This window comes from Cherax quadricarinatus, chromosome 21, assembly GCF_038502225.1.
Source record: "Cherax quadricarinatus isolate ZL_2023a chromosome 21, ASM3850222v1, whole genome shotgun sequence".
In the NCBI taxonomy this organism is placed as follows: Eukaryota; Metazoa; Arthropoda; class Malacostraca; order Decapoda; family Parastacidae; genus Cherax; species Cherax quadricarinatus.
The window spans coordinates 25,597,047-25,669,135 of NC_091312.1; the positions used below are offsets into that span (position 1 = coordinate 25,597,047).

At 39.5% G+C, this 72,089-nt stretch overlaps 3 protein-coding genes and 1 pseudogene across 5 annotated transcripts; all 4 read left to right on the plus strand.

Moving 5' to 3' along the window:
* The first annotated feature begins 4,658 nt into the window (after nt 1-4,658).
* LOC128689106 (WSCD family member AAEL009094) lies at nt 4,659-39,993 on the plus strand. 2 transcript variants are annotated; one of them, XM_053777228.2, is made up of 5 exons: nt 4,659-4,851; nt 20,072-20,230; nt 21,295-21,417; nt 33,724-33,859; nt 36,280-39,993. In XM_053777228.2, the coding sequence occupies exons 1-5, from the start codon at nt 4,708-4,710 to the stop codon at nt 36,675-36,677; spliced, it is 960 nt and encodes a 319-aa protein (XP_053633203.1). In that variant the 5' UTR covers nt 4,659-4,707; the 3' UTR covers nt 36,678-39,993. The 2 variants fall into 2 exon arrangements, 1 of the variants encoding a protein (XP_053633203.1); XR_011392277.1 differs by lacking the exons at nt 4,659-4,851; nt 20,072-20,230; nt 21,295-21,417; nt 36,280-39,993 and adding an exon at nt 30,192-33,298 and having other exon boundaries at nt 33,724-33,853.
* Nucleotides 39,994-44,063: 4,070 nt separating this feature from the next.
* On the plus strand, nt 44,064-46,274 carry LOC128688994 (glutathione peroxidase). The gene is made up of 4 exons (XM_053777058.2): nt 44,064-44,554; nt 44,987-45,121; nt 45,279-45,419; nt 45,785-46,274. The coding sequence occupies exons 1-4, from the start codon at nt 44,384-44,386 to the stop codon at nt 45,974-45,976; spliced, it is 639 nt and encodes a 212-aa protein (XP_053633033.2). The 5' UTR covers nt 44,064-44,383; the 3' UTR covers nt 45,977-46,274.
* Nucleotides 46,275-58,810: 12,536 nt separating this feature from the next.
* On the plus strand, nt 58,811-60,772 carry LOC128689110 (glutathione peroxidase-like; annotated as a pseudogene). Its single transcript, XR_008407117.2, has 4 exons — nt 58,811-59,014; nt 59,471-59,605; nt 59,767-59,907; nt 60,275-60,772. The product of XR_008407117.2 is annotated as a glutathione peroxidase-like (transcript).
* Nucleotides 60,773-65,530: 4,758 nt separating this feature from the next.
* On the plus strand, nt 65,531-67,579 carry LOC128689107 (glutathione peroxidase-like). The gene is made up of 4 exons (XM_053777229.2): nt 65,531-65,836; nt 66,135-66,269; nt 66,403-66,543; nt 66,980-67,579. Exons 1-4 carry the CDS (start codon nt 65,546-65,548, stop codon nt 67,169-67,171), a joined length of 759 nt encoding a protein of 252 aa, XP_053633204.2. The 5' UTR covers nt 65,531-65,545; the 3' UTR covers nt 67,172-67,579.
* Nucleotides 67,580-72,089: the final 4,510 nt, after the last annotated feature.

Genomic DNA, 72,089 nt, shown 5'->3' on the forward strand with positions numbered 1-72,089 from the left:
CCCTTGGGTACAATCCTCTCCTCAGCCTCCTTGCACATTGTTGCTACATATTCCATCATCTCATTAACTGGCTTCCCTGCCAGTTCTCTGTCCCACTGAACCCCGTTCAGGAAGTTCCTCATTCCCGTGTAGTCCCCTTTCTTGTAGTTTGGCTTCATTCGTCCTGGCCTTCCTGCTTCTCCCTCCACTTGTAGCTCTACTGTGTATTCGAAGCTTAAAACCACATGATCGCTGGCCCTAAGGGGTCTTTCATATGTGATGTCCTAGATATCTGCACTGTGTGTGTGTTTGTGTGTGTGTGTGTGTGTGTGTGTGTGTGTGTGTGTGTGTGTGTGTGTGTGTGTGTGTGTGTGTGTGTGTGTGTGTGTGTGTGTTTGTGTGTGTGTGTGTGTGTGTGTGTGTGTGTGTGTGTGTGTGTGTGTGTGTGTGTGTGTGTGTGTGTGTGTGTGTGTGTGTGTGTGTCAAGCGTATCTTAGAATCGTACACAACTAGCGTACAGTTTCCAACGAACTAGACAACTCTGAGATAGTTCCCGCTTCCCGGGATTGCTTGGCCGTGAACGTAATTATTGTAAATTTAGATAAACGGTTTCAGTCGTTCTGAAATAGACGTGTGTAACTGTGTTGGTATGGATGGTGGAGTTGGAGGAGAGTTTGAGGAAGAGATGGAACTAGTTGTACCCTGAGAGCGCCCGGGAAAGGGGAGGGGTCTTCCTAGCTCCTTGCTCTAGGTCATCTTGTGTGCTTTGAGGACCACTTCTGGCGGTCCATTCATCGGTGTTGACAAGAGTTGTGCTAGTACCCAGAAGCGAGTGAACTTTGTCCTTTGCGTATAAGATGTGTACTGTGAGTGATAAGGTGTGTACTGCGAATTATAAGATGTGTATTGTGAGTTATAAGATGTGTATTGTGAGTTAGGTTTGGTGTGTTCTCAGTTTTTCTCAGTTTTATGTAAAATTCGGTGTAATTTGGTATTGTTTTATCCCGACTGGCTCAGGCTGTCGGTATTGTACAAATATTAGCAGCTCTCTGTCACCAAGAAGTGTGTTATGCATCCCTCGTGTGCATATACGCCTTGATCTTATGAAAAAATCAATATTTTAGAAATTAAAGATGTCAAAAAAAGGATCCAGCCTTCATGATCAGCGTGTAGTTGACAGGTGGTATTTTGCTCGATAAGTAAGACGTTATGACTCACGAAATCGTAATGACACGATTGCCAACAAACCATACCACGGGTGGGGATAGAACCCGCGATCACAGAGTCATAAAACTCCAGACCGACGCGCTAGCCACTGGGTCAGCTGGCTACAAGATTCATCCCACTGGACAAGTGGTCCCAGTTAGTCATACATCCACTAACCAACCAGAGCTAGAAATTTACTTCATTTAAAATAATAATCATTATTACCCAGTAGATTCCTAAAATGGTTTCTGCTCGATAGGTCGTCCTCATCCCTACTTAATGCATTATACTTTTCCGTATATTCTTTTACAGCCAACTTTGCTTTAACGTAATTCAAAAATCATTATTTCTTGTTACTAATTATAATAAATTTATTCATAAGAACATAAGATTAGAACTCTGCAATAGGTCTACTGAACCATGCTAGGAGGGTCCAACTCTCACCCAACCACGACTTTTTTTTTTTTTAGCCGATAAAAAGTCGTAATCATGTTCACCTGCTTAATAACTGAAGGTGTTCGAGAATGTTCCATCGTAAATAAGAGGAAAAAAATATTTTACGACGTAAGGGAGGAGAGGGTCAGTATGTTAAGGGAACATTTGCTGGCTTCCCCGGCTCGTAATGTATCAGCTGGGAGCGATCTTTGTGGAGTAGGAGCCAGATTACCGTACTCATGGCCATAAACCCGCTATCATAATCGTAGATAAGCAAAATTGTGCACATTATCATGCCTTTTTATGAGGTCGTTGTCGTACATTTGCCACCTTTAGTGGGTGATAATGCTGGGTTGGCCGCTGCACGATGGTGGCTGCTTCTGGCCATGCTAGCGGATCTCGACACAGCATAAGGAGAATTATATCCAAACGTTGGGAAATTAATCTCAAGAATATCTGTCGGAATATCAACGAAAGCACTTTACCTGTCTTGTTTGTGCTGGGTTGTGCTGCATCATAACATACCAGAAATTGAGAAGAGATGCGTTACTGAAGCAGAGATTTATTATTACTCTGGAGCCTACTACTGCAAATTGAATTGTTTGCCAGAGTAATAACACTCAAGGTAATTTATGACATTCAGCTAAACTCCTCGATCATTACAGATTATATATGTATCTGCCAAACTGCCAGAAGCACTTGTAAATAAGTCAAAGCTTGGCAAGTACAATATCATTCAGTGTACATTGCAAATTGTTCCCTTAATATTCTTATCTACGTTCATGTTATCATAATTAATCTACTCAGACAATTAACTATTCTTATGACGTTGAAATTAGTTATTTATTTCTCTCCAAATATTATTCTTGATGCTGGACACAGATATCAAGTTATTTTATACATCTTCCTTCAACACATTATTTTGCTAATTTATCAACTTTGTTACGTTGCGATAATTCTGTGTGATAGAATCTATAAGAATTATACAATAATTCTCTTTTCTCTGATTTTTTTAATATATGTACCTGACTTCTCCGGTGAACATGTTGGTAGAGCACTAAACCCGTTCAGGTACAGAATTTTTCTTAATGTACTGCTACTACAACTACTACTATAGATACTGCTTCTACTACTAATAATAATTATAACAATATTAATAAATAATGTATATTTCCAAGAGGGTTTATTTGTTCCCGTTGACTAGCGCTCGGTTGGTAACGCTCTCACACTAACGTCCGGGGTTCGATCCCCGGTACGGGTGAAAGCATTAGGATGTGTTTCCTTAAGACACCTGATGTCCCTGTTCACCTATCGGTAAAATAGGTACCTGGGTGTTAGCCGACTGGTGTGGGTTGCATTCTGGGGGGGGGGGGTAAAATTCGCCTAATTTGCCGGAAATGCTCTGTATAACAAGAGGTTTTCTATATAGTATATCACTGATGTCAGATATGTACATATAGAAATAAAGATTTTTATTATTATTAATATTATTATTAAAGTTCAGTTTATTTCGGGTATTTCCAATGAAATTTTGACACAGTAATTAAGGATACTTTGTATACTGAATATACCACTACCTGTTATGTCGAACACGGTAGTAAGAAATTAGAAAAAGAAATAGTCAAAGGTTTTCATGGAAATAAATCCAGAAATATACCTAAAGTTAAGATAAAGTTATAACGAAACAAAACGTGATATGCAAATTTTCTAAAAAACAAATAATCGATTTCAGGAAGTATTCAGCATATGGAAAACCATCTAATTTTGAAAGTTGTATAATTTCGTAAATGTTTGCAATCGTAGGTCACACAAAAGTGATGCCGTAATGTCAGAGGGCAAAACCTTGATAATAAGAGATCAAGAGATGATTATTCACTCAGCTCTAATGTGATAAAGGCAGGAGAGCATGAAATTGCATGTTTTCTCTCTTTTTTTTTTGAGTGGGGGACTGTTAAAAAATGAGTCGTCAGGTGTCAATAAGCGATGACACAAAATTATTGCGATGTAGGTAGACATATGAGGCTAATGTATTATCGTGTAGATACGTGCCTCACATTAACTAAAACTAGTGCAAAGCTTAGGTTAAAAATTACTGCATGACAGTGTCTTTGATTATTTTAGAGTTTTGGGGAACATCGATGTTGAATTAAACTACAACGAAGATTAGTAATAATGGTAGAATTACCCACAAAATATAACGAAGATAATGTAAAGAAATATACAGCATGGAAAGTTAGGCGCTGACCTTCATATAACCTTAAAGGCAGGCAGATCTCTGGTGCTATTGTGAGAAAGGTCAATATGGAAGGCACTGTTTATTGACACCGTGATAAACGCTACCCGTGATCCTCACAGTGACGGCGTCGTCCAGCAGCTGCGCAAGAAATTATATGTAATAAATCCAAGCAAACTCAAGAGGATAAATTATATACTAGGAAATGGTTATAATCATAACCATGATTTTTAAAGAGGTGGACGGGTAAACCAACGGAAGTCCTCGGTCAGATGACCAAAAGCTCCAGCTGTGGGTCATCATATGGCTAAGATCCGCGTCAGGATACAGCTGTCCTATTTCCTAACGAACATTATACCTACCTACCTCAAGAGGATAATTAAAGGTTCTTGCACTATACAGACTGGACAGGTCCCATCATTTCTGTAAGTTAACTTCCCAGAATCTACAATGTGAGCTGAAAATGAACCAATACTTCCTGAGGGAAGTATTTTTCTTTCATACTTACGTTTATTTGAAGAGTCTTAAAATAAAAATAAATGTTAATTTTAATCGTGTGATATACTTAATTGTTCTTGTGAGACTTTATTTTTATAAGTTGTTAATACTTGTACTTGTGGACCTCCAAATGAGGTTTTATATTTAGTATATCTTTTATATATCGTTAGCTCCCTGTGTGTGTTTCTTAATGGTTCATATTTTCCTGCAATATTTCCTTTGCAGCTTAGCAAGTCTAGACCAGGTCGACAGGAGATAGGGGGCGATAATCCCTAGAACCTTTAACAAAATAAAAAAAAATGATAATCTTTCCTCTTTCCGTATTGCAGATGTTGGAGTGCAGGCGGTAGTTGGAGATGCGGCGGTGGTGGCGATGGGTGGCGTGTGCGGGAGGCTGGATAGCTCTCACCTACACCTTCTTCCTTGGCTTCGTCACCATCGTCTCCCTGACTGATCCTTCTCTCATACGCACATACCAGCCACCCCTTGACAACATGGCGGTGCGTATACTCACGGTGCTTCTAAGGTGGCAGTAGCAGCCGCGAACATGGGCGAGACGACCCATTTATTATTACAGAATTAGGGCTACGTTATTCATATTATTAATTATTCCGCTGTCATATTTTATTTCACCGTATCGTTTTATGCAATAATTTGAGTGTCTCTTCGGATTAACCTTAACGTTTAAAAGTTTTTTCTTCAAATTTCCAATATATGTAGTATACAATATATGTAGTATACAATATATGTAGTATACAATATATGTAGTATACAATATATGTAGTATACAATATATGTAGTATACAATATATGTAGTATACAATATATGTAGTATACAATATATGTAGTATACAATATATGTAGTATACAATATATGTAGTATACAATATATGTAGTATACAATATATGTAGTATACAATATATGTAGTATACAATATATGTAGTATACAATATATGTAGTATACAATAGTTCCTTTCAACTCTTATTCCAGTTTTTAGTTTTCTAGTATTGCTTATTAGTCTCTTATTACTATCACATTCATATTGCATTTAGTGTTTTTATTTTTAATTTTAAGTGTTCAATTTATTTATGACTTGGGTCTTAATGGATGACTCGCTCAGCGATTAATTAATGATTAAAAACTTTTTAAAAATCATTCAGAAATACGGGTAATAAATAGGTGACCTCTAACAGTGTTCACGAGGGAGATTAGTTTCTCCGGACAGTCCCTGGTGAGGTATGCCGTGATGCCTACGTCAAACTACGTGCAGTAAGCGCCGACAGTCTGACTGACCAGGGGTATCAAACGTGAGGCCTGGGTTGCGACCGGGCCCCGGGGAGGGAGGGGGGGGAGGGTTAAATGGTCCCGGGAACAGTCCCTGATCAGCGGCATCACCAACAAACAGTATGTCTGATGTGGCAGTCAACCTGGTGGCCTGGTTGGCAGCGTGGGTCAGTGATCCCCGGAAGCACTTTAGGTAAGAGTACTATTAGCGATATTGTTATAGGTAGCATTAATTAGATGATTTACAGTGTGAGGTGTTTAATGCTAATTGACGTAGAAATATCGATAATGTGATTCATCATGAATGGTAGGTTCATTAATAATGATGGCAATTATAGCACGCATGATATATATATATATATATATATATATATATATATATATATATATATATATATATATATATATATATATATATATATATATATATATATATATATATGCAAAACAACCACTGTGAAAGAATGGAGAAGTTCCAAGCGCTTTCGTGACTACTCACATTATCAAGGGACAATGAAAGTAAAGCATCAAAGGAAGGTATATAAAGGGGTAGCCCACACCTCACTATCAAATCCCACAACAACGAAACACCTGACGCGAGACAGCAGGCCCGCTGGCCGAACTAGACAGGTCCTTCATACAACCCACCAAGAAATTATTATTTGTCCAATGTATTATTAAATTCTTCCCAAATTCTATTAATTATAAATGGATCTAATTTATATAAACCAAAGGAAATATTCATATTATTGTCAAAACTGCTTTTTATGAAACAAGATTCTATTATATTCCTGTCGACCATGGACTTGCTTGATACTACTTTCTCAACTTTTTGAAAATCAATTGTATGGTTAAAATCACTTACATGAATAAATAGAGCATTGGAATCTTGTCCAGTTCTAATGCTATATTTATGTTGTTTTAATCTTAGTTCGAGATTTTTATCAGTTTGACCGTAATAAACTTTATCGCAAATTTTACAAGGAATCTTATAGACACATCCGTCAGCATTTTGGGGGGGAATTCTTTATCGAAAGTTTTTTTTTTACTCTATCAAGATTTTTGAATACAACTTTAATATTAAAAGTCTTAAGAAGAGAAGGCATATCAACCAAGTTTTCATGGTAAGGGAGAACCAACATATTTTTAGTTGAATAAGGCTGGTTGTCCCTTTTTGGATTGTTAAAAGTATTTCTAGCAATTTTAAAAGATTTATCAATTATATTTATTGGGTATTTCAAATCATTACCTATTTCATAAATTTTGGATATTTCCTCATCTATGAACTCTGGACTAAAAATACGTAAAGCTCTCAAAAACATTGATGAGAAAACAGACAGTTTAACTCTGTCTTGATGGGAAGAATAATAGTGTACATAGGAACAGTTATTTGTAGGTTTTCTGTAAATTTTAAATTTGAATTCATTATTACCCTTAATAATTAAAACATCTAGAAAAGGCAATGATTTATTTTCTTCAAATTCAACAGTAAAATTTATAGAATGGGCTAAGCTAAGACAGAGTTAAACTGTCTGTGAGTAGTCACGAAAGCGCTTTGAACTTCTCTATTCTTTCACAGTGGTTGTTTTGCATATTTTGAAATCACCTGTTTACTGTGATCTTATTGCATATATATATATATATATATATATATATATATATATATATATATATATATATATATATATGTATATATATATATATATATATATATATATATATATATATATATATATATATATATATATATATATATATATATATATATAATGAAATCACGAAACAAGTGGTTTTGAATCTTTTACCAAACTGTGGCAGGCCAGGGCTCGATCCCACGACATATTGTTCCGCCTCAAGAGACAACACAGTGTACATGTCACCTTATTCACTCAGCCATCAAACAGGAGACGGTTAAATTTAATCCTTGAGCATACCACTGCCACGAGTGTCCTCAGATCACGAAAAACACCTAGCTCTGCTGGATGCGCGATCTTTGTAGGATCGATGGCTAAGTGGATAAGGTAACATGTACGTTGTGTTGTCTCTTGAGGTGGGATAACCAGATCATACTTTTAACGGTGTAAGTTTAAACTAAAGCAGCTTATTATTTTGGAATTGTGTGCTTAAAGCAGTAGTGGAGTGTTGTTAAACCAGAGCAAGGTATTCTCAGTGGTGTAAACTTATACCAGAGCAAGGTATTCTCAGTGGTGTAAACTTATACCAGAGCAAGGTATTCTCAGTGGTGTAAACTTATACCAGAGCAAGGTATTCTCAGTGGTGTAAACTTATACCAGAGCAAGGTATTCTCAGTGGTGTAAACTTATACCAGAGCAAGGTATTCTCAGTGGTGTAAACTTATACCAGAGCAAGGTATTCTCAGTGGTGTAAACTTATACCAGAGCAAGGTATTCTCAGTGGTGTAAACTTATACCAGAGCAAGGTATTCTCAGTGGTGTAAACTTATACCAGAGCAAGGTATTCTCAGTGGTGTAAACTTATACCAGAGCAAGGTATTCTCAGTGGTGTAAACTTATACCAGAGCAAGGTATTCTCAGTGGTGTAAACTTATACCAGAGCAAGGTATTCTCAGTGGTGTAAACTTATACCAGAGCAAGGTATTCTCAGTGGTGTAAACTTATACCAGAGCAAGGTATTCTCAGTGGTGTAAACTTATACCAGAGCAAGGTATTCTCAGTGGTGTAAACTTATACCAGAGCAAGGTATTCTCAGTGGTGTAAACTTATACCAGAGCAAGGTATTCTCGTACCAGTTCACTAGCGTAACTTAAAAAAAATCGCTAATGTCTTTGCATCATAAGTTACCATCTAGACCTATGTAATTAATTTTATTTTGTATAGTCATGTAAACTTGTGCAATGTTAATTAGACAGGCACACAAAAAGATTTCCTTCATTTATGTAGGAGAAAATTGGTAAAAGTGAATCCGTTGAGAACAATGCACCACATATTAGGCTAAAGAACTGGTGTTTGAAAGTCTCTACAATATATCTGCAACTTTTGTTGGCAGAAGAATAGCAACTGTATTGGGAAATGGGTCTCGTTAAATTCCTAAAAGCGAAAAAAATATCCAAGGCTTCTTTCTTCAGTGCAAAGACCCGTGGTCCTTAAACGACAGTGAACGTAACTAACATGAAACTGGAATTGGAATCTAAATATGCAGCACTGAATTCCTCGCCACATTAGTTTTACCGCCCTCCAGTGTCCCTCCCCAGGGGCTGGTGACATCAGAGTCCTTGTTTATGTATTCGATTTCTGCAGCTATAGTTGCCTCCCGCGACCCGGGGAGCTGTCGGCTACCTCTGTGACAACAGTGTTTGTGGATACTTTGCCTCAGAGTCTCTCCTAGTGTTTTCTCTGTTCTGAAGTTTGTTATTCTTAAAGCATAACACACTAACTTATTACTTACCCTCAACGTATTAAAACTTACGGACTTTATTTTTTATACCTAAATATGCAGACCGTCTTCTACATAGAGGACTGTATGTCTCTCAGTATATATAACCTGACAGTTCACTTTAATCCCTATTTGAAGGAGCACCGAATAACCTTACTAACATATTACGTATTTCAGAGCAAGGGAGCGACAATAAATGCAAAATAAACATTTTCAAAAGAATTTCTTGAAGAGTATTTGGTATACGAATGCTAATAGAATGCAGGAAAACGTATTTTCAGGGTCATTAAAGAGAGAAAATGTTCCAACTCTCGCTGCCCTAGGAACACGTGAATGGTTTTTCCAGCGAGGTTCATTGAATTACGTGAAGATGAAGAATTAGGCAAGGCGCTTCAACAGTTACTGTCACTAGTAAATTTTTACACCTCAAGGGATGTGCCGTGATGCTGGTGACGGAATCGAGTGTGATACCTTGAGATTTTGTCTCCTGAATCTTGTTCGTGAGAGAAGTGTCCCAATAGTGCTAATCTTCACACCCTAGATCTGTCAGGCCACCAGCCTCTATGAGCAGCACATATAGACCTCGTGGTTGATTTTCCCACAAAAGCAGACCTCACTAGCTATGAAGGGTACAGAGGTCCTTATAACCTAAAGGAAAGTAGCTCTAGTGTATTGAAAATAAATGTGTATTACCATTCGATCTCAGTGCTCTATAAATTCTTAAATTTTTACCCTTCAAATACAAGAATGCTACAGGTGTTATTCCTTGTCTCTTGCTGCGCATCTGGCCATTCTTTATAAAAATACCAAAAAGTGTCCTTCAGGCCTGATCCACTTTCTGAACGTGACGAAAAAAATATATTTCATTGTGTTTGCTTATTATTAAATTACTGTAAATTTATCTAGCATATTGCGCTTGTTATAATGAGGTTAAGGAAGATTCCCAACACGATGTTCCACAACTGAGTTTAGCCCCGGTTCTTCCCCCCCTTCTCTAGTCCCCCCTCTCTCCCCTACTCTTCTATCCATACTTTACCTCCTCACCCCCTCAAGGGCCTTACCTGAGACTAAGTGACTAAGAGGCCATGTAAGCTCACAGAGTGAGATATAAGCCAATAAGAGGCAAGAATACAGCCAACTCAAGAGAACTCCTCTCTCCATCTTTCCGTGAGAAGAATGGCAGAGGCACGGCCACTTTTCTTGATGTATAGGACTATAGAGGAGTGGCTGTAAAGGATTCATTTGCCGTACACTGCTGTAGCGACAATAACATTAACCTCATCACCGTCATCCAGGCCAGGAAGGATCCGCAACACAAGCATTGCTAAGTTATCCGGCCTTTACCACTGAAAGCCGAGAAATCAATCTTCCTGAAGCTCATCAATTGCATGCACATTCGAGATTACATCCGATATGGCATCGAAGGAAACAACGACTGGACAAAAACTGAAGAAGTGGCGCTGTTTCCCCAAGTACCCAAGAACACTGAAAGCAAGTTTCACAAATTGTATTAATGTTGGTATAATTACCGACAATATGTTAGGTAAAAGGGCACAAGTGCAACTACTGTGACATTTTACTGTGACAACGTTTCGCTCTCCATGTGAGACCTCTACCCACTCTACCTGAGGTATCCCAGCGAGTGAGCACGTCCCCTGTATATCCCAGTGCTTAACAGAATAGGGAATAGCATATGAAGGTACAAATAAAAATTGGAACTATGGCTATAGTTTACTTAATAACAAAAAAGGGCTAGAATACAACATATCCTGATGGAAATTTACACAATATAACAATTTACCTATGAGACTTATTACCAGGGGGAAGGGTAGATGTTATCAGTAACACGGACTAGTACTCACTCTTAATTCACTGACCAGCTGACCCGAGATTCCCAATGCGTGGTCCACTACACACGCGGCTGTCCAGAGCTCTCGCTCCCTGGACCTGTCACCAACAACCCCTTTGCTCAGCTGTTCCCTGGGCTTATATCGTAGTCAAAGTACCCCCTCCCCAATGGGGTATGTACCACGTGTTACGACCTGACGCCGAGGTCTGACGCCGTTAAGAACAAAAGACCTCAGACGTGGGCGTGACTACCCGACATTTGCTAAGGCAGGTGTGACCATATAATTAGGTCTCCCTAGAGACCTCACAAGCCCATCTGAACTGCATCACATCCAGGAGCTTTATCAAGCTCATGGAGAGCGAAACGTTGCCACAATAAAATGTCACATTAGTTGCACTTGTGTCCCTTTACATAACAAGTTTCACAAACATTCCTGGCCCTGCAGGAATGAGTCAACATCCGACACTGCCGCACAGACCCACAAGATATCTGGCAAGAATAGTACCACCATCTTACTCCCTGTTGGAACTACTGCCGGTACATCACTACACGTTTGATTGCATTATCTTCCGAAACAGGATCCAAAAAGAGCGAAGCTACAAATGTAACCTCCGCTCCATCTACGAAGGACTATTCAATAGGATGATTCAGTATACCCACACCCCATCCTTCAACTCCTCGAGATCTAGCAAGATGAGGAAGACTTCAGCAAAAACAAAAAACACTTCGTATTCACATATAAGGAGACAGAGCTCTTCTAAAAGCTGCAAAATAAACTCCTTGAAGACAAATTCTGTGACCGAATAATGCATGCACAGCACTTGCGTATCTTTTATGGAGACGCTTCGCGAAAATAATTATTAGTGACGGTGGAGAACATAAGGATGTCCTCCACCGTCTCCAATAGTTATTCTCTATATTAGGTACATAAAGCCACTGGTTGGCGAAGCTTCTCTTCAGATAGGAAGTTCGTCTGTCTCGCGCTCAGCAGACGGAGGATCAAGCCTCCACCAAGTCTTGCGCTGTATAACCCACAAATAATCCAAAATCGAGTGACCCAGGTATTACACGGGTGTTTTGTCCATGTACTTGTCATTTTTGTATTCCATTAGAATAACACCTGTGACTAGTTATGAAAGTTATTCAACCTTGGCAATCCAGCCTGAAGCTAAGCTTTCCTGCTGATTGCCTAGTTAACCAGACCATTGTTTACTGGACCTGATGCCCAGATAGGTATCACAACCTAGCTGATCTGGGACATAGTGAAGGCAGTGGTTCAACTTCTTAAAAACTCTGGAGTACGGATGTTGACACTGTTCTCTAATTGTGCTCATAGCGCCCCTGCATTTCACTGGGTATATTTTACATTTCTTCCTATATTATTCCATCCAGTAAGATGTTATGACAGTGTGCAACATTGGGAAATGGTACTATAGTATCTTCCATGTATGCATGATCAGATATTTCTTTCTCCTTCCCAAAGAAAACATTCAAAGTATCTTGAGACATTCTTAGTAATTTAAATGTGTTATTAACTATATGGGCAATAAACGTCCTCAGTATATTTTTCAGCTTTGGCGTCTCTACTGTTTTGAACGGAGCTACAGTCATAGAAAAATATTCTGGGGGTGATTTGAATGACACTCATATAGTTATTTCTCTTGTTTTGGAAGTTCTCAATGTCTCACTGTCAAATTTCTGGTCTTTGCTGCATCGGATGTGTTATGTTCTTTAAAAGATGGGTTATTCAACATTATTATTCTGAAGTATTTAATATGTTTATATCTTTCTGTCCATATCTTAGCAGCTGAAATTATTTCCATTAAATTTGACCCATTATTTAGAGTTATTTGTTTGAAAGTCCAATGGTGTTAATAATCCTGTTGTTGGAGCACCATAGACAACAATGAAGAGAGCTGATATAGCAAATACTTCAAGGGTCAATTACTGTACTCACGAAGATACACTAAACCCAAAGGCGTCACAGAATGCCTTAACTGATACTAGGGAGAGAGGAGACATAAAAAGCCTTTGGGGATAGGGAAAAGATGGTGAGTGGTGAGAGGAAGGGGAGAGGTGGAGAGAGGTGAGGGGAGGGGGAGAGGTGGAGAGTGGTGAGAAGGACGTGTTCACTAATAACGTAATTAAGTCAACATATCAAGGAACTCCATTTACCAATTAATGAGGTTTCGTTCTCGCTTTGTGTGCCTTTGTTGAGTCAAGGTGTTTCTCTCCCTCCAACGACCCAACAAAACAGCCCACCATCACCCCTTATATGGGTCCCGTGTACATAAGCCCGCCTCAACTGTACACACACACACACACACACACACACACACACACACACACACACACACACACACACACGCACACAGTCAGTCCTAGGACCAGTGCTGTTTCTGGTATTTGTGAACGACATGACGGAAGGAATAGACTCTGAGGTGTCCCTGTTTGCAGATGACGTGAAGTTGATGAGAAGAATTCACTCGATCGAAGACCAGGCAGAACTACAAAGGGATCTGGACAGGCTGCAGACCTGGTCCAGCAATTGGCTCCTGGAGTTCAATCCCACCAAGTGCAAAGTCATGAAGATTGGGGAAGGGCAAAGAAGGCCGCAGACGGAGTACAGTCTAGGGGGTCAGAGACTACAAACCTCACTCAAGGAAAAAGATCTTGGGGTGAGTATAACACCAGGCACATCTCCTGAAGCGCACATCAACCAAATAACTGCTGCAGCATATGGGCGCCTAGCAAACCTCAGAACAGCATTCCGACATCTTAATAAGGAATCATTCAGGACCCTGTACACCGTGTACGTTAGGCCCATATTGGAGTATGCGGCACCAGTTTGGAACCCACACCTAGCCAAGCACGTAAAGAAACCAGAGAAAGTGCAAAGGTTTTCAACAAGACTAGTCCCAGAGCTAAGAGGTATGTCCTACGAGGAGAGGTTAAGGGAAATCAACCTGACGACACTGGAGGACAGGAGAGATAGGGGGGACATGATAACGACATACAAAATACTGAGAGGAATTGACAAGGTGGACAAAGACAGGATGTTCCAGAGATTGGACACAGTAACAAGGGGACACAGTTGGAAGCTGAAGACACAGATGAATCACAGGGATGTTAGGAAGTATTTCTTCAGCCACAGAGTAGTCAGTAAGTGGAATAGTTTGGGAAGCGATGTAGTGGAGGCAGGATCCATACATAGCTTTAAGCAGAGGTATGATAAAGCTCACGGCTCAGGGAGAGTGACCTAGTAGCGATCAGTGAAGAGGCGGGGCCAGGAGCTCGGACTCGACCCCCGCAACCTCAACTAGGTGAGTACAACTAGGTGAGTACACACACACACACACACACGCGCGCACACACACACACCCACACACACACACACACACACACACACACACACACACACACACACACACACACACACACCCACACACACACACACACACACACACACACACACACACACACACACACACACACACACACACACACACACACACACACACACGCGCACACGCAAGGCGAGCTAAAATCATTAATTCAAAGAGAAACTTAAGTCGTTATGGCGAACTAAGAAATAACTTTATAAGTGTAAGAGTATCATAACATCAGTTTACCTGGAGAGAGTTTCGGGGGTCAACGCCCCCGCGGCCCGGTCTGTGACCAGGCCTCCTGGTGGATCAGAGCCTGATCAATCAGGCTGTTACTGCTGGCTGCGCGCAATCCAACGTACGAGCCACAGCCCGGCTTGTCAGGTACCGACTTTAGGTGCTTGTCCAGTGTCTGCTTGAAGACTGCCAGGGATCTATTGGTAATCCCCCTTATGTATGCTGGGAGGCAGTTGAACAGTCTCGGGCCCCTGACACTTATTGTGGTATATAATACTGTCAAGTTGAAGAATTAGGAACATGTGCAACAACTGAGTAGCTTTAAGTAAACGTTTCGCCAACCAGTATCTCACAGAATGGGCGAGACTCACCAGTGGAAGTAGGTCATGCCCGAGAGTTGGGCCACTGGTAGTAAGGAGTTGTTGGATGTCCTTTGTATCAAGATTCCACGGCTACTTACCACCACAACTACTTACTACTACAACTACGTACTGCTAGAACTACGTATTACAGCAACTACTTACTATTACAATTACTTACTACCACAGCTGCTTACTACCATAACTACTTATTACCATAACTATTTACTACCGCAGCTACTTACCTACCACTGGCCCAACCCTTGGGCATGGCCTACTGCCACTGAGGAATTCGTTACAAGTGACAATGCGTTCATCAGTTGCACCTCACCTGACTCCAGTGTAAAAGCCCACTGCCTCCTGCCAGTGCTGAGAAGTGCAGCAGACAAGTGAAGCAGTACCAGCAGCTACACACACAGCAAGAGCCATTCTTGAGCTTCCCCAGTGCTCGGGCTTCGGCCCAAAGCTGGGGTGTGGCTCCAAAAAGATCCTGTAGTGCTTGTTACCTTTGCACCTCCTAACATCGTCTGCTGCTATGCAGCTGCCTCACCCTTCGAGCCCAGTGTGGGCGGGGTTTGTGGCAGCCCAAGGTGCCTAGCTTCTTCCTCCGAGTCCCGTGGTGGCGGGGAATGGGGCTGGGCCTGGAGACAACTGGTCTCAGACGATGAAGAGGTATTTGTACCTCCTCCCATGGAAGACACTGGTTCTGAGACACTCCCACGACAGGAAGCTAAGGCCGGGCTTTCTCTTGGAAAAGGCCCAGGCCGGGCGATTATACCGGCGAATCTACAACAAAAGCTGCCAGTCCTTCAGATTCATCGAGACTGTGGCACTGAACACTTGCTCCTAGGCTGAGTGACTGATTACCCCATCTTCTACCTCTCCACTCTTCTGTATTGTACTGATAAAGCCACTGGTTGGTGAAACGTCTACCAAATACAGATACCCAGATGTTGCATGTGTCTAATTCTTTATAGTGTAAGAGTACCAGGACTTTTCAACGATCTTCCATTAGGACAAATACCAAAAGATCCCTAGCTATTTTTAAGAGGTAACTGACTGACTTTTCGGTCCAAGCACTATGTCAATTTCTAACGCATTCTCTTGTCTGTACCTTGAATTTGAAATCTAGTTTGTATTTTTATCGTCATTAAAATTTTCCATTTGTTTGGCAATGACCTTTTTGGTGCTCCTATCCTGAGTCACTAAAATCTGAATTTTATGGAGGAAGACAGTGCGTACGAGGGCGGCTAATATAAAATTTGTATAAATTTATGAACGTCGACGCACCTTCTTGACGAGCAGTACAACTCCGTTATACTGCAGGAACCTGCCTGCCTCCTGATGGCAAGAATATCTAGTTTCCACGGTGCCCGGGATGACTGATCTAGGCACGTTCACCAGTGTACTCAGGTCGTCGGAAGAAGAGAGGTAGAGGGATTGGGAGAGAAGAGAACAAGAGGAAGAGAGAGAGAGAGAGAGAGAGAGAGAGAGAGAGAGAGAGAGAGAGAGAGAGAGAGAGAGAGAGAGAGAGAGAGAGAGAGAGAGAGAGAGAGAGAGAGAGACTTTCAAATGAGCTGGTTTAGGTAACATCTCTTAGCTTGTAAATAAAGTTAAGAATCTTAAACCTAACCTTGTAAAACCCCGTGTAAAAGAAGAGAGGGGCAAAGGGAAAGGAGTGGTATTTGTCAGACCTCGGGTTCGATCCCCGCCCATTCCAAGTCACATTTGAAGGAAACGGGTTTAACCTCGGTACAAGCGGAAACACTGGACCTGCTGTGTTACACCTGTTGTCCCTGTTCACTTTGTATTAAGCAGATATTCGAGTGTTAGCCGACTGCCGTTGACCAGATCCTGGGGAAAAGGATCAAAGGATCCCAGTGGAAATAAAAATGTTTTGAGGGTTGTCTTGGTCAATGTATTCCAAAGCTCACATGGAGACAGAAATGAAAAAAAAACAAAACAATGTGAGCCTGTATATTTAGACCTCTGAAACAGGTCTAAATCTACTATTAATAGGCTACTAGCAGTTTTTATAAAATTTAAGTTACTTACATTTTATTATTTATAACTTTATTTCTGTTGAATATAGACACGACACGTGTTTAAAACAGGATTAACCTTTAATAAGAAAAAATATGCACACCACAGTGACGAAACATCGGGACCCAAAGAAACAAAACATCTGTGGAAAATTGCATTTACTTGGATGTAACTCATTATGTACACAGCAGTAAATGAATAAGGATAATTATTATTTATCAATTAGACAAGTAGGAATTTGGGACACCTAGGTCGCAAAAAATGTCCCCCTTCGATACCTACAACTGTCATATCCACAAGTTGCTCTGGACATATTAATTACAAATGAAATGTACATCACCAGGAATGCTGGTAAATATATAAATTTGTGGACTGTATATTAAAATTAAAAAAAAGATTATATATATACACACACATAACAGAAAGAGAATATCTTAATATCACTTACCAATTTGACTGGAGACCAAGTTGCATCATACTCAGAAAACCTCACTAACTAAATTTATGAAAATACTGGCCAGAATTATAACATAAATCTAAATAGCTTATCTGAGGTTCCTGGAGTTGTCTTGTCCAGTCGCCTAATATCTCAAGCTATGCAGGAATGCACATCCAACAATTTCGCCTCCTATTTGAGAGGTGTCAACCCAATTTTACCTCTAGAGCACGAAAATTCTTCACATTATTAATAAATGTCTGTTACTCTCAATTCAAAACAAACAACAATGGCGAGTCTCGTCTGCGCAGGCGCAGCTTCCCATTTTTTATGACATAAATATTATTAAATACAGTATGGCCATCTATTTACATATAACTACTGTATTTCTGGAAAATATATACAGTATTTTCCACAACATCATTTTCGGCTTTATTGAGTAAATTTGGATTATTTTTATCATCCACTATGGCCATTGTATTCCTATAATAACCACATAATGCAGTCACTGTAAAAGTTTGAATATGTAAAAACATTTACAGGCTGAAATTAACTTGTGCAAATTGTGAGTCAGTAATACAGAATCAGATTATATATAGAGTTTCATAAGAAAGTGTAATTAATATGCCCAGTAGTGTTATATGAAAACTTGGTCTATGGGTGTCAGGAAAAGATGGAGGTACAGAGTATAAAATACCGACATAGTTGAAAAAAGAAAGACGAATGCAGTGTTACATGCGATCCTTTATTGACAATGTTTGGCTCACACGGTAGATTACTGTCCCATGCTAGGCCCAGATTACTTTAATTAAAGCTGTCCGAGGTTCTCGATTCAATGACGCTTCTCGGGAGTTTATTTTAATGATCCATAACTATTACCAAACCAATGCTCTGCCACAGCCTTTCTAATTCTAACTTTTTCCAACATGAACTCGTTGTTGTCGGTCCTGTCTCGGTTAGATATTTTCAGAGTATTTTTTACACCTCCTTTATTTATCCCTGTCTTTTATTTGTTTCACTCATATCTCCCCCTAATTCTACGTCCTTCCAGAGAGTGTAGATTCGGTGGCCTCAGTCTGGCCTTGTAGGAAAGAGTTCCATGATAAACCTCACTGAATGCGAGATACGTTATCAATAGAGTCGCATTATACAGCATTCGTGTCTCTTTCCGCCAGGAAAAGACCCAAAGGATATCACTCAGGTGTTAGTGCTTAAACTAGAGTTGCGAAGAAAATGACTGGTTGATTAACTATCGCTGCAGCTTAGTGAAATATAAAATGAAGAGAGTTTATAATTTCAAATGTGTAACGAAGAACCACTCACAATAGTAACTTCTTTGAAATATAACTTACATTATAGTAAAAAATAGCGAATGCCAGATTAAACTTCCTTTAAAAGAAGTCATTATTCATATTATCTCCGGAGGGTTGGTAATCCAGGATATCCCAACACAGCCACTCAATGAGGCTTATTTCCACTGAAGTCATTTTTAGGTCCTTCTTGAGATACGACCTACAACAACAGTCTACTAACAGTGGCAGCAGGTGTTGCAAAATTTGTCCACTGTTGATGTATGTCTCGCCCCATCCGGGATTCTGCCTGGGATCCTTTGGGATGCGAGTCGAACACGCAACCACAGAGCCTACCAGCTCAGGCTAGCAAAATCCTACGTCAACGCGTGTGTAATGAGATATTCTTCATGACACTGCTCTAACAAAAAAAAAAAAAAGTTGAAAAACATTACAAAATGTTTCATGAAAAGGATAGCAAACGTCATACTGGACCTGGGACCAAGAGAACATGTATAGGTCGGGTTTAATTACAAAAACTGGTAATGCAAATAGTGTAAGATAGTGTACAGTAGGTGAAACTTAACTAGCTTTACAAAATTACTCACAACCATGTGCAAAATAACTTTGGGGTCTGTAAAAGCCTGGCCCCAGGCCGGGTTGCCAAGGCAGAAAAAGCTCTCGAAGCCGCCTCTTGTATGCCACAACCCACAGGAATTTTTTATCAGGATTTGTGCCGTTTGCATAGAAGTTATACAAGATATACGTTTTCTCTGATAACATATCTTTCACAGAAAATGGAAAAAGAAATACGTAAGACTTAACCAAAACACGTATACATTTCTTCAGTTATAAGAGACAAGATAAGATAATATTTTGTTCAGATTTTTACTCCCGGAGGGAGAGCCACCCAGGATAACCCAAGAAAGACAGTGCGTTATCGAGGACTTTCTGCCTTATTTCCATCTAGGTAATCTACAATGGGATCCTTCAATCTTGTCCCCCAGGATGCGACCCACACTAGTCGACTAACACCAGGTACCTATTTGCTTGCTAGGTGAACAGGGACAGCAGATGTAAGGACACACATCCAACGGTTCCACCCGGCTGGGGATTGAAGCGAGAGCATTACCTACCAGGACACGGGACACTAAACGTTGGTTACTAAATGAAAACAAACTGCAGGTATCGGGAAACCGAAGCACATAGAATAACTCGCCTCAAAACATTTCACATTTCTCAAAGATATGCATAATGTCAGCAACAGCCTGTATCTGTTGTCATTGAGGAAGACGCTGGTCTGGATCCAAGTGAATATAACGCATTGCCATCAAGCCCATGGACGGAATAATTGCAGGCTTACTGAAAGGATAAAATGTGCTCCATGAAACCCATTTAATTACAGTTTCTTTAACCTACAGCCTCGGGGATCATGGGGCTGGACATCTCGGCGTGGTGGACGGGGAGCTCGACTACCTTGGTGTCAGCCACTACACTGGAGGGAGCCTCCAGGACCCGCCACCGCCCTCGTCTCCTTCCCTGGCTCTGGAAACACCTGGATCAGATACCTTCTCCAGCAGGTGAGTTCTACCTAATGAACAGCTGTAGTTCTTGTTTGAAGGAGAAGATCGAGTGACTATATACGAAATAAGAGAGCTAGAGACTGCGAAAGAAGCAACTCTCAGCATCATTTGTATGAGATAGATTATTATTATTATTATTATTATTATTATTATTATTATTATTATTATTATTATTATTATTATTATTATTATTATTATTATTATTATTCCGCTTGTGCAGTGTATCTAGAGCAATATTCATAAGTCTGTTTGTATGCGTCAGTGCCCGATGCAGAAGGATACGTAGGTCATTCTCAGATTTTGTTTCTGTGTGAGAGGTGGAGACAGACTCCTCTGATCAGCTTCAAAATTTCCATACTCGTGTAGCCCACTTAACAGAATGTTCTCATATTTAATGAAGTACGTTGATGAGGGGCTCATGATCGAATTTAAATGCTTCCCATTCCACAGACGTTTTATGACCCCTGTGATGGCTGACGTATTGTATGAAATGTATGGAATATTTCATGGATTAAACGTGCTTACATACAAATTTTGTTGGATTTTGTGCAATGCCTTGAAAATGCATCTTCTGGCTAGGTTTAACTTTTAAGTGCTGATGTGTTCTCCTCGATAGAAACAATTCCTTCATGTTATGTTGTGTAAGTTATCATGTGCCAGTTTTATTAATCAAATTGGTTTCTGTGTAATAATTGGAGAATTCATCTTCAATGCTAATATTTAACTATATTATCAATTTAGGCAGCACTCTGTACGATTCTAATCGCGTTTGTAATAGTAGGTAATCGGATTTGATCCAAACATACGTAGCGTAATTTCAATTGTTTAGTTCAAGTCTTTCACCAGCACCGGGATACCTTCCTTGAAGGTATATAAAGTTAAACAAACACTGGCAGTGTAGAAAAATAACCAGGAGTGGGATGTTGCTGTAAATAAAAACATTGGTAGTCAGTGCATATTTTTTGAGGAAGTCTGTTGGTAGATATTTATTTTCAACTATCCAGAGATGTTAACATAATATTTGCATTTATGCTTATTTTGGCGACGCTGATCTTCTTCAGGTAACCGGTTACTATTCAGGAAGCGTCTACAAGGATTACGCCCTTATGAAGAATGGCTTCCCAGCAGAGTCTATCTCCAATGGCTCCGTTGTGGTGGTGAAGACTCACGAATGGGGCCCTGAGGTCAGTAATGTGTTACGTTGCTTGCCAGGTGTGCACTTCACACAATGGAATATTATCACATTCTTGTTTTAGTGATAAGTACTAAGGATTTTGGAGAGTGTTCTGCAGTGCTAAACCCACATAGCTCATCTATAACCTTTGTAATGGGAGGTAATCATTTGAAAACACCTTTCAGGTATGATTTCTTTGCCACTCACAAAGATTCACATTGATCATAACCTTTTTTCTACTCAACACTTTCAGGTTTTCCAAATCCAACACTTGTACACTGGTCGGGAGATAACGAAAATGCCTTGTACCAAATTTCGCAATACCAGGGCTGTTGTCACCATCAGGTAGGGAAACCCGAAACCCGTTACATACACTATGCAATAGCCATTTCCAAAGGTGGACCTACTTCCGTACTGTTTCGACTTGCTGCATGTGAGCCAGACAATGAGAGGGAAATATAACGACTACTTCAAGTCTCCCTTACTATTCTAATTACATATTAGCCAGTTTTCACATTACAGGAATATATAATTTAATTCACGGAAAACCACATGAGGAATATATTAATCAATGTTTTACTTGAGAAAAGGGCATTCTAAAGACGAAATTCGCTTTACTGCCAAATGGCCTGGGATGCGTGTGAGTGTCCACGGTGGCTCCGTGTCACCAACTGTCCTGGGGTGAGTGCGAGTGTCCATGCTGGCTTCGAGTCACTAACTCCACCAACAGGCATGAGGCAAGTTGAATGTTGAGAATGGGTCCCAATTGATGTGAGTCGCGAGGGCAAATACATGCCTCTACATTGCCATAAATATGCGACTAACCCCTGTTTCTTCTCGCTTAACACAATAAACAGCGGATCTAGTCTAGTCAGACTTTCCCTGGCTGCCGCGTGAGGGACTGTTGTCGTTGAACTCTCTAACCTGATCTCACATCACTCCTCCAGTTAGCTACACAAATGGCGTCCTTCATGCCGGCAACCACAAATAACCCAAAGCTAAACAAATATAGACAAAATAAAATGGAAAAAAAAAGTATCCTACATGACGAAGGAAAGGGAGGATAACTTCGAATCATTTGATAAAGTCGGTGAACTGCATATTTTTGTGTTACATGCAGGCATTTGATACTACGACACAAGAGACTGAACCCAAAACTAGAGGAACAGGACGAGATAACTGGCATGACTCTTCTTGTGGAAAATACTGTATATTTTCCGGAAATACGGTAATTTATAGGTAAATAGATGCCCTATATTGTATTTAATAAAAGTGTATTTTTAAAAGATGGACAGTCGCCATTTTGTTTGAATGGAGTAAAACGTTAATTAATAATGTGAAGAATTTTCATGCTCTAGAGGTTAAAATTGGGTTGATACCTCTCAAATAGGAGGCGAAATTGTTGGATGTGCATTCCTGCATAACTTGAGATATCAGGCGACTGGATAAGACAGCTCCAAGAACCTCAGATAAGTCTGTTATGTTATAACTCTGGCCAGTTGTTATTTTCATGTATAGACAGTGAGGTTTTCTGAGTATGATACAACTTAATCTCCAGTCAAATTGGTGAGTGTTATGATTAAGATATATTCTCCTTCTGTTATATAAATGTGTGTATATACTATAATCCTTTTTTAATTTTAATATACAGTCCACGAATGTATATATTTACCAGCATTCCTGATGTATATTTCATTTAATTAATAGGTCTAGAGCAACTTGTGGATATGACAGTGGTAGATATCGAAGGGGGACATTTTTTGCGACATAGTTGTCCCAAATTCCTACTTGTCTAACTGATAAATAATAATTATCTATGTTCATTTACTGTTATGTATATAATGATACATCCAAGTAAATGCAATTTTCCACATTTAATTTGCCCATTGGTCCTTCTTGAACCGGAGGTTATTAGTGAAGTCATTAATTAGTTAATTACTTAATAATTATATGTGAAATGACAGAAGGAGGTGGATGTTAAATTCACAAATTTACTTAATGTGTAGTGGATTATAATTATTACAATATTAATTTGGATAAGTCAAGTGTGGCTAAAGATTATATTAATGTGTATAAGTGTATGTGTAATTGATAAGCCAAGTGTAGCTAATTATATCAATTTGTATAATAATTTTGCATAGCCAAAGTGGCTAGGATTTAGATTAATGTATTTGTATAATATTAATTTGATAAGACAATTCTGGCCAAGATTTATATCAGTGTATGTGTAATTGATAAGACAAGTGTGACTAAAGATTATATTGTGTATAATATTAATTTGCTATGCCAAATTCTGGCAAGGATTATATTAATTTGTGTAATATTAATTTTGATAAGCCAAGTTTGGCTAAAGGTTTGTATTAATGCACATTTAAAATTATATTATAATTTCTTGCATGTGTAATTGCTAAGCTCAAGTAGCTGGGATTTATTCAAAGGTAAGTTGTGTCAGTGTTGTGAGTTGTAATCAGTGTTATTAAGTTGAATTTAATACATTGCATCATGGCTGAAAATGAGGAAATTAATATAGAAGACAAACATATGGAATATAGAGCAAAGAAAGCGTCATTGCAAGCTAGAAAGGGTCATGTAACCAAGGCATATAATAAATGTTTGGAATTAATGAATCAAGAAACTTTGAATACTGATGATTTAAAATTGTATTTAGATGCTTTAGGTAATAGATATGATTCCTTCAAATTATATTACAACAAATATGAAGGAAATTTGTTAGTAAACTGTGTAGATGAGACTGAAGTAGATCTTATGATTAATCAGTATTATGAATTAGAGGAAAAGATTCTTTCTTGTAAACGTCAGGCCTTAAATAAATTAAAATGTGTAAACCAGACAGTTAATCAGTCTGCTCCAACAAATAAGATGTCTTTGCCAAAACTCCCAGAATTATGTTTACCTGTATTTAATCCTGGAGAAAATTGGGAGGAATTTTGGTCAATTTTTAAAGCAGCTGTGCATGACAGGAGTGACCTAGTCTGTGTAACTAAATTATTTTACCTCAAAGGACAGGTAAGAGGAGATGCTTACATACTCATACAAGCCTTTCCCAATGTAAATGACTCTTACAAGGAAGCAGTTGACTTGTTGAAGGTCACTTATGGTAATATAGAACAAAGTAGGTTGGATCTAGTGAATATCATTGTTAATTTAAAATCTCCAGATCACACTTACAAAGGTTTACAGCAGTTTAGAGTTAAACTGGAGAGCACTCTCAAAACTTTAAGTAATAAATATAATCTGAAGGAATCAGATTGGTTATTGAGTGCCATGGTACAGAATAAATTAAGCTGCAAAACACTTGAATGGATCTCCAACAATGATCACAAAGGTTATTTTGGTCTGGAGGAAATAAGACTAGGTCTACAAGAATTAATTGTTCAGTTGCAGACTAGCCAACCAACTCATTTTAAAGATGCAACACACGATAACTCTAAGGTACCTGTCAAGTTTCACAAAGGGAAAAATTATCCCAGTGTTAATAATCAAAATTCATTTCCTAAAAAGAGTTGCATAGGTACATATCAAGTAGCAGGAATCAGAAATAATGATTCTCCACAAGGTAAGAAGAATAGGTGCCCTCCTAAGAGTAGCCCAGGTAATAAGAAACCAGTCAAAGAAAGGAGAGATTGTCTCTTCTGCAAGGGTACTCATTTTTCTAAGAATTGCAATGCATACAGTTCATGGAATGATAAAGTTGAAAGATTGGAGGAACTTGACAGATGTATCAGGTGTTTAGGTAATCACAATGTAAAGGATTGTTATGCCAAATTAAACAACTGTTATCAATGTCACAAAGGAAGACACCATATAGTCATGTGTAAAGGTCTATATGATAATGTTGATAATAATGATAATGTTGACAATCCTGACACAACAGTGGCTAATGTAAAAATTGCTGGTAATGTTAATAATGATGGTTTTGCTGAAGTAGCCTTACCTGTGTTACAGGTAAAAATTGATGATAAAAGGCATAAATCAAAAAATGTAAATGCATTATTGGACCAGGGATCCCAGTGTACTTTCATAAAACGTAAATGTCTTGATGGTATGAAAGTACAGATGGGAGATCCCACAACTTTAAAATTATCTGGTTTTCTCTCGGATAAAAGGTCTCAATTGTATGACACTGTTTATGTAACTGTCAGGTTGGGCAATGAGAAAAAACGTGTTAATGCAGTAATTGTAGATAGACTTCCAGAGAAAATATCTACAGTAGGACTTAGTAAAGCTACAGAAAGACTTTCACATAATGTAAATTTAGCACCTTCTGGTGTAAGTGATGATTCTGTAGGCCCAATAAATATTTTGATAGGTAGTGACTATTATGCCTCCTTTGTAAAGGGTATGGTAAAGAAATGTGGTGTCACCCTTTTGAAGACTGCAGGAGGCCATGTAATGTATGGTAGGATTCCTCGTAATAATAATTCATGACTAGAGGAAACTACAAATACCATAACTGTGTGTCTTACTCATGAAATCGTACCCCAGTATAATTCTTCAATAGAGGATGGTGTTGAGCCAGTGCATAAATTGTGGGAATTAGACAGCATTGGAATAAATGTAAATGAAGAAAGTCCAGATGATTCTTTTACTCAGGATCAATACCTGAGAGATGTAAAATTTGAATCTGGACAATACTGGGTACGACTTCCGTGGAGACTGAACCATCCAGAATTGCCTACTAATTACAGAATGGCATATGGACAATTAAAGGCTCAGCTCCGTGAACTGAGTAAGACACCAGAATTGTTAACTGCCTATAATGATATAATTGCTGAACAATTAATTAATAAATTTATAGAAGAGGTACCTCCTGAGCAAGCCAAAATTTATGGTCACTATTTGCCCCATCACGGAGTGAAGAAGGATTCTAAGACCACTCCTTTGAGGATTGTGTTTAATTGTAGTGCCAGGAGTAACAAAAATGTACCTAGTTTAAATGACTGTTTGATGACAGGTCCGTCGTTGACGGAAAAATTAGGAGATATCTTGATGAACATCAAAATGGTATACAATACCGACAGGTTGTTAGGTAAGACACATATGCAACAGTTAGACAACTTTATTCCGAAACGTTTCGCCTACACAGTAGGCTTCTTCAGTCGAATACAGAAAGTAGGCAGGAACAGTAGAGATGTGAAGACGATGTAATCAGTCCATCACCCTTGAAGTCGTAGAATTTGAGGTTGTCAGTCCCTCAGCCTGGAGCAGTTCAGTTCCATAGTCAGGAACTATCTGAAGATCAAGCGACAGTGCAGAGACTTAAATACTGTCGGAAGGAGAGGTGCAGAGAGGTAGTAGTAGTGAAAATGTAGCCAGTGAGAGGTCATGTCCCTCTCAGATCCAACCCTTTTTCACTTGAAAAGCTTGTCCAAGGTGTTTTCTGTACCAAGATGCCATGTGTTGCAGTGTCTGACAGGATGAACATCAAAATGGTATACAACCTGTCGGTATTGTATACCATTTTGATGTTCATGCTGTTGCATATGTGTCTTACCTAACAACAGGAGATATCTTATTAAATTTCAGGATGAAGAATTATGCCTTTACGGCTGACATAAATAAAGCTTTCCTAAGAGTGGGTTTACAAGAGGCTGACTGGGATTGTACCCGCTTCTTATGGCCTGAGAATCCTAGTGACCCACTTAGCCCTCTGAAAACCTTTCGCTTTAGGAGCGTATTATTTGGTGCTACATCCAGTCCGTTCCTACTTCAAGCGACGATAAATGCACACCTTAAACGTATGGGAAGTCCATTGAGTAGAGTAATGAGCAAACAATTTTATGTGGACAATTTCCTGGGTGTGACATCAACTGAAGAGGAACTGTTAATGACTTATGGAGAGGCTAATAAAATAATGCAAAGTGCAAATATGCCTCTGAGAGAATGGAATAGTAATTCGTCCAAATTAAAGAACAAAATAAGTAAAGATTACCCTGGAGATGAAGTGCCAAAATGTAGTAATGTATTGGGTTTAACTTGGGATACTGAGAGAGATTTGTTAATGTTAAAACCTAATAATTACAGTATGCCCAATAAATTAACTAAGAGAGTTTTGCTTGCTGAAGTTTCCAAATGTTTTGATCCACTAGGTTTAGTGTCACCCCTTACTATAAGAGGGAAATTATTAATTCAGGAAGCATGGAAACTTAAATGTGCTTGGGATGAAATTCTACCTGAGGAATTCATTAACAGGTGGGATGAATTAATTGGTGATTATGAAAAAATTCCAATGTTGGAGTTCCCACGCCAGGTGGCTAATCCAAATGGGAAAAATGTACTCCACTTTTTTTGTGATGCTTCAAAATTGGCATATGGAGCAGTTGCTTATCTTCAATGTAATAGTGTTATCTCTCTTGTTATGTCTAAGGCTAAAGTGTCTCCAATTAAATCACGTACTTTACATCAGTTGGAATTAACAGCCATTTATGTAGGTGTCAAATTAGCTAATTATATAAGAAATAAGTTGTAGGTGATAAATATTAGTGACACTGTAATTTGGTCTGATAATGAGGTATCCTTACAGTGGATTTGTAATGGAAACAGTAAAATTGTATATGTACAAAATATTCGCTGAAATTAATCAGATTCAAGAGAAGTATAATAGTTTGGGTCAGAATATGTTAACATTTAATCATATACCTGGTGAGGAGAATCCAGCTGATTTCTTGTCTCAAGGTCTGCCTTATGCTAAATTTGTAAATGCTGTATCATGGTTTAAGGGACCGAGATGGTTGGTAAATAAAGCTAATTTGCCTGTACAAAAGGCGTATATTACTCCTGTTGAAATTACTGTGACCACCGCTCCAATTGTTTGTCCTTCCTTAGCCATTGATATAAATAGGTATTCTTCTTTACCCAAACTAATCAATGTAACTAAGTTGGTGTTTAAGTAACTAAACAAGATGAATATTTCATTTAAATTTTCACATCCTCTTGAATATTGGAAAAGAGGGTACAGGAGGAAACCTATGGAAATGAGATTAAATTGATGATGGAAAGAAAAATTGTGAAAGGTTCCATAATAGAGAAATTGGGGCTGTATTTAGAGAACAATGCAATTAGGTGCAGAGGTAGATTACAAAATGCTGAATTGGGTGATTATGCTAAACACCCTATCTTACTGCCCAAAACTCATCATCTAACAAATTTAATTGTTCTAAATGCCCATAAAAATGTAATGCATGGTGGGGTACAAGATACCTTAAATTGTATTAGGGAAACTTTCTGGATTCCACAAGGACGGCAAAGTGTAAAAAGGGTGATTAAATCTTGTGTAATATGTCGCCGTGTGGATGCCAGATCCTATATGTACCCAGGTCCTCCACCATTGCCAAAGGAGCGTGTAAAATTAGTGAAACCATTTGATGTAACAGGTGTAGACTATAGTGGTCCAATAATTTTAACAGATACTTCAGATGGTGTTCCACTGAAAGTGTATGTTTGTTCACCTGTACTGCTACTAGGGTAGTTCATTTAGAAGTGGCACAGGACTTGTCTGCAGAACAGTTTATACAGCTGTTTCGAAAATTTGCAGCTAGGAGATCCTGTCCGAGATTGATGATTTCGGATAATGCCACAAATTTTGTAGCAGGTGCTCAACATTTGATAGAATTAAATAATAGTAACGATGTTCAATCTCTGTTAACCCAACGAGGGTGTACCTGGAAATTTATTACTCCTAGAGCCCCTTGGCAGGGGGGGCTGTACGAAAGACTGATAGGCACAGTGAAGAGGTGTCTCCGTAAAGTACTACACCGGAAGAGAATTAATTTGGAAGAATTCCGTGCAGTGTTAGTAGAGGCGGAGAATCATATAAATAATAGGCCTCTCTCGTACATGAGTGATACACCTGATGCAGATGTATTAACACCTTCTCACCTAACATGTGGAAGCTGCCCCTGTCTATAGAGATAATCCGGAAGAAAGTGATGAAGATTACAGTGATGCGGCAGTGTTGTGTGATAAATTTAAAATGTTAAATAAATTAATTGATCAATCAAATTCAAATTCAAATTCAAAGTTTATTCTCTATAAGGATTACAATGCTGAGTTTACAGAAATTTGGTTATTGTGTGGTTTACATGTAGTAAAATAGTGATTACAGAGCGTACCACTAGAACGCTTAGCATGGCTAGGCATTTCGGGCAGACTTAGTTTTATTCTTAATTGTAAAATATTACAAATTATGAGGTAAGTTGGTATTATGAAAAACAGTACAGAATGGGTCAGATAACCAGAGACCAAACAAAACGTTACTCGTCAATCCTAACCAGCCTGATAAGAAGGGCAAAAAACTTGTATTATGAGAACAGATTATCCAACTTACGAGGTGATATAAAAAAGACCTGGAAAACCCTATCAGAAATTCTGGGAACAAAAAAGATATCACGACATAGCGAAATAAAATTAGCAAAATCAGATGAACCCCAACTCCCACCAACAGAAACAGCAAACAGACTCAATGATTTCTTCTCCACTATAGGTCAAAACCTTGCCAATAATATCCCAAGCTCAGATACCCCACCAAATGACTACCTCACTGGCAACTACCCGAACACACTGTTCCTAGCTCCGACTAACCCATACGAAGTCTCCCTTATTATCAACGCACTGAAAAACAAGGCAGGAGATTTAAATACCTTACCACCCTTTATATACAAAAAAGCGTCACAAGTACTATCACCAATCATTGCAACACTCTTTAACAAATCCATTGAATCCTCCACCTTCCCTACAGTTCTCAAAATAGCAAGGGTCACCCCGATCCATAAAGGAGGAGACCAAACAGAGTTGAATAACTATAGGCCAATATCCAATTTACACCCTCTCTCAAAAATCTTCGAAAAATTAATTTATAAACGAATCCACTCCTACCTCATCTCCCATAACATTCTCAACCCCTGCCAATTTGGATTCAGGCCTAATAAAAATACTAATGATGCTATTATACACATGCTAGAACATATATACACTGCAATAGAGAAAAAAGAAGTCCCACTGGGGATCTTCATTGACTTACGTAAAGCTTTTGATACAGTTGACCATGACTTGCTCCATGTAAAATTGTCACACTATGGTATTAGAGGGCACTCCCTCAACTACCTCAAGTCTTACCTCAGCAACAGAAGCCAATATGTGTACGCAAATGGGGCAAGCTCTTCCGCACAACCAATTACAGTTGGTGTCCCACAGGGAAGTGTCCTTGGCCCTCTTCTCTTTCTCCTATACATAAATGACCTACCAAATGCTTCGCAATTACTCATACCCACACTTTTTGCAGATGACACCACATACGTCTTCTCTCACCCGAGCCCAGTCACGCTAGCCAATACTGTAAACACCGAATTACAGAAAATATCTACCTGGATGAGGACTAACAAACTTACACTAAACATTGACAAAACCTACTTCATTCAGTTTGGTAACAGAGCTACAGATGTACCTCTTAACATAACGATAAACGGATTACCTATCACAAAGCTAACAGAGGGAAAATTCTTAGGAATCCACCTCGATAATAGACTCAAATTTCATACACATATACAACAAATTTCTAAGAAAATTTCCAAGACTGTAGGCATACTATCGAAGATACGGTACTATGTTCCACAGTCAGCCCTCCTGGCCCTATATCACTCTCTTATTTACCCCTATCTCATCTATGGAATTTGTGCATGGGGCTCAACAACAACTAACCATCTCAGACCACTAATTACCCAACAAAAGGCTGCAGTTAGAATGATAACAAATTCTCACTACAGGCAGCACACTCCACCAATATTCAAAACACTCAACCTACTCACCATACAAAACATCCATACTTATTATTGCACTTATTACATACATAGAACACTTAACTCTGATACCCTCAAACATCTCCTTGCCAACCTCAACAGAACACATGACCATAATACAAGGCACAGATCACTCTTTGATGTTCCTCGTGTCCATCTCACGCTATGCAAAAACTCGATGCACATAAAAGGCCCTAAAATCTGGAATTCATTACCTGTAAATATAAAAGAAACACTACCTGTTTATAAATTCAAGTCTCTTCTCAAAGTTCACTTACTCACTCAAAACCAAATAAATACTGAATAACTGAACCATATAAATTGTATATCCTAAATGTTACTCACAATTATATCACACAAATGTTAAACCTAACTTTGTTATTTTTTTAAATACACTACCTAACAGAATACTCCATTCTACTGAATGAACAGCAATGCATGCAACCATAGGACCTGTCTTTGTAATACTCATTTGTATTTTATAGTTATCTGTTTACAATAATGTCTTATCACTGATTTCATCATTGCTTAGTTAATCTTAAGTTAATTTTAAGCCAGCCCGTAATGCTATGCATATAAGTGGCTTTGGCATGCTGCTCTTACCTGTATTTTTTGTACCTCTGTTTGTATGCTAAAATTTCTAAATAAATAAATAAATAAATAAAAAGTGACTAAATACTAGTTTGTGAGTTTAGCAATGTAAATGCTTTTGTTTTGGCACAGTACACAGTTTCAGTATTGGAGTATCACAGGATTAATAAAAATTCCTAGTGGATATTCCTTATTATCATTGGTCTAATGTGTGGCGTAAGGAATATCTTCTTACACTACATGAACACTTTTATTGTGCGACAGAGGCAGTAAATCGACAGACCATTCAACCAGGTGACATTGTGTTAATTGACGCTGAACGACATCGAACATTGTGGCCTCTGGGCAAAGTATTGACATTGTACCCAGATGCACAAGGTGTTGTCAGGAATGTCAAAGTGTTGTGTCGTGGCCAGGAAAGTTTACACACAATTAATAAATTGATTCCCTTGGAATTAGGTGTTCAATCAAATGTAAATGAAAATCTGAGGGAAAGTGACTCGAGTGATATGGAAGATAACGCAGACCAAGTGATGCCGGAAAATGAAATCGTAGTAAGACCTACTAGGAGAACAGCCACTTAAGCCAGAACCGGCTGGAATTGTCTCCTAAAGGAAGGAGTAATTTGAGTCGTTTAGCAACGAACTCCGCCTGGCCGCAGTGTGGAAAATACTGTATGTTTTCCGGAAATACGGTAATTTATAGGTAAATAGATGCCCTATATTGTATTTAATAAAAGTGTATTTTTAAAAGATGGGCAGTCGCCATTTTGTTTGAATGGAGTAAGACGTTAATTAATAATGTGAAGAATTTTCATGCTCTAGAGGTTAAAATTGGATTGATACCTCTCAAATAGGAGGCGAAATTGTTGGATGTGCATTCCTACATAACTTGAGATATCAGGCGACTGGACAGGACAGCTCCAGGAACCTCAGATAAGTCTGTTATGTTATAACTCTGGCCAGTTGTTATTTTCATGTATAGACAGTGAGGTTTTCTGAGTATGATACAACTTAATCTCCAGTCAAATTGGTGAGTGTAATGATTAAGATATATTCTCCTTCTGTTATATAAATGTGTGTATATACTATAATCCTTTTTTAATTTTAATATACAGTCCACGAATGTATATATTTACCAGCATTCCTGATGTATATTTCATTTAATTAATAGGTCCAGAGCAACTTGTGGATATGACAGTGGTAGGTATTGAAGGGGGTCATTTTTTGCGACCTAGGTGTCCCAAATTCCTACTTGTCTAACTGATAAATAATAATTATCTTTGTTCATTTACTGTTATGTATATAATGATACATCCAAGTAAATGCAATTTTCCCCATCTTTCCCATGTGAGATCTTACGAACAGTTGGCATTGCTGAATCAAATCCTTACACGAGCAAAGGAAACGAATATTACAAGAGAAGCAAAAACCAGAAGGAAGCTGAGCTAGAAAGTTAAAAGGATGTCCCAAAATTGATGATTAGGTAAAACCCTCAGTTTTCATTCATCATCTGAAACAAAAATATGGAAAAATACAGTTCACATTTTACACCTAATTTATTATAACTGAAAACATTTATTATCCATTAATTTTTGTCACAACATTGTCTGAACATTTATTATGACAGAAATTCTGATCTGACGGCACACATTCTGAACGTTATCATTCGTCGCTGATACATTGTTTACTTTTGGGCTATGAGCCCAAGAAAAAAAATCTAAGTGATAGCATGCAATTAGAACATTTAATTCCTGAAATATGTAAAAATCGACATCAATAATATTGTCGTATTTTAGGCACCTATTAATTCCTTTGCAGGAACTATATTACCCCAAATAAAATGAATATTTATAATCTATTTAACTAAGTCTTACAAAGGATTAATTTTCGTTCTGCCATTTTTTCCAGATACGGAAGTCGTTTTCCAGAGCAATCTTGGTGATGAGAGATCCATACCTGGCTATTCAAGCAGAATTTAATCGGCAAAGTGGTGGTCATATTGGTCATGCTCAGCCTGACAAATATACACGAGACGGAGGCCACTGTAAGTAAACTAAACAGGTGTCCTAACATATTTTTGAAATAAGTGTTCCTAATTTAATAATGTCTATAACAGTATTTCTACGGAGTATACCTGGGGTATAACTGGAGATGGTTTCGGGGGGTCAACGCCCCCGCTGTTCGGTCTGTGACCAAGTCTAAGGCCAAGTTAATCTTGTAAAAATATGAAAATGTAAATTGGAACCTACAAAGTAAACAATCCTGTGATTTTTTTTCCAAATAGGATCCACCAATCCTGAAAGTTTGAAGCCGATCAGAAGAGTTGTTCTCAAGTTATGGCATTGAAACCGAGATCGGAAATGTTACCTATAGAACTGACCACATAAAACCGTGGTAATAAGTTCACTAACATTAAAAATTCGTAGCTGATCATGAGAAATATTCTCAAGTTATAAATGAACAAATGACCGGTTCAGTACACAAATAACCCGCACGTAAGAGACTTAAATATAATGTTTTCTTGTGGCATTAGTTCAGAACTGTTCATATAGAGAATAAAAACACACAATACCGTGACTGGAACAATCCATAAATAACTCACGCATACGAGACTGAAACTTATGGCGACATTTCGGTCAACGTGGACCAAGTTATGGTCCAGGTCTGACCGAAAAGTCGTCGTTAGTTTCAGGCTTCATTTAACTTTGAAACTAATTTATATATATATATATATATATATATATATATATATATATATATATATATATATATATATATATATATATATATATATATATATATATATATATATATCTGTGGCTACAATCATATAGGATTTTTATTAAAAAAGTGGAATCTGCGTAATTTCATTTCGAATTGGTACATCACAATCCAGTAATAGTCCAAAAAATTTAATGTAATTTAGATACATTAGCATTGAAGGTTTGAAGCCGATCGCATGAGGCATTCACAAGTTATCGCGTGAAAGCCAGTACCTCATTTTTCACAATTTCCTGAATACAAGTGGGAAACCGGCACTCACATAGCCCAAGATAATTTTTAAAAAATTCTCTAATTCTGGGTTTGAAGCCGATCATAAGAACCATTCTCTAGCTCAAAAATCAATGTAAATCTTTCTTTCAATAAACCCCCACCATTGCCGAACGTTTGAAGCCAGTCAGAGGAGGCATTCTTTAGTTATTGCTCAGAGTCAAACGATTCCATGTTTATTAACTATGATAATTAGGTATCAGACTTGCATCTACAAAATTTGAACCTGTTGGGTAATATCACTTCTATAAGTTGCTTTAGAGATTAAAAGTTGATGTTTTTCAAGGAGGAATTCTATAGTCATGATACGGAAAATATTATCACATCCTTTTTACAATCTCAATCATCTACTAAGTAGGATAGAGCATAGATGAATTTTTCAAACTGATCGTAAGTGGTTTTTCTCAAGATGGATGAACCTTTTTAAGCCATCCAGTTGGTGAACAAGGAACTGGTCTGTAAGTTTTAGGACTGGCTTGAACCCTGCTCCATTAAGTGAGCTGCTGCTTCTTACTTAGTGGAAGGTTTGAATTAGTTTTGAGGTATGTAGGTGTCCCGTAGCTCAGTTGCTAACCCACTCAGCTCACACACTGAGATCCGTGGTTCGATCATCCGGTACGAGTGTAAACATTAGGGCGTGTTTCCTTGAGACACCTGCTGACCATGTTCACCTGTCATTAAATGGAATCTGGGTATTAATCGACTGGTGTGGGTCGTATCCTGTGGACAAAATTAACTTAATTTGCCCGATATTCTCTACATAACCAGGGGCTCTCTATACAGTACGTCACTGATGTCAGGTATTGTCTGCATACCTTGTACATTTACTTTAGAAATAAAGATTATTGTTATATTATTAAGGTGGAATTTTCTTGAAGAAATTTTGTGTTAGTTTCTCTAAGACAGCACGTGAATGCCTCTTCCGTTTGGCTTCAGATCTTGAACTCTGATATTTACCTGCATTAGTAAGTTATGGAGCTCTGTTTTGCGTATAGTGAATTAGAGGAAGCAAAGCTTATTAAGGGCTGCGGAGATACCTCAGGTTGCGCAGCGACCAAAGCACACTCAGTTATTATATTCTTAGAAAAGTGCTATACCCGAAAGGGTCACAAAGCAGTATCAGATATAAGTGCCTTTAATTTTTATGTATATTATTACACTAGAGGACACATGTAGCTAGTAGTCCTGAAATATTACTTGAAAGATTTTCTAATCACTTGAAATCAAACTCTTATGTTATTTTTATGTATAGTTGACACCTATTTTGAATGCACAGGCAGCACCATGCACTATAGAGCTTTACTAATGATTGCATATTATCTGTCGGTTTTCCCATAACCTCCTTCTTTGTACAGTTCATTATTTATAAACCCCTACAAATAAATTATTAATAAAGTCATGAAAATATTTCAGACTGGGAGAAGTTTGTGACTAACAAAGCCTTGGCGTGGATGAACACAACTCTTGATTGGTTAAAATTTAGTGGTCCTCTACATCTAGTTTTCTACGAGGACCTCCTGGATAATCTACCCGAAGAGATGAGAAGAATACTCGAGTTCTTAGATCTGGAGGTCACGGAAAATAATTTTGATTGCATGATAAGGCATCAAGATGGAATATATAAAAGAAGAAGGAGGCCATTGAATTTTGACCCATTTACACCTAAACTGCGAAAATTTGTAGACAAATGTAAACGTCTGGTAGACCAAGCAGTGAGGGAGGTCCTGGCTGGTGGCGATGTTAAACTGGTGTTAAATAATTTGAAATATTCCAATGATAGCAACGGGAACCAGAAGTCTGTAACTAGATGATGATCAGACGGGAGCAACTTTTATTTTAAGTTAGTTATAGTCTACGTAGATTACATCATTGTCCATGTTATGATTAGGTTCCATTTACTGTGTAACTGTGATATTTTACTAATTAAAATTAATCATATTTCGTATTTGTATCCATGATTTCTTTCACGGACTTTAAAATGTTATTATTTATGTGTATATGTCAAACCTCTTTTACAGGGTATACTTTCCTAGTTAGGTGCCCATGAAGACATGCTTCTTGGTAACTTGTATCAACACATGCCCTCTTGTCTATGCAAATCTTCAGTCTTCTCCTCATTTACTTCACACTTTTATAATATAGATTCTACATTGCCCAGCATGTTCACCTCCCTTCTATCCCTGGATAATTATATAGCCTCTTGCCCAACACATTTATATTAATTACCTTTGTTTACCATTCCATTTATATTCACTTATATACTGATTAGCCAGTAACGACTACAAGTACATGCTACTCTATGCGATCCTCTCAATTAGTCATTAGAACATCCTATTCTATTCTATTTGATTTGCTGGTATGGATCCCGGCCCGGGTCTCTTCCAATTTGGTGACCCGGCATTGGGCACTGGTTCCCCGGGTAGGGAAGTGTCGTTTATCTTTTCTCTAACATGCGTGGCAGTCCTTCGGTGGGAAGGGGGGTTCCTCTCCGGTTCTATGGACAAATGTCCCAAAAGTTAAATTGCTACAACGGCGGTTGGTGCGGGGTGCAAGGGAGGCCCAAAGCAGGCGCTCACAGCGACGTCAGCGGGGGTTGTGACGTGCAATGACTGGGAGTAAGGTTTCCAAGTCTGATGGCTAAGTACACAAGATGTGCCGCCTCATCCTCCCGGGCCTGCTCCACTGGGGTCATTGGGAAGTGTCTACAGCGAAGGGGCATCGTAGCTGGGCAGTCTAACAGGTAGTGCACCACTGGTTTCGGAACCATTCGGTCACAATGGGCACAGAGCTCCTCTTGTACCGGTTCAACAATCCGCGCAGTGGTGGGAAACCCTAAGCGTAGGCGGTGGATATACACCCGCAGTCTCTGGTCTGCTTCCGAATACTTGGAGGGGGCGCCCTGTGAGTCGCCCTGTCATACCAGCGGAGGCTTCGTAAATCCCCAGGGTCAGGGAGTGGGCGCCTGGCCACACTGGCAGCCCATAGAATAATCTGGCTGTGGCTGATGGAAATTGCAACACGTGGCTGTGCCTCGAGGGTTGCGGTCTTCGCAGCCTCATCTGCGGCATCATTGCCAGGAATACCCACATGGCTCGGGATCCAGTTGATGGTGGCTCTGCGACCCTGGGCCATGAGCGTCTGCAGGTCGCCCCGGATGGATGTGATTGTATGTTGTCCTTGGCTCTCTGTGCATAATTGCCTGGATTGCTGCCTTGGAATCAACATGGATGACGGGGGGATGCTGATGGTCTGCAATTGCATGCTGCAGAGCTTGTTGGATGGCAAAGAGTTCAGCCTGAAGTATGGTGCAATGGTCAGAGAGGCACCAACCTGCTGTCAGATTGTTGTGGAACATCCCAGCAGCTGTGCGGCCTGCCACTGGGTCTCTGGAGCCATCAGTGTAATATGGAACACACCCTGGGCCTTCCCCACCCACAATGCTAGCCGAGGCGAGTCGTTGCAGAATGTCCTGGGGGCAATACCTCCTGCTGCCTGGTAGGGCTGTCCAGTGCACCGCCAGCAGCTCTGGCGCCCAAGGAGGCAGCACCGTGTAGTTTGCTGCCGGTCTGTCGCAGCCTCCTGCCTGGAGCAATGTCATGGGCAGGAGCTTCCTTGTGACGTCTGCAATTGACCACATCCATCGGCGGCCGGGGTGCACTGGTATGACATGTCCCTAGTAGACCCTTAAATCCCTCATCAGTTTTTCAGCCCCTGGGAGTCGGAGGTACTTTGCTATCCTCTTGGCAGCTACAAGTTGAATCCTGTCCTCAAGGGGCTGCAGCTGCGCCTCAAGGTTCAGAGATACCGCATTGGCCCACCTAGGCGCCCCCAGCATGGCCCGTACAGCTGTGTTCTGGACCACACAGAGACACTTGATGTTCGTGGGCCTGGCGTGAACCAGAGCAAGTGCTCCATAGTCGATGCCAGAGCGTACTGCCTGTATGTAGAGCAACCTATTAGAACAGTGGAAACTGCAGATATATATGTTATATTCTCTGTCCATTTCCTTCTCGGTAGTAACACAATAACTTGATCATAGTGCTTATTATTATTATTATTATTATTATTATTATTATTATTATTGTTGTTGTTATTATTATTAAGTATTATTATATTTATTGTTATTATTATCATTATTATTATTATTATTATTATTATTATTATTATTATTATTATTATTATTATTATTATTATTATCATCATTTTTATTATTATTCATAAGGAATCGCTAAAGCCCTAGAGATTTTACAAGGCCCGGAAAATTTGATGTAATCAGACTTGTTTAAAGGAAGAGGACAATAGTTCCAACTCCTTGGATCAAGAGTTCCTCACCAGCATCAAAGCTCCTACCACGAAGGATTTCGTTCTTTGATAAATCTCTATATTTTCTCCTTATAAGAAAACTCTCTTCCTTTCTTCGACTTAACTATTCCATTCATTTTTCTTGTGTCATCTTTCCTGATTTTGAACTGTTTCACATTTCTAACTTTGGTTTTTAGAGTAAGTAATTTTCCACCTCGTACTTAGGATATTGAACTTTTGTGCTCATTCCTAAAGTTGTTGCACTCTTAATTCTTCTTCCAGCCACCGAAGGAATTATTTTAGACCTAGTCTTTGGCACCTTTTACATTTAACAGGATATATGCATTCTAAATCAAATTCAATGCAACACTGTGACATCCAGGCTGTTGCTCCATCCACTCCAAGATTCCTATGATTTGTAGCATTTTAAACTTTATTTACGTAAGAAAAGAATTGTTATATTAATTTAGAGAGTGTATTGTAGTCTTGGCTTTAGTGGTACTTTTTTATATAAAACAATCAAAATTTACTGTACATAGTTTTTATTTTTCAAAAAATTTAAAAAATGGTTTTTATGCTTCAGAATTTTATTCAGGTCCTCTATACAGACAAAATATTTTTGAAACCCTAATGATTTGTAAACGAGATGTAGCATTTTAGCAATCTGAATAGATGTCTTAATTTAATTTTAAGCCAATTTTAGATATACAGTACTTGATATCAGTTACTGATATCTTGTCCTCTTTGTACTTCATGAAATATGGATCAATACATCTGGAGTGTATGGTATTGTTGTATAGTTATGAAAATAAATCCAATTTTACACTTTTTCATTAATTTCCTTTCATTGACGCTGTCATGTTTCAAAATATATACATCTGCTTTATAATGTTTATCTTGTTTCATGTATGACACGAGAAGAATATTTGTTTTATGCTTTGTTTATTGCTTTAATCTAAGTAAATCACGATAGGTTTTATTATCTGGTCAGTTTTATATCCTGTGGTGACATTAAAATTTAGTTTATGCAATTTTTTTAAAGGGGCATATATTTGTATAAGGCAAAAAAAATTGTGAGGACATAACTGAATGCATTAAAGAATATGTTGATTACTGAAAGTCAATCCTTCAGAAAAATCAGACCTCTTCAACCTCTAAGAACACTCCATAATAATTATATGACTCTATATAAACGTTTTGAAGTCCATACTTCCATTTCTTCTTTATCTCTACCCTCGAACACACACACTACATCCCAGATTTCACCTCTGCCTAGATCTTCACCTCTACCCTCGAACACAGACACACACTACATCCCAGATCTTCCCATCCTTCCCTCAGCCATCCCTACGACACTCGCTACAACCTTGAAGAAAAATAAGTTCTCGACCCTGGGTCCTTACTAATATCCCACCACTCGTAATCCTGTTTCTTTTTTCAGACGGACTGCCCCAGATTGACCTTTTCCCTAAAACTCTCAGAAATACATGCTACCCCACACAGCACCTCTGTTCTTCCTTTCCCAGAGACAAAGGGCCAGATGTAGTCTTCTACATTTCCTGAGAGAGCAAATACCTCCCAGTTAACCAGTCCCTTACTCAACAAGGTACATGTACTTTCTATCCCTACCTTACATCTTGCACCATCACATCCAATCGTCTTCAGATTCCGTGATCCATAAGACAATTGAGGCCATATCAATATATATAGAAGAGACAGATCCACAAACAGACCTACATAGAATTAACTTTCATTGGGGAAAACCCACAAAACAGTCACCTAAAGCTATAAGCAGTACAATCGTATCTCATAGCTTCGATTTCAATAGTATAATGGTATGAGTACTTCTCAACCCTCTATAATATGTTTCTGAAGATAATCAATAAATACCAAACACAAATCGGTTATCACTATGACTTTACCATCTCATATCAACTTCACTGACCGCTAATCATTACATAATTTCCCATACCACTATCTTACAGACAGACAATGACAATATTACAATGAAATATCAGAGAATCCAGGGTGAACAGAGGAAAGCTTCAGTGATCTTCTATTTCTCCCCTAAATTTATCAATCTGAAAGTTATGTTAAAAAAGAACAGTCGGGGCAATGATTTCTACGACAAAAGCTCACTTTTGCTTCTAAATATCCAACATTCTTAATTTTTTATTTGTATCCCACTCCAATACACTATCGCTTGAACACGTTGTCATGTGTAGAAAGGTTGGCTGAAGGGAGCACGAGCTTGGTAGCGCCACTCTGTGAGCACAGGATAAGACACTTGTCATGGGATGTTTTTAAGAAAAGTGGAAATTGGAAACTAAGTCCATGAACCTCACGATTAAGATAAGATTTGTTCGGATTTTTAACCTGGAGGAGGGATACCCCAAGAAAGTCAGTGTGCCATCGAGGACTGTCTGTCTTATTTCCAGTGGGGTCCTCTTAATTAATCTCGGTTATGTTTTATGTTAATGTTCAGGGCTTATTACCTGAACCTCAGCAATGAGAGTCGCTACTCTCACCTAACAGTAAGTAGTTACCCAGGTAACTACTTACTGTTAGGTAAACAGGGGCAACAGGTGTAAGGAAACATTCCCACCCGTGCCAGGATTGAACCACTGACACTAAGTGTTAGGCGAGAGCGTTGCCAACTGAGCCATGGGACACCTTATCTTATCGTAACCTTGAACCTGGATCCATTACTAATGCAGCTAGTAAGTAAGTAAGCAAATTTATTCAGGTATACACAAATACAGTTACATAGATTATCATACATAGCAGCATATATGTAGAGAACCTAGGATAACCCAAAAAAGTCAGACAGGGTGACTTATTTCCACTGGGGTCCTTTACTGTCCTTTACCTGACTGTTCAAGACGCAGTAGCTCAGCACAGATAATAAGTTGGCTGCTTGTCATGGTGATGATGAACATCCTGCATTAGAATGATTGTTCTCCCCAGTATGGAAAATAATATTGTTGGTGTATTTGTGTAACTGTGCCTCCATAAACTTTCTTATATTGTGTCATAAGATTAATATTTCGTTCGGATTTTTAACCCCGGAGGGTTAACCACCCAGGGTAACCCAAGAAAGTCAGTGCGTCATCGAGGACTGTCTAACTTATTTCCATTGGGGTCCTCAATCTTGTCTCCTAGGATGCGACCCACATCAGTCGACTAACACCCAGGTACATATTTGCTGCTAGGTGAACAGGACAATAGGTGTAAGGAAACGTGTCGAAATGTTTCCTCCCGTCGGGAATCGAACCCGGGCCCTCCGTGTGTGAAGCGGGAACCAGCATCATGGTTCTTGGATAATAAGCATATGTAGGTTGAACATAGCCACAGAATTAGAATGAATGAACAGTCTATTGTTGCTGTTAATTCATAGTTATCCCTTAATAAATACAGTTTTCTTTTAGCATAGATTGATTCTTCATTTTCTTTGTTTTTATCGCGTACACTTTTATTTTCTCGTAAGGATATGCACTCCTGATAGCAAATATTGATTAATTGGTGCCTCTACTTCTCTTAAAAGCTCATAACATATTATTGCATAAAATCTCTCAGTCTACTTAATCATTTGTACCTGTGAGCCCCCATAAGCGACCAGGAGTCATCCATTTTCTAAGATGGATGACATTAAAGATTGAATCCATTCAGAATTATTTTATTTTAATCAAAGGAAAGCTCTAAACTGGTAGGGATCCATATAAAATATTGAGCAGAGGGCAACTACACCAATTCTAATGTCCATGAGCCTTCAGGGACCAATATGGAAATCAAGGACCCCAATGGCAATAAATCACTTTGTCTGACTTTTCTCGGGGTTATCCTAGATAATCTACACATCTGCTGCTATATATGATAATTTATGTAACTGTATTTATGTGTACCTGTACCTGAATAAACTTACTTAATATTTCACACCTCCAGGTAGGGTTGAAAACTCGAAGCCGATCAGATAAGGAGGTCTGAAGCTGTAAATGAAGACCGTTTTTGTAATTCTTTCTATTGAAAAAATCTTTACATTCTTCAAAGAGAAAATAATTGATTTTATGTTTCTTAAAAAAGTCCAATTTGATAATTTTATGAACTTGGCAAACTGACATCCACAAAGCAAAGCCGAAATTTCTTATATATTTACATTTGATACACGAACATTTAAGCGTTTGAAGTCGACCAGAAGATGCATTCTCAAGTTAATGTATGTAAGCCATTTTTTTTTTGTAATAAAATTGGCAGTTTAAGGATACATAGCTCAAAATAAAAAACTTTCTTCAAATAAAGTGGGGGCGTTGACCCCCGAAACACCACCTCCAAGGCTGAGGGACTGATTACCTCATCTTTTGTACATAGTTCTTCTGTTTTCTAATTATGTCCAAGAATCTGTATCGATAAAGCCACTGGATGGCGAAACGTCTACAATAAAGATAACCTGATGTTGCACAAGTGTCTTAACTTTCATCTTGTCGGTATTGTATACCTGTCTTGCACAACCTGCCTAGGTCACCTAATTTCCTTTCTCTATATGTGTTTCTCTTATTGGATTACAAAAGCCGAGTGAGCGAAACATCTAATCAAATATCCTAAGTGTTGCGTTTGTGCTCATTCTACTTCAACAACAATGAATGCATAAAATAGTTTAAAAATAAAAAATCTCAAAGCGTTCCTCAGATGATAACAAACAAGTTACAGTGAGCAACATTAAAGAGGACGAGAATGAGGACTGTCCCTAGAGTGAAGCTGGTGTTGATGCGAGGTACGAGGAGCAGATGGTATCTTCTCAGCCAGGTGGCGGGTCTATGCTTCCTTCCCACGTTCCTTCAGTGCTATGCGCAATAACTTGACTGGCAAATGGTGTCGACAAGTGTAGTGAAGAGTGTGTGCAAAACGGATCCTTTTTTTCTGACGAAGATTCACTCGCTGTAGAGGTTTATCAAGTCATTATATAATAAAGTTTTGCACAGACCGAGAAACTTGTTTTACATACTGTCTCTCTGTGAATGATTTACAGAAATGTGGTAAAATGCTTATGCAGAGTGACAACTGTGTTATCTTCTGTTTAACTCTTGAAAAATTATCATCAAGTTTAAAAATATCTCCTGTATAGGAAAGTGAAGCTGTCTACAAGAACTATGTGTGAAAGACATGCAGCGTCGCTGATATAAAAGAGCCCCAGAAATTACCTGTTGCAGGCAATATCAAGATGATGGCCCGGTTAGTGCCGCTGCTGCTGATCGCGGCCCTGCTGAGCCCAGGACTCGCGGAAATCTTCCCTCGACGTGTTTGTGGGGAAGTTGAAGGCGACATTTATCAATTCTCAGCCAATTTGCTGGAGAATGGAACTGAAGTCAGCTTTGAAGAATACACAGGCAAGGTGGGTAGCCATCACGGTACAGTTACGGCAACCTCAGTTTTTTTTTTTTCTTAAGTTGTCACAATTATAATTATCTATTTCTCTAAAATATTTTCAGTTCATATTCAATATCGCCACAATCTGCGTACTCCTTAATGGCTGTTTCATTATCTAAGTAGTATCCTTCAGCTGTTACATAACTATGCAGAATTTAAACATTCGCTTATTAAATCAAATCAATTCAGATAACATTGGATTAATAGCCTCGATTTGTATTAATTATTTATTTTTGCACTGTTCGACTTGAATTTTAGAGTAAATTATATTAACTTTAGAATCAATGTTTTATACACTGTTAAAATAATTTAATGCTTGTGTAGTACTACTTATTAAACTTTATTTACATGTAAATCCTCGCCCAGCAGCCGTCGATGTAATGTTTGTGTCCCACAGGTGGTGTTGGTGATCAACTTGGCCACCTTCTGCGGACTCACCGTCCCGTCTTACACCCAGATGAATGCACTTGCGGAGTTCTACGTCGATCAGGACTTCGTAATCCTTGGCTTTCCCTGCAATCAGTTTTCAATGGTAATATATAAAAATATTATCTTGATGTGTACGGAATCTCCCTCTGAGTTATATATCATAAATTACATTTTAATGAAGTACCTGCGAATTTAGGAGATTTACGCAATGCATATTTCTTAATCGTCTTTATTACATTTTTTTTTCTTTCTGAGAACAGCTAGAGCCGGGAACCAACAGCGAGATCATGAACGGTATCCGCTACGTTCGTCCAGGTGACGGATTTGAGCCTCTGATCACCATGTTTGAGAAGACTGAGGTGAACGGCAATAATGAACACCCATTCTTTACATTCCTGAAGGTGAGTTCAAGTATATTTTAATAGCAGTTTTATAGAATTCAGAGAGAAGCTATTCATCTCATCAGAGTACCTCACAGGTAATCTTGAATCTTAGCTTCCGACTACAAAGTTGCATCACTTCCACTCTACAGCCTCATCCTCAATAACTCTGCCCTTAGAAACTTGTTAACTGTACATTTTTCTTCATTTATGGGCATATAATGCAATATTGTACTCCAGTCTTTTAAGAGAAGTCTGTGAACTTGTTTTATAATAAACTCCTAATGGTTTTTACATACATTTCTTCCGAATAAACGTTAGTCAATTGGTAGTTTTGTTTTTTCTGAACTATGATTAAATCTGATTTTTGTTTGTGTCCAATTCAGGGCGCGTGCGAGTCTACATACACGGAGTTCTATTCTGACCTCTTTTATGAGCCCATAAGAATTGGGGACGTTCAATGGAACTTCGAGAAGTTCCTGATCGGTAGAGATGGCAAGCCGTACACACGCTACCATCCAGATGTTACAGATCCTGAGGACCTCAAGGATGACATCAACACCCTTCTCAACGCTTAGGACTTTCTCGAGGACTTCATTGGGAGGACACTAGCCTCCTATCCTTGAACTTCCAACTGAAGCTCCGTAACATAACCAATGCCCATTCTCATACAGCATCCCGCCCATGACGACGCTGTCAAAAACCTTCAGGTGACCAGCGTCTGTAGTAATATGGGTGAGTGTGGCCACTTGTTCACTCTGGCTGCCACTCTCCTGTCTGTGGGTTGCTGCAGAGGCTGGGCTGGGCTGGACGGAGCCGCTGGAAATCACAACTACACCATGAAATGATAATCTCCAATAAAAAAAAAGTCATAAATCGGTTTTGTTTTGATTTTGCATTGGAAAAAAATAATTTAAATATGCAGTAAAATTTCATATTGATTAAGAGAACAAAATCACGTTATCGTTATCATGAAAAATTGGCGATTCAATTAAATATGCAAAGCGCTATAGACATACTTAAGTCACATATTCTCATAAATGAAAGAAAACGTATTTTTTCTCAGCTGTTACAAGCAACAACGCTGTATAGCCCTTGTGGCTTAGCGCTTCTTTTTGATTATAATAATAATACAAGCAACAACACTACTATTCAGACTCTTGTCCACAAGTTTCTATTTTTTTTTTCAGAAACGTCTTCAAAGTTAGAGGGCTGAAAACATATTTAAAACTGCTGATGCTTGTTACAATAAAGATTTTGTTAATAAAAGAAAAGATAAAGTTTATAATTTTCTTCTTTTTGGGTGACCCTGCCTCGGTGGGAGACGACCAGTAGATTGAAAAAACAATAAAATAAATTCATAACGTTTAAAGATTCATACGAGCATGAGTAGAAGTGGTGTTGATGTTGGTAGTGGTGGTGATGGTGGTAGCAGTGGTGGTGATGGTGGTAGCAGTGGTGGTGATGGTGGTAGCAGTGGTGGTGATGGTGGTAGCAGTGGTGGTGGCATTAGCAGTAGTGGTGATGGTGGTAGCAGTGGTGGTGATGGTGGTAGCAGTGGTGGTGATGGTGGTAGCAGTGGTGGTGGCATTAGCAGTAGTGGTGATGGTGGTAGCAGTGGTGGTGATGGTGGTAGCAGTGGTGGTGATGGTGGTAGCAGTGGTGGTGATGGTGGTAGCAGTGGTGGTGGCATTAGCAGTAGTGGTGATGGTGGTAGCAGTGGTGGTGATGGTGGTAGCAGTGGTGGTGGCATTAGCAGTAGTGGTGATGGTGGTAGCAGTGGTGGTGATAGTGGTAGCAGTGGTGGTGATGGTGGTAGCAGTGGTGGTGATGGTGGTAGCAGTGGTGGTGATGGCGGTAGCAGTAGTGGTGATGGTGGTAGCAGTGGTGGTGATGGTGGTAGCAGTGGTGGTGATGATGGTAGCAGTGGTGGTGGCATTAGCAGTAGTGGTAATGGTGGTAGCAGTGGTGGTGATGGTGGTAGCAGTGGTGGTGATGGTGGTAGAAGTGGTGGTGATGGGGTAGCAGTGGTGGTGATGGCGGTAACAGTGGTGGTGATGGCGGTAGCAGTGGTGGTGATGGTGGTAGCAGTGGTGGTGATGGTGGTAGCAGTGGTGGTGATGGTGGTAGCAGTGGTGGTGATGGTGGTAGCAGTGGTGGTGATGGTGGTAGCAGTGGTGGTGATGGTGGTAGCAGTGGTGGTGATGGTGGTAGCAGTGGTGGTGGCATTAGAAGTAGTGGTGATGGTGGTAGCAGTGGTGGTGATGGCGGTAGCAGTGGTGGTGATGGTGGTAGCAGTGGTGGTGATGGTGGTAGCAGTGGTGGTGATGGTGGTAGCAGTGGTGGTGATGGTGGTAGCAGTGGTGGTGATGGTGGTAGCTGTGGTGGTGATGGTGGTAGAAGTGGTGGTGGCATTAGCAGTAGTGGTGATGGTGGTAGCAGTGGTGGTGATGGCGGTAGCAGTGGTGGTGATGGTGGTAGCAGTGGTGGTGATGGTGGTAGCAGTGGTGGTGATGGTGGTAGCAGTGGTGGTGGCATTAGCAGTAGTGGTGATGGTGGTAGCAGTGGTGGTGATGGTGGTAGCAGTGGTGGTGATGGTGGTAGCAGTGGTGGTGGCATTAGCAGTAGTGGTGATGGTGGTAGCAGTGGTGGAGTGGTATTAGCAGTGGTGGTGATGGTGGTAGCAGTGGTGGTGGTGGTATTAGCAGTGGTGGTAGTGGTATTAGCAGTGGTGGTAGTGGTATTAGCAGTGGTGGTGGTGGCATTAGCAGTGGTGGTGGTATTAGCAATGGTGGTGGTGGTATTAGCAGAGGTGGTGGTGGCGGTATTAGCAGTGGTGGTGGTGGTATTAGCAGTGGTGGTGGTGGTGGTATTAGCAGTGGTGGTGGTGGTGGTCGCATTAGCAGTGGTGGTGGTGGTAGCAGTGGTGGTAGTGGTATTAGCAGTGTTGGTAGTGGTATTAGCAGTGGTGGTGGTGGTATTAGCAGTGGTGGTGATGATGGTGGTAGCAATGGTAGCGGCATTAGCAGTGGTGGTAGTGGTACTAGCAGTGGTGGTGGTGGTGGCATTAGCAGTGATGGTGGTGGTATTAGCAGTGGTGGTGGTGGTGGTATTAGCAGTGGTGGTGGTGGTGGTGGTAGCAGTGGTAGTAGTGGTATTAGCAGTGGTGGTAGTGGTACTAGCAGTGGTGGTGGTGGTGGTGGTATTAGCAGCGGTGGTGGTGGTGGTATTAGCAGTGGTGGTGGTGATGGTGGTAGCAATGGTAGCGGCATTAGCAGTGGTGGTGATGGTGGTAGTGGCTGTGATGGTAGTAGCAACAACCAAGTAAGCTCAAACTATAGTCGATCAAATGAGAATGCTCTCCTGTTCACCAGCGTCTCGAGGAACATAAATACTAAAAATGAGGGATTTCACTTAATTCATGGGTCATAACAGACCCAACTGGACTCACAAACTCCAATCTTGCCATTCCCGAATGGGAATTAAGACAGATGATGCTCCATTATTTACTGTCGCGCTGACACTGATATGACGGCCGTTTGATCCCCTTGTTCCTTGTCGTAGGAACAGTTGACAGGGAACCGAGGTAACGGATCCAAATGTCATACTGCAGAAAAACGGTATGACAAAATCACATTTTACAAAATCGCATTTTTCGCAATTTTCAGCTAAGTTCCGGGTTAAATGTTCAGATCAGTCTGTATGTTCTTAAACCCAATATATATGTATATAAGAGAGTTTATGGTACAAAACTCTCGAGTCAACTAGGATTACATCGCCACATAATTTCAACAACTCTCGCAAGACCAACTGAAGCATAATTTAGGTAATACTTTTTCATGAGGTAAGTTTTTTTTTCTTTTACTTTGCCCACGTACTGTAAGTCAGAGATGGCAACGATGTTAAAGGAACTGAGGATCGAGCCTTCACCATTCCTGAGGACTGAGGATCGAGCCTTCACCATTCCTGAGGGCTGAGGATCGAACCTTCACCATTTCTTGTGCGTGTCTTGACAAATACAACCTCAGGATAACTCCCGTCTTAGTGCACCGTAATGATATAGAATATTACCTATATACTATTATTCTTTTCCTTCGTGTTTTTAACATTCGTATAAAAATAATAACAAAACACATGACCACAGTTATAAATAAATACCAAAATGTAAAAAAAAGAAAAAAAAAAAAGAGAAGCACTTGAATTATTAAACATTTGTTAATTTATCATGTTATTAGAATTCTACATTTTTTTAGAATAATTATGCGTCCCCGAAGTACTTTTAAATGGCTGCCTGATTTTCGTTTTACTTCCTCTGTAGTTTTCATTTATTTCTTGAGAATGCCTTACCTGACAGGCTTCAAATTTTCAAGGTTGATGTAGTGTAACTATGGCAAGGTTCGTGCAACTACCGGCACGTGCAGGAGCTCTATGTGGAGATTATTCTCGAATTTCTTTTCCAAGAGATAACGTGGGAAAGCCTCTTCTGATCGGCTTCAAACTTTGAATAATGGTTTATCCTACGTAAAAAAGGTCAAGATTGTTTTCGGAGTGTGAAAGGGCCAATTTATAGATATGATTATTAAAGTCATGTTTTTTTATCATGAAATATTATAGCAATGGCTTTTCTGAATGACTTAAACTGTTAACGGCCGAAGAACATCATAAAAAGATGATATATTTTAAGAATAATCTGCGTAAGAGCAAATTTGTAAATAATCAAACAGATAAAAAACTTGTAATTATTTGGATTCAGTGAGATAACTGGAGAATTTTTTGATCGGCTTCAGGTGAGCGCCGTTACTAGGCTACATGATTCTCAATTTGCCAAATTTATTGAACAAATTGTGATATTGTTTTGCACTCAATACCTCCGGATTATTATTATTATAATCAAGGGGGAAGCGCTAAACCCGGAGGATTATACAGCGCCTGGGGGGGGGGGATGTGGAAGGCATTCAGGCTTAATTCGGGGAACTGGAGCACAGATCCAATTCCCTAAATCAAGAGCCCCTCATCAACATGAAGGAACCTTCCTTGAGGGGTCAATACCTTGCGGAAAACCTCTCATGATCCGCTTCTATCCTTTGACCCTAACGTAGTTGATGATAAATATGAGATACTAAGATTTAGCTGTGAATGAGCAAATTTGTTTATAGGTTAACATAGTTAAAACCTTGGAAATGTTGGACTTTGTGAGGTAACTGGAGAATGCTTCTTCTGATCTGCTTCAAACTTTCAACATTAGTGTATCTTAGAGGAAGATTCAGAATCTTAGTGCGATTTGTAGTCTCTTAATGTGATAATAATAATAATAATAAAATTATATATATATATATATATATATATATATATATATATATATATATATATATATATATATATATATATATATATATATATATATATATATATATATATATATATATATATATATATATATATATATAATGGAATAGCATGCTAACTTTGGACCACTAAGAAATTAGGTTATTCTGAAAAATTAAACAGAACTTTAAAACTTTTCAAATTACTGTATTATATTTTTTATCCAATTTTCTTTGTCAGGTATTAAGAATGAAGCCGAATTTAAAATGTTTATTTTTTAAATGCCATGGTATACGGTGTGACTTGTCTATTGGTTTCTGTGATATAACTGGTTGAAGAAACCTCCCCTGGGAAAAATCAACGTTTTTTTTTTTAATCACTCCCATCATAACCTGACGGGAATCCCGCCAAGTTTCACTGAGTGATTGTCTTAGATTATTATAGATTATAAAGTTACATTTCTGCGCACGTACACTTGTACGCAAGCACATATGTGTTCTCAATGGCCACTGATTAAGTGCACTTGTACACCTGCACGTTAATGCAAATATCTAATCCGCCAATGACGTGTCAGCATCTCAACGATGAAGAACGTAAAGATACGGTTTAGAGGTTCAGTTGTTAAGACTAGCTTCAGAATGGGGGAAGAAATGTGATCTACGTGACTTTGATCGTGGAATGATTGTTGGTGCCAGACGGGGTGATCTGAGTATCTCAGAAACTTCTGATCTGGGGTTTTCGCACACAAGTCTCTAGAGTTTGCAGAGAACGGCGTAAAAAACACAAAACACAGTGAGCGGCAGTTATGTGGCGAGAATGCCTTCATAATGAGAGAGGTCAGAAGAAAATGGCGAGACTGGTTCAAACTAGCAGGAAGGTGACAGTAGCTCAAATAACCATGTATTGCAAAAGTGGTGTGAAAAAAAAAATATATATCTGAACACACAACATACCGAACCTTCAAGCGGATGGGCTACAGCAGCAGGAGACCACAACGGGTTCAGCGAAGAACAGGAAATTTAGGCTGTATTGGGCTCACCAAAATTGGACAGTTGAAAAGTGGAACGTCGCCTAGTCTGACGAATCGCGATTCCTGTAATGACGTGTAGATGGTAGGGTCAGAATCTGGAGTAAAGCAGAATCTGGAGACTTGCAGCATGGATGTGCAGCCGACAAATCTGCAGCAACTGTGTGATGCAATAATGTCAACATGGACTAGGATCTCTAAGGAATGTTTCCAGCACTTTATTGATTCACGCCACGAAGAATTCAGGCTATTCTGGGTAAGCCCTGCCAAGTACTAGAAGGAAATGTCTAATAAATTGGCCATTGCGTTGTGTTGACGTGCTGTTCAGAGTGTTAAAGAACAGGTAGAAAAAATGAAGAGAGCAGAAAGGCACATATAGAACCATTTAAACTACTGGAAATTTAAAAAAAAAACTGAGAAAGTACTCTCTGGAAGGAAGGCGAGAGAGATGCACAATAATATCAACCTGGAAGATACTAAAAGGCCTAGTCCCAAATATGCACACTAGCATAACAAAGTACTGGAATGAGAAATTTGGAAATATAAAATAAACCAAGTGAAAAAGCATGGGAGCCGTGGGTATGTCAGCCAGATATCAGAAGTGTAGCTGGAACCACTGTGAAGGCCTTCAAGAAGAAACTGGATCATCTTCGCAGCGTGCCAAATCACCAAGTTGTGATCGATGTGTGTGAGAGCGGGCTCCTGACAGCAACAATTTGGTCAACCAGGTAAACAACAGGGAGGCCCTGACCTGAGGTGAGCCACGGGAGTAAGAAAACTCCTGAAACAGGTCACTGGTAAATCACATGTTGGAATCTATATTAGTTAACGTAATTTTTAAAATCTTTTAGACTCGTGCTCATCGGACGACAACGGCCATATTGCGATATAAAATTCGGGGAGGGAAGGTTGGAAGTTTTAACCGAGTGAGTCGACGGCTTGTAAAATCATCATCCTTACGCAACAAAATAACTATCTGACGACGCCTTTATCTAGAAGTGCTGAGAAGACCTGGGAATTATTCACTCAACGAGCGTCATAACCAGTGGCGATATATTTGGAATGTGTTAACTGATTAGTAGTGGCCTCCACATGTATCTATTTAGCACTTTTCAAGGGTGTGACAGAAGCAGTTACTAACGGAATATTTTACTTGCCATATAAATGTTAGTTATCCAGGGGTAGAATAAAAATTAATTATTATCCTCGCCTTTAGGCTTCTGATCTCTCATTGAACTTATATTTCCTGGTAACCAGTCATAACCAGCACGAGGGTTTATATTCCAGGATGGTTAACCTTAGTGTCAAACATGCTAGGGGTCAGTCATCTGGGAAGACAGAGACTATGGACAAGCTTCCCACAAATCCGTTCCGTGATTCCTACATGAGTGACACTGCTGGTCCTGTTGGTCATTAGTCCATTTGTTTGATTATCACCTGAATTAATCTGCAAAGGCAGGAACCACTTTCTATTAAAAAAAGTCCACAACTTTCCCCAGTGATCCTGAAAACACTTATCATCACCAAAAGTATTTTTACACATCTGAATCAAAGAGGGACTTATTTAAATATTCTTACACATGTAATGCCTTATATGAAATATTAAAATAATGAGAAGCTTATCCTATCATCTAAGATACACAACAACTAAGAAATGTATACATTGTAATGCGTATGTAAAATGGGAATGTCAGTGGCTACGATGGTCGACTTACAAGGTCACAATGTGGGAGTGATGGTAGTGGTGGCGTAAGGCAGGTGTTGTCTTCCCAGATAGGTGGAGAGCCACTTTCTCCTTATTATATTATTTCAGTACTTTAGTTGTTATTAAACCACACAAAGCAGTTGCATGTTTATTACGAACACAGATAGCAAATTCAGGGCCTGTTGCACTTGGCCGTAACTGAAGTCAGCAGAAAAATAAGCAACCTGGCCGTGAAGAGCAAGGCAAACGCAGAAGAGGTAGTTTTTCTATTCTTATATGTTTCTTCTCTCTTATATACAATATTTACAAAGTTAAATCAGCAATGTAACAATAAGACGAAGAGCCACTCATAACTGAAGGTTGCACTTCAATATTCAAGAGAGTATTAAGTGGTTAGGACCAACTAAGAGGGTCAAACATAACACCTTGACCGTCAAGCCAACTCTCACACTATTGGTTGATTGGATTGGACAATTAATACTAAAGTTGGGCCAAAGAACTGCTCCATTCTGAACCGCCAATTCTATAGTCGAAAGTACATGCCATTGGATGTGTAATGAATATTAAATAAACCGCAGCGTTCTCGTAGCACACCACAATGTTATTATAACATTGATGTAGAAACAGTAATATGAATTATATATAAATATATGTAGATTTAATAAATATTAGGTCCATGACCATCAATTAAGTAATTCTTTTAAAATAGTTTTAAAACAATTGATGGTAATGGACCATCAATTAAATAATTGTTGAACATTAAAATGGTATGAAATACCGACAGATTGTTAGGTAAGACACATATGCAACAGTTAGGTTTCTTTATTTCGAAACGTTTCGCCTACACAGTAGGCTTCTTCAGTCGAGTACAGGAAAGTTGATAGAAGCAGAAGATACTTGAAGACGATGTAATCAGTCCATCACCCTTAAAGTTTTGAGGTGGTCAGTCCCTCAGTCTGGAGAAGAGCATTGTTCCGTTGTCTGAAACAATAATTGTTATAATTATTTTATATACTAATGTGAACATTAGTATATAATAACTATAAGAACAAATTGGCAGGTCCACGAGTAGCTCGTTCATTGTTTCATAAAGGAATCGGTTACATGGGACAAAACATGGAAACAATACCAATATAATGACGCTAGTAGCACCAACGATCTACATTCGTCTCATCTCTTAGTGCCATATTCTTTAATTCATTAAATTTGTTTTATTAGGGAAGTTTGAAAGAAAGAGGATTTTTTACCGTTTCATTTTTCACAACGATATACAAGACTGTATAAACCGATCACCAGGTAATAGTAAACTAGACTTGTTTTAGTGGCTGCCACTTGTACCTCAGTGTACACAACAGAGATAGTGCAAGGCGGACATGTGTTCCTAACACACAATATATATATATATATATATATATATATATATATATATATATATATATATATATATATATATATATATATATATATATATATATATATTTGTGTCTTGGAAAGTCTGTAGGTGTGTGCAGGTCTTGATTTAATAGGAAAGAATGTGAATGAGTTTATTTCCCTTCATGGAATACATGAGAATTTTTCTGGTTTCTCTGAGGAAGGACGAAGTTTCTCTGTCCAGTGTTTGACACACAAACCCAACATATCATTATGCATCATCGCTTACGGGATGGGCCGAGCACCTCACACACTGGTAAGTGAACATTAAAATGGTATAAAATACCGACAGATTGTTAGGTAAGACACATATGCAACAGTTAGGTATCTTTATTTCGAAACGTTTCGCCTACACAGTAGGCTTCTTCAGTCGAGTACAGAAAAGTTGATAGAAGCAGAAGATACTTGAAGACGATGTAATCAGTCCATCACCCTTAAAGTTTTGAGGTGGTCAGTCCCTCAGTCTGGAGAAGAGCATTGTTCCGTTGTCTGAATGGTATTTTATACCATTTTAATGTTCATTCTGTCAGACACTGCAACACAAGGGTATCTTGGTACAGACCATCAACTTCGACCTCTACTAGTGAGAACGGCTGGGTTTGAGAGGGACCTGCCCTCCCAAAGCAACCTACGTCTCACCTCCTGGCACTATATAAAGGCTCCATCCTGTCACTTCAACTTCATATTGTTTCAGACAACGGAACAATGCTCTTCTCCAGACTGAGGGACTGACCACCTCAAAACTTTAAGGGTGATGGACTGATTACATCGTCTTCAAGTATCTTCTGCTTCTATCAACTTTTCTGTACTCGACTGAAGAAGCCTACTGTGTAGGCGAAACGTTTCGAAATAAAGATACCTAACTGTTGCATATGTGTCTTACCTAACACACACACTGGTAAGTGTTTTAGTTGAACACCTTCCCAAAATACTGGGCACAGTCAGCAGCTGGCACTTCCGACATTCAAGAGACTCATTAGTTTGGACGTTGTCTTCTTCATTCAAGTCGGGAAAACCAGCAAAGAGCACTGAATATGCCTTCAGGAGAAATAAAACCAGTAATGCTTACATAGTCTATTTATTCTCACGTCAAGGACAGGGAAAGAACACAGCTGTTACGCCGCTAGATTGACAGAACCAGACGCATAATTCTAGAAGCAGTAGTAATCGATTTTACCAAGACCATTGGAATGCACATGTCGGATACACCTGCTGCAAATAAGTAAGAGTGTAAGCTTTAGGTAATCTTTGTGTACATAACACACAAATTGTTAACAATGCTCTTGTGGTCACATACGTAACCAGATAAACTCAAACACTGATACTTATTTTTGATCAGGAGGTATATATGCCTTATTTCACAGCAACCAATTTGATTAATAAAGCTTGTACGTTATAACTCACACAACCTAACATCAGAAGACACCTTCCTTTGAGAAACACAAGCTACCTATAAAAGTTTAAAGCTGACCAGACGATGCATTTTCCGTAAATTTTACCCAAGATACATTATACCGGTATTAAAAATCTGAAGCCGATCGATCAAGATCTCGAGTGATTAATGTAAATTTGTGAAAAAGTTAATGAAAACGTTGCTGATAATGTTCCTAAAATAGGAAAGTCTCGTTTAATTTAAAAATCGTTAGTTTTACTTTCTCGTTTACATTCTAATTAAAATTCTCTACAAATCTATAAGAAAAATATTTGATTTTGATTTTTAAAAAAGCCCAAGTTGATGAAATTGGCAAAAACGGCAATTTTCACCCACTTAGCACAAAATTAAAACGAGAAATACTTCCAGTAAGATACACCAGCAATGAAGGTTTGAAACCAATCAGAAAAGGCATTCTCTAGTTTTTACATGGGAAACAATTGGCTTAATAAAATTAGGAAAATCTAAATTTATACAACCCAGAGAATATGACAGGTTTTATTTTAATAAAACCCACCGATGGTAAAAGTTTGAAGCCGATCAGAAACGACATTCATCAGTAACTGAAGGATTATAAGTTTGCTTTTAACAATTCCAGTAAAACTACAAAATTGCACCTATTCGGACTAAACTTATGGGTTATCATCCTTCTTATAGGACGCATCGTTAATAATATTTTGAAACTTAGTCAGAAAAAGCATTCCTTAGTTACTGAGCAAAAATGAATGTCACCATCAAATAAATAAAATTTTTAAATAGGGATTTATATCATTATTATAATTATGGGGAGCGCTAAACCCGTAGAATTATACAGCTCATGTTGAGGGGGATTGAAGGTATTCAGGCTCAGTTCAAGGAACCAGAGCACAGATCCAATTCCCTAGATCAAGAGCCCCTCACCAGCGCCAAGGAACCTCCCTTGAGGAGTTCAGGGATTTATAACAGCCAACAGCTGTGCGAGTCATGCGCCCGGCAGTCACGTCTGTGGCGAAAATTGGAAGCCGATCAGATGAATCATTAACCAGTTGTGGCACGAATTCTTTAATTTTTTTTATTTGCTCTTAAACTACATCAACAAATTTGCCTGCACGCGAACCAAAGCGTAATTAATCGAGCTCTCTGGAGATCTATAGTTAAGTGTAAGAGAGCTTGACTTAGTGTCATTGGAGCTCAAGTTCTTTTTCCATGCTGGAAAGAGAGGCAGGAGTGTATAAAATTAAGGGTTAGTGGGGTATAGGTTAGTTTCAGTTCAAAATTTAGAGAACTTAGAGCAAGAAAGTCAGCCCCTTGGCCTGGTGGCTAAAGCTCTTGTTTCACACGGCGAGGATCCGGGTTCAATTCCCGGTGAGGGTAGAAACATTGGGCGTGTTTCCTTACACCGGTTGTCTATGTTCCCCATCAGTAAAATAGACACCTGGGTGTTAGTCGATTAGTGTGGGTCGCATCCTGGGACAAAACTAACCTAATTTGCCCGAAATGCTCTGCATAACAAGCGGATTTCTATATAGTAGTATGTCACTGATGTCAGCTAGGACTGTATACCTTGTACATGTACTTGTAGAAATAGATATTATATTATTATAAGAGTGAGTGTGTTGGGGCGGTTCAAATGTCGGAAATGGGTCCTGCGTGCTCTTTGGTAGGACGCTCTTAATAAATGTTGGACGGCCAGTACGACCTCACAGTTCTCAAAGAGTGGCGCCTCTTGTTTCTCCATGTGATATCCATGAGTGAGGCGCGTGTCCAGTGCATAAGCGTGAGAGTGTGGTTTACCAGTCCCGACGACGGTGCGAAGGAGATGGACAAAATCCTGAACGTGGTTTAGTAGAAGACAGTTTGTTGCGGTCCAGAGAGGACCAACATTGTTGCCAGCATTGTGAAGGTGGTGAGAGAGCACTAAAAATAAGTTGTCCGAGAAGAATAATCCTACGGGAAATATGAAGGTCTTGTATAGCTGACCGAGCCGATGTTCATTGCTCTGAACATCGGCATGTGCAGGAATGTATACGAAGGACGATGTATACAAAGGACGATGGGATGACGGGAGTCGAATTTCTGGAAAGCCTGTAAGGCAATTTGGGATTCCGAAACATCTACGAATGACATGGTGGACGTGGTCGTACTCTGGATGATGGCAGTGAGAATTATAACTTTGCTGTGACGATGCTAGTAATTGACCTCTGATGATTCGTTATGAAAAAAAAAACAGGGGATTTAGAACCATCAGTGTGCAAGCAATAGCATAAGGATGGGACTGGAAGTGATCAAGAAAGAGTGAACGTAAAGCTGTAGGAGGCAAGTGAGCTTTTGTGCATGGAAGTGTGAGGTACAGCAAACATGAATCATTGGAATTGCCCAAGGAGGGAGGGGAAAAACGAGAGGCAAGGTGAGTACAAAGATGCAGTACAATCTATCAGCAATCTAAAAATACCTCGACTACTGGATCGTGACGCTGCATGTGAAAAACATGCAGCGTCGCTGATATAAAAGACCCAAAGAAACTGCCTGTTGCAGGCAGTACTGACAAGATGGCCCGGTTAGTGCCGCTGCTGCTGGGCGCGGCCCTGCTGAGCCCAGGGCTCGCGGAAATCTTCCCTCGTCGTGTCTGTGGGGAAATCGAAGGCGACATTTACCAATTCTCAGCCAATTTGCTGGAGAATGGAACTGAAGTCAGCTTGGAAGAGTACAGGGGCAAGGTGGGTAGTTATCACGATACAGATACGTTAACTTCAGTTTTAATTTTTTTCACTCTTTGGAGGTTGTCCCCATTATTATTATTTATTTCTCTAAATTAATCTTAATTAATAATCATTTTCGGAGCAATATGCATCTGGCTGTTTCATTATATACATTTTATCCTTTGGCTATTACGTAACTCATGTAGTATTCATGCACCGCTCATTAAATCAAACCAATGCAGGAAATATTGTTCTAACACCCTTGATTTGTATTAATTATTTCCTTTTCTTGCACTTCTGGAGTTGAAACTTATGGTAAATAACATATATTTTATCTTCAAGTTTATACGCTCTTAGAGAAAACATCTTTGCAGTGCTTGTCTACACATTAAATACACCTTATTCTCCATGCCAAATTTTCGCTTGTTTATCCTCGCCCACCAACAGACGGTGTAATGTGTGTTTGTCCCACAGGTGGTGTTGGTGGTCAATGTGGCCACCTATTGAGGACTCACCGTGGCCTCTTACACCCAAATGAATGCACTTGCGGAGTTCTACGTCGATGAGGACTTCGTAATCCTTGGCTTTCCTTGCAATCAGTTTGGACTGGTAACGTTAACAAATAATTAATATTTATGTACAAGGACTTTTCTTCTGTGTTATATATTATCAATTACGTTATAAGACCTACATATTTAGCAGATCTAGGCAATGTATATTTCTTAGCCATCTTTATCATAATGTTAAAACGTTTTCCTTTCTAAAAACAGCAAGAGCCGGGAAACAACAGCGAGATATTGAACGATGTCCGCTATGTCCGTCCAGGCGGTGGATTTGAGCCTCTGATGACCTTCTTTGAGAAGATTGATGTGAACGGCAATAATGAGCACCCACTCTTTACATTCCTGAAGGTGAGTTCAAGTATATTTTAATTGTTTTGTAGAATTCAGAGGAAAGCTGTTCATCTCATCACTGCACCTGACCTCACATGTAATCTTGAATCTTAGCTTCCAACTACAAAACTGCACCACTTGTGAACTGTACACTTTTCTTCGAATATAGTCAAATAATACATCCACTGCAATTTCTTCAAACTGATATTGGATCTTTGTTGGTAATGCCTTACAATCTTTTGCTTTTGCAATGCTTTATGGTAGACCTCTGTCTGTAAACGTTCACATTTCTTTACCTATTTCTTTCGAGTAAGCGTTAGTGAATAGGTAGCTTTGTTTTTTCTGAACTATGATTAAATTTAATATTTGTCTGGTTCCCATTCAGAGTGCCTGTGAGACTACGTTCACGGAGTTCGACTCAGATCTCTTTTATGAGCCCCTAAGAATTGGGGATCTTCAGTGGAACTTCGAGAAGTTCCTGATCAGTAGAGATGGCAAGCCGTACTCACGCTACCATCCAATTGTTGTAGATCCTGATGCGCTCAAGGATGACATCAACACTCTTCTCAACGCTTAGGACTTTCTCGAGGACTTCATTCTACTCGAGTGGACACCCACCTCCTATCCTTGGACTTCCAGCTGAAGTTCCGTAACATGTCCATGCCCATTCTCATACAGCATCCCGCCCATGACGACGCTGTCAAAAACCTTCAGGAGGGCAGCGTCTGAAGTAATATAGGGAAGTGTGGCCACTTGTGCATTCTGGCTGCCACTCTCCTGTCTGTGGGCTGCTGCAGAGGCTGGACTGGGCTGGACGGAGCCGCTGGAAGCCACATCTGCACCGTGAATATGAATGTTAATTTCCAATAAAACATTCCACTAAGCCGTTTTTTTTTTTGGGTTAAAAAAAAAAGTAACCAATGGAATAGGCTGTACGCGGGGGCGGGGAGACAAATATGAATGTAGTAAAAATTTATATTGATTAAGATTATTCATTCGACAAAAAAATCACAATGAAAATCACACGAGAGTAACATCACAGCATTAATAAAATTATGAAAAAAATTAAATTTACGATTCTATTAAATTTGACAGGAGCTATAGACATAACTAATATATATATTCATAGTGGGAAACAAATATTTTATTTTTCTTATTGCTACCAACATTATACTTATTAAAATAATTCGGAAACTTTTCTCATTTTTCAAAAGGTTTTAAAAGTTAGGAAAGGATCGAAAACAATCTTGCACTTAAGTCTGCTGAGACTTAGTACAATACTTAAGACATTATTTGTAACATTAAACTTCTAACAATTAAAGATACAGAAGCGGTGGAAGTAGTGGTTGTAGCAGAGGTGGTAATGGTGGTGGTAGTGGTGGTGGTAGCGGTGGTGGTAGTAGTGGTGGTGACAGTGGTGGTGACAGTGGTGATGACAGTGGTGGTAACAGTGATGGTGGTGGTGGTGGTAGTAGTAGTGGTGGTGGTGGCAACAGTGGTGGTAACAGGGGAAAAGCAGGGGAGCCACAGCTACTGTACGAGAGCTCTGAGTGAATATTCGTGGGCCTAGACTCTTTTAATATGCTACCAGCAGCTATCAGAAATATTACTGGAACCAGTATGGAGGTCTTCAAGATGAATCAACTGGATCACTACCTCTGCGATGAGCAAGATCAACTAAGTTGTGATGAATATGTGGGCTGGCAGGCTGCCAACATCAACATCTTGGTCAACCGGGGAATCACCAGGGATGCTTGGTCGAGGCCCCGAGCCGCGGGAGTAGGAAAACTCCAGAAACAAATCACAAGTAAATCGCAAATTGGTATCGATATTAACTAGATTTTATATCTCTCAGGCAAACTCTCAGTGGGTGGGAAAAGATATATTGAGATTTTAAACTACAGATGGGCAGGTCGCAGCTATTCGAAATTCAGACTGAGACAGTGTCTACATGCAATAATTGCCATCACCCATCCCAAACAAAATAACTTACTGATGTCTTTTATCTAGAAGTGTAGAGGCGACCTGGGAATTATTCACCCAACGAGCATGAGAACCAGTGTCGTGAGATATCTCTGTAATTTGTTAAAGCGACTTGTAGTGGCCACCACAAGTATATTTCCTGGTAACCAGTGATCACCAGCACGAGGGTTCATATTTCAGGATGACTAACCTTAGTGTCAAGCTTGCTAGGAGTCAGCCATCTGGGCGCAGTCAGCTCACACACTGAGGTCCGGGGTTCGAATCTCCTCCGGTACGGCTGAAAAACATTAGGGACGTGTTTCCATAAGACACCTGCTGTCCCTGTCCCTGTTCACCCATCAGTTTCAAATGGGTACCTGGGTGTTAGTCGACTGGTGTGGGTCGCATCCTGGGACAAAGCTGACCTAACATGCCGGAAATGCTAAGCATAACAAGCGGCTTTCTATATAGTAGTATGTCATTGATGTCAGCTATGGTATGTATACCTTGTACATGTATTTGTAGTAAATAAAGATATTATTATTATTATTATTATTACTATTATTCCATGACTGGCGCTGGTCTTGTTGGTCCTTCGTCCACATTTATCCTGAAAGAATAAGTAAACATAGATTTTATTAGAGTAAACTTATCGCCTCACAAGTTCCCACAGCGATCCTCAAAATATTTATCATCAATCAATGCATTTTTACACATACTAAAATCATATACAGATATATACATGATGTTTCACTCGTAGGAGGCCCTGAGTTGGTACTCCCGTGGCTGCAACCATCTTGTTTGTATATTATATTTGCAGTAAATGATATCGTTTACTACAGACATAATATTCAAACAAGATGGATGCAACTACGGGAGTACCAGCTCAGGGCTTCATACGACTGAAACACCCTGTATAAATGTATTCTTACGTATAAAATGTTGTATTAGAACAAAATGTTGCGGTGATAATGAGAAGCTTATCCATTCATCTAATATACGTAATTGGTCTAGTTTATGTCCATAACAACTGAGAAATATAAATATTATAATGGTGAATATTATAATTGTCAGTGGCTACGATGGTCGACTTGCAAGGTCTCAGTGTGGGAGTGATGGTGGTGTTAGCGTGAGGCTGAGCAGGTGTCTTCCCGGACAGGTGGAGAGCAACTGCCTCTGTCATGTACTCGTTCACTATTTTAGTTATTGTGAAACTACACAATATATTTGCTCGCTAATATATCCTTGAAGTATGTGGAAACAGTAATATAAATTATATTAAAAAATATGTAGAGTTAATATTAAAATCATGACTATTATTTATGGAATTGTTTGTAAATTATTTTGTATAGTGGAATCAATATAAAAAAAAGGTTAAACCCAACAGTTGCATAGGTTTTTTAACTATATTAGTAAATTGGCTAACACAGCCTAAACTTATGGAGTATCATACTTTTTTAAAAGGAGCATCATCAAAATTGGTACCTACTCACTCCACTAACAATCCCAATCATTCCACAAGCCGGGTCACCATATGGAGAAGACCCGGGCCGGAAGTACCGGCAAACCTCTAATGAATGAATGAATCCCAATCATTCTCAAGGTAGGGTACATTAGTGGTAAAAGTTTGAAGCTGATCAGGAATGGTCTATATAAAATTTACGAGAGGGCACCTGTAGATACCAATAGTTGCATGAACCTTTCCATAGTTAGAGCATACCAGCTTCGAAAATTTGGAGCCAGTCGAAAGAAGCATTATCATGTTATAAACAAAAATATTGAGGAAAGGCAAAAATCAAACAATCGCTTAAAGGTACCCTTAGGGACTACCTTCAGATGCTTTTAGAGTATTGGAAAATGGAGAGCACTCAGACTGCTGAGTCCAGCACCGGTAAGACAGAGATGGCTGCTGTCCTTGCCAGCCAAAGGGTCATGACTACCCTGCCTTCACGTATGCTCTTAGATATCACTGCTTTGCCGTGCCTCTGTCTCAGGTGATTTTTCACTGACGAAAGAAAAAAAGCTGAAGGGGGACAATCACGGGTGGTGTCTCACAGGCTACTGTCTTAGGACCTTCATTATTCATAATATTTGTTAGTGATTACAATATTTGACCACAAAGCAATGTATGTAGATTCTCAGACGTTACTGAAGAACGTAATGTACTAAAAAATTCGGGCAGAAAATTAAGTAATGCTTCTCCGTGTTGACAAAAACCACAACCATGAATAAAAAAAAGAGTGACACTGGATGTGGACTCGAAATTGTACCAGACACTTATAAATCTTATCGAAAAATGGGTCTGGTAATGATGATTAATATTGTCCTCAAATCAAGACAGCATTTATTGGTTTTATATTTTGAAGATGTATTATAAACACTATTGTTTATAATACATTTTGTATTATTTTACTTAATTTTGTATACAACACTACGTTATGGATTTTTTTTTCAGATATATAAAGGAGAACATTACTGCACCTACGCATCATTTGTTTCTTTTATAAATATATATTTTAAGAAGATAAAAAATTATTGAAATGATTAAAGAAGAGAGTGAAATGTAGAGAGAGTGGATCGACACCATGCCTAACCCTTCTAGGGCAGGGTAGGTGCCTGAGTCCGAGCCTTTAGCTCATAAGACTGTCATTCCCATTTGCCCCCTTGGGGCGGGGATGGCAGACCAGAGAGGCCTAGCTTGTGGCTAGGCCTGGGGACAGTTGGTCCCAAAGATGAGGAGGTACTTGTGCCTCCTCCCATGGGAGACTTAGGTCTCAGACACTCCCTAAAGAGGGAGCCAAGGCCGGGCCACCACTTGGAAAAGGCCCGGGCCGGGAGAATACCGGCTAATCTTTAATAATAATAAATAATAATAATAGAGAGAGTGATGAACTAAACAGTGAGTTATGAAAATAAAGTGATGAAAATATCCAATTATGGTAGGAACCGTAACAATGTATTACATTTAAACAGATGTGGATTCAGTAAAAATATAGATGTGCAGTGATGTAGATTGAATTATTATAGATATGTGTAAGACATTGACGAACAGCCTTAATTGATATACAGTAACTGATTCGTTATGAAAACGATAATCATACAATAATCATGGTTGGTCTGGTGTTGTTCATTAGAACTACTGTAATAACTTTTAAGGGAAATTATGTTATCCCTTATTGTTTCTCTGATTGATCCACCTGAACAATCTGAAGCCATTACACGTAATACATTCCTGCGTCTGAACACCTGTAATACATTCCTGCGTCTGAAGACCTGTAATACATCCCTGTGTCTGAAGACCTGTAATAAATCCCTGCGTCTGAACACCTGTAATACATCCCTGCGTCTGAACACCTGTAATACATCCCTGCGTCTGAACACCTGTAATACATCCCTGCATCTGAACACCTGTAATACATCCCTGCATCTGAACACCTGTAATACATCCCTGCGTCTGAACACCTTCAATACGTCCCATATGTTAAAACAAATTGAATAATGCACACACATAATACATCAAGTGCCTGAACAACTTGTACACAGCACACGTGATGCATTCGGTGCGTCTATACAACTTGTGTAATGTCATCGCCAGACAGACACTGCCGTACTAGATTCCTGAGAGACAGATGCAGAATTTTCTCTGCTTTACTCATTACCAATCATAGTCAATGAAAAAGTCTACAAATGAAACATGTCGCCCACTGCACCTGGCTCATATGTCCTTCACATAGATGAAGGACGTCTATGTGAAGGACAGACGGTGCTACATATAAATGAGCACCAGAAGATACCTATTAGAGGCAGTGTTGGCACCATGACCCGGTTACTGCCGCTGCTGTTGAGTGCTGCCCTGCTGAGCCCAGGGCTCGCGGATATCATACCTCGTCGTGAATGCGGGGAAATTGAAGGCGACATTTACCAGTTCTCGGCCAGTTCGCTGGAGAATGGAACTAACGTCAGTTTTGAGGAGTTCAGAGGCAAGGTGGGTAGCTATTATGTTGCAAGGTTATGTTTACATTAGTATTACCTCATAATTATTTATTGATCATTGTAGCAGGTAGGATATAAACACTGGCTGTCTGAAGAAAGTAATAAAAAATAGTCATGATTTATTTTAATTTTGTCCTTAACCATTGCAACAGAAGAATTTTCAAATCTCAGAGCAATGTAACATTGCCGTATTGCGCTGTTTCTGAAAACATTTCGCGTTCAGATACAAAAATTCTGTCATAAAAATCTTTAGATTGAATGTGTGATGTGTGTGTTTGTGTGTTCTGCAGGTGCTGTTGGTGATCAACTTGGCCACCTACTGCTCACGAACCATAGTCTCTTACAACCAAATGAATGCACTCGCCGAGTTCTACGTAGATGAGGACTTCGAAATTCTGGGCTTTCCCTGCAATCAGTTTAATTTGGTAACATGTATAACAATAGAATTTGTTTATGGAATCGTCATTTGTTTCACATAGTTTAGTTTTTAAAATATGCAGCATCAGCAGGTCTCTATAAATATGATATTTCTTGCTCATCTCTATTTTTTGAACACAGCACGAACAGGGAGCCAATAGTGAGATCATGAACGGTATCCGATATGTTCGTCCAGGTGACGGATTTGAGCCTCTGATCACCATGTTTGAGAAGACTGAGGTGAATGGCAATAATGAGCACCCACTCTTTACATTCTTAAAGGTAAGTTAACAAACAATCTACTTATCTAATCAGTACACATGAGTCCACATCTAACGTTGAATTACAACTCACAACCAAAAGAGTTGGGTGTATGTCTTAAGTCTCTAATTATATGACTGAACTCTTACGAACGTGTGAGCTGTATATTTATTTTTACGTATGGTGGCACTAATGGTGTATGTTTGATTATGTTATGCTGTTTCATTTTGCTTATGTTAGCCTCACTGTTAACCAAAGTTCCACTCAGTATCTTCCTTGACACTGTTAGCCACCACTCCTCCAAGAGGCGTCCGTGTACTTGTCTTAGAAGACAACTGATGCTCGTAACTATATTTCTTCTGTCTAAGAATTTAAGAATAGGCAAGTTGGCCTCTTCTTTGGCCATTTCTAATTTTTGAACATTATTAACTTTGATACTTGTTTGGGTTTTATTTAGAGTGCTTGCGAGTCTACATACACTGAGTTCTACTCTGGCCTCTTTTATGAGCCCATAAGAATTGGAGACATTCAATGGAACTTCGAGAAATTCCTGATTGGTAAAGATGGCAAGCCTTACGTACGCTACCATCCAACAGTTGAAGATCCCGAGGACCTCAAGGATGACATCAACACTCTTCTCAACGCTTAAAACCTTCTCGAGGACTTCACTCTCTTCGTGAGGACACCTACCTCCTAACCTTGGACTTCCAACTGAGTTTCCGCAAGCTGCCTTTGTCCATTCTCATGCAGCATCCCGCCTATGATGATGCTGAAGAGTGTGGCCACTTGTGCATTCTGGCTGCCACTTTCCTGCCTATGGGATGCTGCAGCGGCTGGGCTGGACGAGGTCACTCGAAGCCAAAGATACTGATCAGTACTACAATTATAAAATAGTAATTAAAAACATGTCATCAAGCAGCTATTTTGTATACATTAACTTACATCTATACACATTAAAATGGTAGAGGGGTCGAATCAGACGAAAATACCTACAGAAAATATAAATCAGTAATGATTAAAATGTTGCATAAAAACATTAAAAATAATTTGCATTAAACTGGTGTGGGACTCAGCACCCAATAATACATGCTAATGAAATATTTCTGTATTGACCGTCGTATTTATTTTTAAGAATAAGAAGAGTGTTTCATTACAGTTGACATCTTAACCAAAAATGGGAAAAGAAGTTAAACCTTTGACTTAGGCAAAACCCATAGGCTCATTATCACATTGAAGAGAAGATACACGCAAAATAAGATAAACATGAAAAATAAGATACACAATGAAAAATAAGATACACACATGCAAAATAAGATACAAATACAAAATAAGCTTTTATTGGAACAACGTTTCTCTCTCTATCTTAGAATTTTATTGGATCGTTAAATAAGCAAAAGGAATTATTATTTCCTTCCACAGTACATCACAGAGTACTAATACATGGTTGTGCACACTACCATGTGTACTGATACAAGGTTGTGCACACTACCATGTGTACTGATACAAGGTTGTGCACACTACCATGTGTACTGATACAAGGTTGTGCACACTACCATGTGTACTGATACAAGGTTGTGCACACTACCATGTGTACTGATACAAGGTTGTGCACACTACCATGTGTACTGATACAAGGTTGTGCACACTACCATGTGTACTGATACAAGGTTGTGCACACTACCATGTGTACTGATACAAGGTTGTGCACACCACCATGTGTACTGATACAAGGTTGTGCACACTACCATGTGTACTGATACAAGGTTGTGCACACCACCATGTGTACTGATACAAGGTTGTGCACACCACCATGTGTACTGATACAAGGTTGTGCACACTACCATGTGTACTGATACAAGGTTGTGCACACTACCATGTGTACTGATACAAGGTTGTGCACACTACCATGTGTACTGATACAAGGTTGTGCACACTACCATGTGTACTGATACAAGGTTGTGCACACTACCATGTGTACTGATACAAGGTTGTGCACACTACCATGTGTACTGATACAAGGTTGTGCACACTACCATGTGTACTGATACAAGGTTGTGCACACTACCATGTGTACTGATACAAGGTTGTGCACACTACCATGTGTACTGATACAAGGTTGTGCACACCACCATGTGTACTGATACAAGGTTGTGCACACTACCATGTGTACTGATACAAGGTTGTGCACACCACCATGTGTACTGATACAAGGTTGTGCACACCATCATGTGTACTGATACAAGGTTGTGCACACCACCATGTGTACTGATACAAGGTTGTGCACACCACCAGGTGTACTGATACATGGTTGTGCACACCACCATGTGTACTGATACAAGGTTGTGCACACCACCATGTGTACTGATACATGGTTGTGCACACCACCATGTGTACTGATACAAGGTTGTGCACACCACCATGTGTACTGATACAAGGTTGTGCACACTACCATGTGTACTGATACAAGGTTGTGCACACTACCATGTGTACTGATACAAGGTTGTGCACACTACCATGTGTACTGATACAAGGTTGTGCACACTACCATGTGTACTGATACAAGGTTGTGCACACTACCATGTGTACTGATACAAGGTTGTGCACACTACCATGTGTACTGATACAAGGTTGTGCACACCACCATGTGTACTGATACAAGGTTGTGCACATCACCATGTGTACTGATACAAGGTTGTGCACACTACCATGTGTACTGATACAAGGTTGTGCACACCACCATGTGTACTGATACAAGGTTGTGCACACTACCATGTGTACTGATACAAGGTTGTGCACACCACCATGTGTACTGATACAAGGTTGTGCACACCACCATGTGTACTGATACAAGGTTGTGCACACTACCATGTGTACTGATACAAGGTTGTGCACACTACCATGTGTACTGATACAAGGTTGTGCACATCACCATGTGTACTGATACAAGGTTGTGCACACCACCATGTGTACTGATACAAGGTTGTGCACACCACCATGTGAACTGATACAAGGTTGTGCACACTACCATATGTACTGATACAAGGTTGTGCACACCACCATGTGTACTAATACATGGTTGTGCACATCACCATGTGTACTGATACAAGGTTGTGCACACCACCATGTGTACTGATACAAGGTTGTGCACACCACCATGTGTACTGATACAAGGTTGTGCACACCACCATGTGTACTGATACAAGGTTGTGCACACCACCATGTGTACTGATACAAGGTTGTGCACACCACCATGTGTACTGATACATGGTTGTGCACACCACCATGTGTACTGATACAAGGTTGTGCACACCACCATGTGTACTGATACAAGGTTGTGCACACCACCATGTGTACTAATACATGGTTGTGCACATCACCATGTGTACTGATACAAGGTTGTGCACACCACCATGTGTACTGATACAAGGTTGTGCACACCACCATGTGTACTGATACAAGGTTGTGCACACCACCATGTGTACTGATACAAGGTTGTGCACACCACCATGTGTACTGATACAAGGTTGTGCACACCACCATGTGTACTGATACAAGGTTGTGCACACCACCATGTGTACTGATACAAGGTTGTGCACACCACCATGTGTACTGATACAAGGTTGTGCACACCACCATGTGTACTAATACATGGTTGTGCACATCACCATGTGTACTGATACAAGGTTGTGCACACCACCATGTGTACTGATACAAGGTTGTGCACACCACCATGTGTACTGATACAAGGTTGTGCACACCACCATGTGTACTGATACAAGGTTGTGCACACCACCATGTGTACTGATACAAGGTTGTGCACACCACCATGTGTACTGATACATGGTTGTGCACACCACCATGTGTACTGATACAAGGTTGTGCACACTACCATATGTACTGATACAAGGTTGTGCACACCACCATGTGTACTAATACATGGTTGTGCACATCACCATGTGTACTGATACAAGGTTGTGCACACCACCATGTGTACTGATACAAGGTTGTGCACACCACCATGTGTACTGATACAAGGTTGTGCACACCACCATGTGTACTGATACAAGGTTGTGCACACCACCATGTGTACTGATACATGGTTGTGCACACCACCATGTGTACAGATACAAGGTTGTGCATACCACCATGTGTACTGATACAAGGTTGTGCACACCACTATGTGTACTGATACAAGGTTGTGCACACCACCATGTGTACTGATACAAGGTTGTGCACACCACCATGTGTACTGATACATGGTTGTGCACACCACCATGTGTACTGATACAAGGTTGTGCATACCACCATGTGTACTGATACAAGGTTGTGCACACCACCATGTGTACTGATACAAGGTTGTGCACACCACCATGTGTACTGATACAAGGTTGTGCACACCACCATGTGTACTGATACAAGGTTGTACACACCACCATGTGTACTGATACAAGGTTGTGCACACCACCATGTGTACTGATACAAGGTTGTGCACACCACCATGTGTACTGATACAAGGTTGTGCACACCACCATGTGTACTGATACAAGGTTGTACACACCACCATGTGTACTGATACAAGGTTGTGCACACCACCATGTGTACTGATACATGGTTGTGCACACCACCATGTGTACTGATACAAGGTTGTGCACACCACCATGTGTACTGATACAAGGTTGTGCACACCACCATGTGTACTGATACAAGGTTGTGCACACTACCATGTGTACTGATACATGGTTGTGCACACCACCATGTGTACTGATACAAGGTTGTGCACACCACCATGTGTACTGATACAAGGTTGTGCACATCACCATGTGTACTGATACAAGGTTGTGCACACTACCATGTGTACTGATACATGGTTGTGCAAATCACCATGTGTACTGATACAAGGTTGTGCACACTACCATGTGTACTGATACATGGTTGTGCACACCACCATGTGTACTGATACAAGGTTGTGCACACTACCATGTGTACTGATACATGGTTGTGCACACCACCATGTGTACTGATACAAGGTTGTGCACACCACCATGTGTACTGATACAAGGTTGTGCACATCACCATGTGTACTGATACAAGGTTGTGCACACTACCATGTGTACTGATACATGGTTGTGCACATCACCATGTGTACTGATACAAGCTTGTGCACACCACCATGTGTACTGATAAGAGGTTGTGCACACCACCATGTGTACTGATACATGGTTGTGCACACCACCATGTGTACTGATACAAGGTTGTGCACACCACCATGTGTACTGATACATGGTTGTGCACACCACCATGTGTACTGATACAAGGTTGTGCACATCACCATGTGTACTGATACAAGGTTGTGTACACCACCATGTGTACTGATACAAGGTTGTGCACACCACCATGTGAACTTATACAAGGTTGTGCACACCACCATGTGTACTGATACAAGGTTGTGCACACCACCATGTGAACTTATACAAGGTTGTGCACACCACCATGTGTACTGATACAAGGTTGTGCACACCACCATGTGAACTTATACAAGGTTGTGCACACCACCATGTGTACTGATA

What these genes read in the sequence shown, in the direction of transcription:
- LOC128689107 (XM_053777229.2), top strand. Translation starts at nt 65,546, where the DNA reads ATGTCGCCCACTGCACCTGGCTCATATGTCCTTCACATAGATGAAGGA. An exon ending in TTGAGGAGTTCAGAGGCAAG is followed by an intron (nt 65,837 to 66,134) that starts GTGGGTAGCTAT and finishes TGTGTTCTGCAG; the next exon opens with GTGCTGTTGGTGATCAACTT. An exon ending in CACTCTTTACATTCTTAAAG is followed by an intron (nt 66,544 to 66,979) that starts GTAAGTTAACAA and finishes GGTTTTATTTAG; the next exon opens with AGTGCTTGCGAGTCTACATA.
- LOC128688994 (XM_053777058.2), top strand. Translation starts at nt 44,384, where the DNA reads ATGATGGCCCGGTTAGTGCCGCTGCTGCTGATCGCGGCCCTGCTGAGC. An exon ending in CCTGCAATCAGTTTTCAATG is followed by an intron (nt 45,122 to 45,278) that starts GTAATATATAAA and finishes TTCTGAGAACAG; the next exon opens with CTAGAGCCGGGAACCAACAG. An exon ending in CATTCTTTACATTCCTGAAG is followed by an intron (nt 45,420 to 45,784) that starts GTGAGTTCAAGT and finishes TGTCCAATTCAG; the next exon opens with GGCGCGTGCGAGTCTACATA.
- LOC128689106 (XM_053777228.2), top strand. Translation starts at nt 4,708, where the DNA reads ATGCGGCGGTGGTGGCGATGGGTGGCGTGTGCGGGAGGCTGGATAGCT. An exon ending in CTCACGAATGGGGCCCTGAG is followed by an intron (nt 21,418 to 33,723) that starts GTCAGTAATGTG and finishes CATTTTTTCCAG; the next exon opens with ATACGGAAGTCGTTTTCCAG. An exon ending in TACACGAGACGGAGGCCACT is followed by an intron (nt 33,860 to 36,279) that starts GTAAGTAAACTA and finishes AAAATATTTCAG; the next exon opens with ACTGGGAGAAGTTTGTGACT.